The sequence below is a fragment of the Pseudorca crassidens genome, chromosome X (assembly GCF_039906515.1).
Source record: "Pseudorca crassidens isolate mPseCra1 chromosome X, mPseCra1.hap1, whole genome shotgun sequence".
NCBI classification, from domain to species: Eukaryota; Metazoa; Chordata; class Mammalia; order Artiodactyla; family Delphinidae; genus Pseudorca; species Pseudorca crassidens.
In genome coordinates, this window is record NC_090317.1 from 20,820,506 (window position 1) to 20,892,594 (window position 72,089).

Consider the following 72,089-nt stretch of genomic DNA (forward strand, 5'->3'; position numbering starts at 1 on the left):
TACAGATCACCTGGAGATCTTGTTCAAATGCAGACTCTGCATCAGTAAGTCTTGGGCAGGGCCTGAGATTTGCATTTCTACCAAGCTGTCAGGTCATACCAATGTTCCTGATCTGATACACCCTTTGATTAACAAGAGGATAGAAGAAAATCAAGAAAAATACCTGTGTAACATTTTACTGTTCATAAAGCCTTTTTGCATCCCTCATGTCTCATTTTTATCATACCCACAACACTGAGAGGTAGGTATTATTGCCCCCATGTCACACATGAGGAAGCCAAAGCTAAATCAGAGAGGTGAAGTCATTTGTCCACACAAAAGCACAGAAATAGCGTCAGGCTGGCCCCCAGGTGCCCTGACTCCAGAGCCTGTGCTTCTGCCATTTGACAGTGGTTCCCATCCCTGGCTGAATATTAGAATCACCTGCAGACCTTTTAAAACGCCAGATGCAGAGGTCAAATCCCAGACTAATGACATCAGAATCCCTTGGTGTGTGACCCAAACATCACTAGTTTTGGAATCAACAAGTGATTCCACTGCACAGCGAAGGCTAAGAACTGTTTCACTAGAGCATTTCACTAGAGCAGCATCAGCATCAGCATCACCTGGGAACTTGTTAAAAATGCAGATTCTTGGGCCCACCCCAGAACTAACACATTCAAAACTCTGGAGGTGAGGCTCAAGAATCTGGGTGTTAACCAGCCCTCCAGGGGATTCTGATGCACTCTTGAGTTTTAGCATGGGTTTGAAAAGGGCCACCTTGACTCCACGCATAGAGTCAAGGGCTGGGGAAACAAAAGCACACCTTAGATCCAGGTATAAAATTAGGCCAGGTGCTAAGCGACTGAAACCAGCCTCCTAATGGATGTACCAAAGAATAAAAACAGTTCTCAGGTTGGCAACCAGAATACCAAGTCCCCACGCCACAACCTTTCTGATCCTTTGTAAGAGAGACATCTGCCAAAGGCCCTCTCAGACTGTCAAAACATCCTGGAATATAATATTTGCTTCCAACTCTGCACCTTGCTCTTCACTCCCTCACTTAAAACACTAACCTTTCCCATTTGTGCTCTGACCTGAACTGAGTAAACAAGCTTCTCACCACTCTTCTCCCCACCCCTCTCTTCTTGGTATCCAAGATGAGAGTAGCAGGCAAAAGGTTAGTTCTAATGTACCTGAGCAAATGGATATACAATCTAAAATAGCAGTGAGTTACACAGCCGCCCTCCCTGGGCCCATCTCACCTGCCTCAGCAACACTGCCGCCCTTTGGCCTAACTCTATCCCAGGAAAATGGAAAATTCCACAACCAAACATTAGAGTAGATACTTTCCAGAATGGAGCTCACCTCCCCTTCTCCTGTCCCAGAGATACCTCAAGTCTACAGGATCAAGAAAAACAAGGTTAATATGATCCTGCAATCACACTCCTGGGCATATATTCAGAGAAAACTCTAATTCGAAAAGATACATGGACCCCAATGTTCACTGCAGCACCATTTACAATAGCCAGGACACGGAAGCAACCTAAATGTCCATCGACACATGAATGGATAAAGAAGCTGTGGTACATGCATACAATGGAATATTACTCAGCCATAAAAAAGAATGAAATAATGCCATTTGCAACAACATGGATGGACCTAGGGATTATCACACTAAGTGAAGTAAGTCAGAAAGAGAAAGACAAATACCATATGATATCACTTATATGTGGAATCTAAAATATGACACAAATGAACTTATCTACAAAACAGAAACAGACTCACAGACATAAAGAACAGACTTGTGGTTGCTAAGGGGGAGGGAAGGTGGGGAAGGGAGGGATTGGGAGTTTGGGATTAGCAGGTGCAAACTATTATGTATAGGATGGATAAACAAGGTCCTACCATACAGCATAGGGAAATATATTCAATACCCTGCAATAAACCATAATGGAAAAGAATATGAAAAAGAACATGTATATATGTATAACTGAATCAATTTGCTGTACTGTAGAAATTAACACAACATTGTAAATCAACTATACTTCAATAAAGTAATTTTTTTAAAAAAAAGAAAGGCAAAGCTACAGGATCGAGAAAGTAGAAGGCAGGGAATTTCCTGGCGGTCCAGTGGTTAGGACTCCACACTTCCACTTCAGGGGGCATGGGTTCAATCCCTGGTCAGGGATCCTGCATGCCTCACGGTGTGGCCTGAAATAAAAAAAAAAAGAAAGAAAGAAAGAAAGTACAAGACTGGCAGCCACAACTCATGACCAGAGACATGGTCCAACATAGTGCAGAAAAAGTTCTCAGTGAGTATACCCAATAGACAGCAGCTCTCAACAGGGAGTAGGCTCTATTCTAAACTGAATGACAGCTAGTAACAATTCTGTTTTGCTTTTCCTGCCCTTCTGAATCCTCACCTAATCAAGTTCTGAGGGATGAGAAATAGGGGACCAGCACACCCTATTTGAAAGAATTAGAATCTGAGGTGTTAGGAAACAACAGGTATAGCTGATTCACTTTGTTATAAAGCAGAAACTAACACACCATTGTAAAGCAATTATACTCCAATAAAGATGTAAAATATATATATATATATATATATATATATATATATATATACACACATACACTACCAAATGTAAAATAGATAGCTAGTGGGAAGCAGCCGCATAGCACAGGGAGATCAGCTCGGTGCTTTGTGACCACCTAGAGGGGTGGGATAGGGAGGGTGGGAGGGAGGGAGACACAAGAGGGAAGAGATATGGGGATAGATGTATATGTATAGCTGGTTCACTTTGTTATAAAGCAGAAACTAACACACCATTGTAAAGCAATTATACTCCAATAAAGATGTTAAAAAGAAAAAAAAGAGAAACAGCCTAAGCGTGTGGTAACTCCCCTGAAAGTATGCTAGACCCTAAAATAGCTTGTCTGCCCTGCTTCCCACTTCAACTGATTATGATCATCTTGCTTGATTAAAAGCAGACATAATAGTAACTGAGAATTTGTTATTAAGCAAATGCTTAATTAAACTGAGATTAGTTGTTAAGCTAGAACTTGAGGCTTAGGAAGAAAAGAAGTGGACATCTCAGATCAAGCTATGGAGAAAGAAAAAGTGTGATTAGAATCAATTATATATTCTGCCAGATGGAAGACCTGATGAATGTCCGAGTCTCTCCAAAGTCCTTGAAACATCAGTGAAGGGAGGGAGCCTGGTGAGACAATGGGCAGCAGGTACTTGGGAGTTGTCTAGTAACTTGGTGGTGGGAGGAGGGACTAGCTCAGGACCCAGGGAAACGTCTGCACTGGGATTGCTGCCTTCAGAAAGTTGGAGAGGCAAGAGGCTGAGGACTGAAAACGAGACGGGGAGTGATTCTCAGTGACCAGCAGTATCCCAAAGAAAGGAAGCTGCCGGCCTGGACTGCCAGCGATGGCCGGCATTGCGTTGCAGCTCTGAACCCACCGCTCTGCCTCCCCACCGTGAGAATTTGAGCTGGAGAGCCAGCATGCCCTGGTAAGTGGAAATACTGCCACTTCAAGACATGGAGTCATCTTTCTCATTTGGAGTGATCCTTGCTATCCTGGCCTCCCTCATTATTGCTGCTAATGCCCTAGTGGTCATGGCTGTGCTGTCGTTGATCCACAAGAATGATGGTGTCGGTCTCAGCTTCACCTTGAATCTGGCTGTGGCTGACACCTCGCTTGGCCTGGCCATCTCTGGCCTAGTCACAGACCAGCTCTCCAGCGCGGCTCGGCCCACACAGAAGACCCTGTGCAGCCTTCAGATGGCATTTGTCACTTCTTCTGCAGCTGCCTCTGTCCTCACGGTCATGCTGATTGCCTTTGACAGGTACCTTGCCATCAAGCAGCCCCTCCGCTATTTCCAGATCATGAACGGGCTCATGGCCGGGGCCTGCATTGCCGGGCTGTGGTTGGTGTCTTACCTCATTGGCTTCCTCCCACTCGGGGTCCGCGTATTCCAGCAGACCGCCTACAAGGGGCCCTGCAGCTTCTTCGCTGTGTTTCACCCGCGCTTCGTGCTGACCCTCTCCTGCGTTGGCTTCTTCCCAGCCCTGCTCCTCTTTGTCTTCTTCTACTGTGACATACTCAAGATTGCTTCCATGCACAGCCAGCAGATCCGCAAGACAGAGCATGCAGGAGCCCCAGCCGGGGCTCACCGGCCCCCACGGACCCCCAGTGACTTCAAGGCTGTCCGCACTGTGGCCATTCTCATTGGCAGCTTCACTCTGTCCTGGACCCCGTTCCTTATCACTAGCATTGTGCAGGTGGCCTGCCAGGAGTGCCACCTCTACCCAGTGCTGGAACGGTACCTGTGGCTGCTTGGTGTGGGCAACTCCCTGCTCAACCCACTCATCTATGCCTATTGGCAGAAGGAGATACGGCAACAGTTCTCCCAGATGGCCCTGGGAATGAAGAAGGGGCTCGCCGCATTCCTCCTCCTTCTCTCAGCCAGGGATGGTGGCCCACAGGGGCCCAGGGAAAGTGCCCGTCACATCACCACCATCTCCCACTCAGAGCTTGACGGCTAAGATGGTAAGGGCAGACAAGTTTCAAAGTGCCCCTCTCTCCCTTCTCAGAGCCCCAGCTAGGAGACCAGGTGGAGCTAGGGAAAAGAGAGCACTTGCTTCCAGCAACTGACCACCCCCTGCACCTCCTTACCTCAGACTGAGAGGTAACTAAGGCAGGGTGCTGACTTCACTCTATAATCAGCTTCCCCATTTGCAAATCTCCATTCCTCCCTGCCCTTCTTTTGCGATGAGTCTGTTTCTCCTGTAGAGGTATACTTACTCAAAGCAAGAAGTGTACTACTGGAAAGATGCTTAAACTCAAATCTTATTTTTGAATACACTAGAGCAGCACTGTCTAATAGAAGTCTAATGCAAGCCACCTATGTAATCTTAAATGTTCTAGTAGTCATGTTAAAAAGGTAAAAAAAAAAAGCAGGCGAAAATAATGTTTCATTTAACTCAATGTATCTAAAACATTAATTCAACGTGTAATCAATATAAAAGATTATTACCCTATTTTTTTCATGCCAAATCTTTGAAGTCTGGTGTGTATTTTACCCTTATAGAATACCTCAATTCAAACTAGCCATGTGCCAATGCTCAAGAGCTACACGTGGCCAGTGGCTATCATATTAGAAAGCACAGCACTAGAGAAATGAGGTTCTGTTCTTTTTAACTGTGTACTACAGTGATTGCTTTGGTGAAATGAGGGGTCCTGCCCTCCCTGATGTAAATCAGACATTTTATGTAGTGAGGTTGTACGAATGTAGGAACCTGAATTAGATACTAAAGCTTGTCTTTTTCCACACTTCACGGTGTTCAAAACAGTGTTTCTTTGGCGAATCGCCTGTCTTGTAATTATTTCTGCTGTTACCCCTCCAACCCACCACCTTCCTAACTCTGTGGTGCCCCTTCCCCTCAGTTGGCCTCTTATGTCACTTGTAGCTACTTGCTGATGACGATGCCAAACCACAGATTCTGAGACATTGAAAGGAAAGAAAGGGAAAAAAGGGGTAGGTACCAAAAAAGGCACTGCCAAGCCCTCCACACTGGACCCACTTTGCGCCTCAGAGACTGACCTTCTTCCATTTACTCCCAAATTTGCATTTTCCTAAGAAACTCAGTTGCATAAGAGGATGTCTCCAAAATGGCCCAGGAGACCAGCCTTATCCTGCTTTCTTGCAGGTACAGAAAATGACTGTTGGCAACTGGGAATTATACTCAGGCTCCCCCTGGGCAACCCTGGCAGCAGAAACTACAAGAATAGAGTGGGGAAGAAACCCAGGAACCACGCTCAGCCTTCCTGAGCTTTCCTGTAACCCTTTCCACAACCTCCTGGTCTCCACAGTACATTCCTAGAGAGTTTGTCTCTTAAGGCCCTCAACTAGATTATCTCCCTAGAAAGCTGCTGAGTGGACAACAAAAAAGGGCAGAAGAAACCAAAACAGTATGAATTGATTTGTCTGGGATTTGGTACCAAACACAAACACAAATAGTAACTGGGTTTGGGGACAAAATTGAAAGCAGGCTCAAATCAATGCCCTCCTTACTGGTGGTTCAAAGCTTAATTTCCTGGCCTTGCTGCAAAGGACTGATCTTCCCAAGGTAACACAAGCAAAGTGGAATGGAAGCTAGTTACAGGAGAAAGGCAGGAGCTAAGGGGAGGCCAGCTGATTGTTGTGTTATGAGGTTCAGTCTAAAACACCCTGCTATTCCTGGGAGTCAGTGTGAGCAGTGGGAAAATCACAGGCTTTGAAGTCCAACAGACCAGTGTTCAAATTATGATTCAGTCATTTAAATTCTCAAGGCCACAGTTTCCTCATTTGTAAAATTGGGATGATAATGCCTACCTTATTTGGCTATAGTGACGATTAATTCAGACAATGCATATGAAAATGCCTAGTACACCACAGCACATTTCATTGTTAGTACTCAGAAAATGTTCTCTTCCTCTTCCTTAAAAAACCTAAAGAATAAAACATCCAGCTGACCAATTTAAGGGAATCCATCACATCTGCAGACATTAGGAAAAATGAGTGATGAGAGGTGACTCAGGCTGGAAAAGACAAACATAAATCTAATACTTTAGCAGGATCAAGACAGAGCAGATATAAACAAGGCACTGTTATCATATTCTTGGGTTTAAGAGTAACCGCAATTAAGAACACTGTGTTTAATAAGCCACCAAGAGCAGAGATACAGAATGCTATGCTAAAGAGTCTAATGGCTTTCTTTGACGCAGGCTCCTGCACAGATAAGGGAATGCACTGGAGTGGAGACATTTAGATTTCATTCACACATCCAATGTTGTCTCCTGATGGACTTGCAGAGAAGCCAGATCCTGTTCAGCAATTTGATCAAAATAGCCAAAAAGATATTAAGACCTTATAGGACAGAATGTAGATCAATTGGTCCCATCTATAATTTCCATGAAAAGCTTATTGTGAATCCATTAAAAAACATTGTGACATGACTAAGTTTTATACTAATTCCTTGGGTAGCTAATGTTATGTACAGCATACCTCCGTTTCAGAGGACTACCCTCAAGAACAGTACACACAGCCCTCTGGACAGGGTCATTTTGAGTGGTTTCACAAATGTTAGAGGCAAGTTGCCCTGATCCACCAACACTCTCCTGCTTGTCCACATGACCAAAAAGCCCATCTCTGAGAGTTGGCCAGCCAGAGTTAGCCTTGGGATATCTTCTTCCTATATGGTGAAGTGTTTACTGGTTCACATGGGAAATGAACTTGTGACTCACATGCTCAGTCACTGGCCAAACTAAACAGAGACCAGTGAAAACAGCAGGCTCCAGAGATACTTCAAGGACACACAGAACAAGAGGAAACATGGTGTTGACAGCTGGGCAATGAGAACAGCAATGGGCCCAAGGCCAGACCCAACCCCTTGCTGCCATCAGCCACTCACTTATTTTGTGACTCCTTCAGTACCTTCCATGTCATCCTTCAAATGGCTGACTGGTCTGGAATCTTCTCCTTTTAATTAATAAATCTTCATTTGTTATTTCTTGCAATCATATAAACTCAATGATGGTACCTACAAGTGTCAGCTGGCATTCATTCATTCATCTGTCCATCCATCTACCTACCCCACAAGCATTTATTGAGGGCTAGGTGCTAAAACTACTCCAGCTTTCCTGGATTTCTTTTAGAGCTACATATTGATGTATGCATGATGTTCATTATTTTTTTTCTGATTATAAAAGCAATTTTTTTCATTTTAGAAATTTTTGAATATACAGAAAATCATAAAGTTACCCATAATTATACCACCCAGAGATGATCACTGTTATTTTCCTTCATCTGTTTTCTTCACTTAATATTATATTGTGCTATTTTCCTATGTCATTAAGCTTTCTTCAAAAATATGAGTTCTAAGGGTTGCATGTTTTTCAACATGAGTATATAATATTTTAACCATTTTTCTATAGTTGTACATTTATGTTATTTCCAATTTCTCACTGTTATAATACCACTGTAAATACCCTTGTATATAAATCTTTGACATGTCTGTTTAATCCCCTAAGATAAAATTCTCCAAAGTAGTATTACTAGGTCAAGGAGCATTAAACACTTATAAGAATTCTGATTCATACTTTTGCTGGCCTTTCTTGAAAGGTAATGTTTCCCTAGGATATTTGCTATGAGAAGTCAAAAGTGAGCCATAAATGAACAGACCACAGTGATATGAATATCTCAAAGAAATAAAAGTGCATGGCTTCCTGAAAGCATAAACCATACCAAGGGGGCTGACCAGTTTTTTTTTTTAACAAAAGGAAACCTGTTGCTATGCCCTACTGCTAGAGTTAATCTGCAAATCCAGAATTCTGGACTAATGGGACACAGCAGTCTAACAACACCCCTCACAGGACAACTGCATCATTGATACAGCATCGTGTGATATACAGATACCAATTTCAGTGTGTTTTCACTCTTAAAATCTTCTGATAGTGGCTTTGTGCAATACCATGAAATGCTAAATAGGCACGAGAATATGAAAATATGATCACATGGAGCCAGGAGCCAGGTCTTGATGCAGCTGAAGCCTCGAAGCCATGGTCTCGCAGCCTTGCTGACCAGGAAAGATGTGCTCCACCTAATGGATCCACTGTGGCAGGGTGAAGTGTGGGAGAGCTTAACATGCTACTAGCCAGCCATATGTTCACTGGATTTACAAGCTGTTGGGACCATAAGCAGCCACTGAGCTCAAAGAGCCCTCTCATGAGGAGTCCTAGAAACAACTAATGCAGCTGCTAAGGGTCTCAGAGTCTGTTTTAATGCACAAAGCAGCTCCTGTTTCTTTCAAAATGCCTTCTACACAATGGCACGGGCAGAATTCATTTGCTCCAAAGCTCCAGAGGGACTAAAATCAGACCAAGAACCTGGGGGCTGGGGGGTTCTCTAATTTTTTAGGTTTCTTTTCATTTGGTGGATGTTACCCAATAGTTCCATGATTGAATTATATTTCCCATTTAATATAATAAATCCATATTGGTTCCAGTTCTATCTCAACTGAGTTGACATTATGGCACTAAAAAGATGATGAACATGCTGAGATAACAGTCATTGGCCCAGTAAAATGCCATGCTGTCTTACAAAACTGTTCATTGTGCTTTTACCACTCATAATAGTTCTGCGGATTTGCCCACTGAGCCATTCGACAAATACTAAAGCACATCCTATGGAAGAGCAAACTGATGTCATCTCAGTCATCTCTGTCATCTCAGAGGTGGTTTAAAAAGTAAGAAAACTGAACCAAGAAATTAGAGCTGAATGGCTGTGGGGTTATTTCAAATGTGGAAAACGGGCTCATGATCCAAAATTCCAACTACCACTTTAAGATTACCAGGTCCCTTAGTAATCTTATGCAATGATGTGTTAAATTGTTTTTCTTATTTGCTAAATAAACGGGAGAGCCAAGGATGCATGAAGAGTGTTTATAATGAGTTAGGCACAGCCCCTAATACAACTGAATTCTGATGCTAATCTGAGACACTGGATAGACAGAAGAGATATCCTTTACTGAAACCTCAGGAATTAAGATTAATGCGAGTGGCCATGCTAACTGAGAAGATATGAAGATCAAAAATATTATCCCTTAAGGGATATGTTTTAGTGAATAGAAAAGAAGTATTTATAATCAGGTTCTTAGAAGTTTAATCATTCCTCCCATAAATTTATAAGCCTAACAACAGACTTCTTTGCACAGGAGGAAAGAGGGTGAGAAGTCTAGTCCCATGTTCAAATTACTCAATTTGAAATTAGTGAGACCTGGGACTTCCCTGGCAGTCCAGTGGTTAAGACTTCACCTTCCAATGCAGGGGGTGCGGGCCAGGGAGCTAAGATCCCACATGCCTTGGGGCCAAAAAACAAAACATAAAACAGAAGCAATATTGTAACAAATTCAATAAAGACTTTAAAAAAAAGAAATCAGTGACATCTGTTCTTCAATAAATAGTATTACATACAACAAGAACAAACTCCTGTGTGTATGGTATGCTCACTTAGACTGGGGAGGAAGAGGGGGATAGTGAGGAAGGAGGTCATGGAGAAGAAAGGCCAACAAAGGAAACATAAGGAAGCAGTAGAAAGTGGAGAATAAGAAGAAAATGATATATTTGCAGTCACAGGTCTCCAGGAAAGTAATTTAAATCTAGTCTTACAGTTAAGTGTCAAAGAGTGATCAACCACAACGACCATTGACCTTCTTTCTCCCAGGGTGCTATAAAGACAGGGGAACTAATGAAATCAGTATTCTTTACTGCTCACCTGCCATAAACTTTAAGTGACCCTGGACAAGGCTAAGTCAGTACACCTCTAGCATGGTGATTATAAGCATGGGCTCATGACCCAGATGGCCTGGGTTAGAATCCTGGTTCTGCCATTTCCTAGGAATGAAGTTTTTACCTTTCTGTGCCTCAGTTCCTCACCTGAAAAATAAGAATAGTACTTACCTCATAGGATCGTTGAAAGGATGTAAACAGTTTTATAAACATAATACACTTAAAACAGTATCTGGCACATAAAAGCTTTATAAGCCACTTTGGAAGATAGTTTAGCAGTTTCTTACAAAACTAAACATATGCTTACCATACAATCCAGCAATTGCACTCCTTGGTATTTAACCAAATGAGCTGAAAACTTGTGTCCACATAAACGCCTGCAAATGAATATTTATAACAGCTTTATTCATAACTGCCAAAACTTGGAAGCAACCAAGACGTCCTTCCGTAGGTGAATGGATAAATATACTGTGGTACATTCAGAAAGAAAAAAGAGAAAATGAGCTATAAAGCCATGAAAAGACATGGAGGAACCTTAAGTATATATTACTAAGTGATATATACTTATATATAGTATAGCCCATATAAGCCTAAGAAGGCTACATACTGTTTGATTCCAACTATATGACACTCTGGAAAAAGCAAAACCATAGAGACAGTAAAATGATCAGTGGATTCTGGGGGTTTAGGGGAGAGGGAAGACTGAATAGGCAGAGCACAGAGGATTTTTAGGATAGTGAAACTATTCTGTATGATACTATAATGGTGCATACATGTCATTATACATTTGTCAAAACCCACAGGATGTATAACACTGAGAGTGAACCCTAATATAAATGATGGATGTGAACTGATAATGATGTGCCAATGTAGGTTCATTGACTGTAACAAATTAATCACCCTGGGTGAGGAATTTTGATCAAGGGGAAGCTGCATGTATGCGGGGGTAGGAGGTACACGGGAAATCTCTGTATCTTCCACACAATTTTGCTACGAATCTAAAACTTCTCTAAAAAATTAAGTCTATTAAAATTTATTTTGAAAAGGTAGTACTTTAGATTGACAATTAAGAAGACACTGTGGGGTGGTAGAATGAGACAGAGAAGGAATCTGATAACTATGTGCTGGCCTCAAATCTGCCATAATCAGGCTATGTGACTTAGGACAAATTTTCTTAGCTTTTCTGGACCCTATTTTGTCTACCTGTACAAAAAGGGGAGTAAAGCTCAGTGGGGCTTAACCTTGTTTGGGTTGCTCCCTTCCAGGCTACCCTCCACACAAGGATTATCTTCCTAAAAAATAAAAGCTGGTTATATTATTCCCTATTTTAAACTTCCTTTGCCTGGCCCCTCCCTCCAGGATAAAAGCCAAACTCTTTCTTAGGATATATAGAGACCCTTCACAATTTGACCCTTTTGGCCACACTATTCTAATTTCCTTTCATTCTAGTCCATATTTCTTTTTTTTAAATTAACATTACTTTTCTGTTTTCAAATCACCTTACTTTTAAAAAATATTTATTTAGGCTGCACCAGATCTTTTTTTTAATTAATTAATCTATTTATTTATTTTTGGTTGCGTTGGGTCTTTGTTGCTGCGCACGGGCTTTCTCTAGTTACGGCGAGTGGGGCTACTCTTGGTTGTGGTGTGCGGGCTTCTCATTGTAGTGGTTTCTCTTGTTGCAGAGCACGGGCTTTAGGCGCGTGGACTTCAGTAGTTGTGGCGCGTGGGCTCGGTAGTTGTGGCGCACAGGCTTAGTTGCTCCGCGGCATATGGGATCTTCCTGAACCAGGGCTCGAACCCGTGTCCCCTGCATTGGCAGGCGGATTCTTAACCACTGCGCCACCAGGGAAGCCCTGCACCAGGGCTTAGTTGCAGCACGTGGGCTCTTAGTTGTGGCATATGGACTTCTTAGTTGTGGCATACATGCGGGATCTAGTTCCCCGACCAGGGATCGAACCCAGACCCCCTGCATTGGGAGGGCGGAGCCTTAGCTACTGGACCACCAGGGAAGTCCCTAGCCCATATTTCTTTACAAGTGCTTCTCAAAGTGTAATCTAAGGATCACCCTCCATCAAGTGCCTATGACAAAAGCAAATGCCTTTGCCCCAAATAAGGTTAGGATCTCAGGTGACAGGGTGCAAGAATCTACATTTTCACAAGATCTCCAGGTGATTCTGCCTCAGGTGGTATTTGAAAACCATAACCCTTTATTTCAGCCATGTTGAAATTTCCCCCATTCCCCTGCCTGGAATGTCCTTCCCTGCCTTATCTACCTGGTAACATCTGCTTTTTAGCACAACTGTCACCTCCACTATGAAGCCTTTGGCCAATCCCCTAGGTAATTGTCTGTTTCCTCCTCTGTGCTTCTACAGCACTTAGTTCATCTCTCAGACAGTACTTAGTACCTACTGTACTGTACTTAGTACCTACTTACATGTCTGTTTCTTCTACTATAATGTGACCTTGAAATCAGAGACTATGTTTTAATTTATTTTTACATCCCCAGCATCTAAGACATAATAGATAACAATAAATGTTTGTTGAACAAATGAATGAATGGATAAAGATGAAGAACTAAAGTATTCATCTCACAAATATTTGAGTGCCTACAATGTGGTAGGCACTATTCTGGTACAAGAAAGTAGCCAGAACTTTTTGCCTGTAAGACAATTAGAACCCTGCACACAGGGTTCTATCTTAAGCCTCTTTCAGCATTTTATCTGTGGAAACTTCCAAATGAGCCCCTTGTTTGTTTATGCATTCTTTAGGATAGAACCACTTGTCTGATGTTTACAAGTGGCCTTATGACAATGAATGGCAATGGGAAAGCACAATGTACTTAGTCCATTCCCATAAATGTGCTTTGGGAGTCCAGACTCAACTTCATAGTCACCTTCTCTTTATTGCTTTCTGGAGAATATAATATAAAGATTTGGCAAATGAGAAAAGAGTAAATGAAGACAAAGCCAAAGTTATTCTGCCAATAAATACTTTAATGAGAACCGAGGTCTGTAACATAAATAGCAGTAACTGCCCTGGCCTATGCCTTCTGCTCTAGCCCAAGTCTGGGGCTAACAAACTACATTTAATCCACATTTGAAGAGAAGGTCATTTTGAGTGTCATCTATCAGTATCCATCTTCACAGAAGATACCAATCTGGGGCCAGAGTCTCAGTGTTAATACTCCCTCTCAGGGAAAAGTTCACATGGCAACACAAACACATGAGCAATTTTGAACCATCCTATCGTTCTTCCATCAGGAGGGCCTTGGGAGACCAATGATTCAGTAAACACTTACAACTTTGTCAAAATACATTAGAACACAGAAAAAGGGAAAAGAAGAGTAGAAAGGTTGGCAGGGCTTGACTCACATATATTCAGTCCTTAGATTTGAAGCCTCTTGAGCTGCTCGTATGTAATAAAAAACTGAAGAGTAAGTCATGGAAGATCACTGGGATGATACTGAAAGTCAAACCCGGTTCTAAAATTGTGCATTGCATTCTCTTAAATTGAGGTACTTAGTCTGTGCTATTCTAAGTTGCATTTGTTTTAAAAGTCTTTTTTAAAACAATATCTAGCAAATCAAGCATGTGTTGAGTGCCCACCATGTGCCAATTTTGATTGCTGGCATTTAGCAATATAAACATATTAAAATTCTAACATATTTATATTCTTCAGGGGCAAACAGGCCATACACACACACACACACACACACACACACACACACACACACACACAAATATCCAAGAACATCAACGACATATAATTCAGTGCTAGAGTAACTGTTACAGACATTAGGCGATCAGAGGAATCCCAAGGAGGGAGGGAGATACTATCTCCATTAACCTATAGACTCCACAAGGGCAAGGATTACTTTTCAACCCTGAAGTGCTCACCACTGTACAAACACCACCACACACACTATCCAACTCATGGCTCTTCCCATAGGAGGCACTCAAACACAGCTAAAGGAAGGAGGGTCATCCATGAGGAAAGAGCCCTGCTTCGCTCTGGATTCTTTTGCTCTATGAGTGTTTTCTGTCTTATTATTTCCCCAGCTATTTTAGTCATACACTTAGGGGTAGGAAATATGGATTACCTCAGCATGGACCTTCCTGTGGACATCTCCTAGCAGGGTTTCCCAAAACTTCCTAGCCCCTTCCAGATTTGGCTGTGTTTGTTGTTGTTGTTTGTTTTAAAGAGGAAAAGAAACTTTGGCATTTCTTTTCTAATCCCTTTAGTTTGTATTAGACTCCAACTGAAAGCCATTTCTGTACTTAGTTCCACCCGCAGTGGTCACCATTAGAATGCTTGAGTAGATTCTCACTTGCCTAAAGGCTTCAATAATCAAATTTTCCTTCCTATAGCCTAGAATTACCTGGGAGCTTGAAGCATGTACTTCCATTCTCATGTTCCAAAAGGATACAATGATGTTCCAGGGTCCAAGTCGAAGCCAGTTTGGCCAAAATCCTTTATAGAGTGCAAAAAAGCCCTCATGTTTCCACATCTGATGGAAAGATATAATAAAAAAAATGAGTGAATTCTCCTTACATTTTACATCTGACAATTATTTTTATTTTAGTACTCATCTTCCATGCCCCTCCCCAACAACTTAGAATCCATGAATGGTCCTTTTTCTAAAGACATACATTTTGTGTTCTAAATCCACCCACCCACTCATTCAACAAGTATTTACTAAGGACCTACAATATGCAAAGTACTCTTCTCCATGTTGGGATAATAGTAATAATAGTAAACAAGAGAGAAAGTGTCTGTGTTAGCCAGCCTCCAAGATGGCCCCCGATGAAAGCCAACTCCAGTTATTCACACCCTTGTGTAGTCCCTCCCACAACATATCAGGATTGGTCTGTGTCACCAATAGAGTATGGCAGTAGTGAACGTACGTCACCGCCAATGCTATGCTATAAACGTTTTGTATATAATAAGGTTTTGCCTTGTTCTGTCTTTGATCATTTACTCTGGAGGAAGCCAGCTGCCATGTCATGAAGAGAAGCCCATGTGGTGAGAGACTAAGCCCTCCAGCCAACAGCCAGAGAGGAACAAAGCATTCCTGCTGACAACTACATGAGTGATCCTTGAAGCAGATGTCCCAGCCCCAGTCAAGCCTTCAGATGATTTCAACCCTAGCTGACATCCGGACTATTACCTCATGAGAGAGCCTAAGCTGAAATCATTCAGCTAAGCTGCCTCTGAATTCCTAACCCACAGAAACTGTGACATAATAAATGCATGTTGTATTAAGGCACTGAGTTTTGGAGTAATTTGTTACACAGTCACAGATAACATACATTCCCTGCCCTCATGGAGTGCATACTCTAGTGGACCTGACAAACGAATACATAAATTGATATATATTATATTCACAAATAATAAGTACTAATAAGACAACTAAAGCAGAGTAGGGGAAGAGGAGTTGGGCAAGTCACTGTCCTTCTCTGAATCTGTTTCATCACTGTAAATTCTGTGTATGTAATGCCATGGATGACCTCATGTGAATGACCAGAGGATTAGATGAGGAATAGTGTAAAATGCTTTGAGTTTAAGTTTTCTGTTTTATACACTGTAGGTCCTACATACGCCAACTGAGTGGTTATTAGAATTAAATGACACAGAGATTGGTTCAAGATGGCAAAATAGAAGGACATGCGCTCACTCCCTCTTGTGAAAGCACCAGAATCACAACTAACTGCTGAACAATCATAGACAGGAGACACTGGAACTCACTAAAAAAGATACCCCACATCCAAAGACAAAGGAGAAGCCGCAATGAGATGGGAGGAGGGGTGCAATCACAATAAAATCAAATCCCATAACTGCTGGGTGGGTAACTCACAAACTGGAGAACACTTATATCACATAAGTCCACCCATTGGAGTGAAGGTTCTGAGCCCCACGTCAGTTCCCAACCTGGGGATCCAGCAACGGGAGAAGGAATTCCTAGACAATCAGACTTTGAAGCCTAGCGGGATTTGATTGCAGGACTTCGACAGGACTGGGGGAATCATAGAGACTCCACTCTTGGAGGGCACACACAAAGTAGCGTGCGCATCAGGGTCCAGGGGAAGGAGCAGTGGCCCCATAGGAGACTGAACCAGACCTACCTGCTACTGTTGGAGGGTCTCCTGCAGAGGCGGGGAGTGGCTGTGGCTCACCGTGGGGACAAGGACACTGGCAGCAGAACTTCTGGGAAGTACTCCTTGGCGTGAGCCCTCCCAGAGTCCACCATTAGCCCAACCAAAGAGCCGGGTAGGCTCCAGTGCTGGGTCGACTCAGGTCAAACAACCAACAGGGAGGGAACCCAACCCCACCCATCAGTAGACAAGTGGATTAAAGTTTTACTGAGCTCTGCCCACCAGAGGAACAGCCAGCTCTACCCACCACCAGTCCTTCCCATCAGGAAGCTTGCACAAGCCTCTTAGATAGCCTCATCCACCAGAGGGAAGACAGCAGAAGCAAGAAGAACTACAATTCTGCAGCCTGTGGAAGGAAAACCACATTCACAGAAAGATAGACAAAATGAAAAGGCAGAGGACTTTGTACCAGATGAAGGAATAAGACAAAACCCCAGAAAAACAACTAAAAGAAGTGGAGATAGGCAACCTTCCAGAAAAAGAATTCAGAATAATGATAGTGAAGATGATCCAGGACCTCGGAAAAAGAATGGAGGCAAAGATCGAGAAGATGCAAGAAAAGTTTAACAAACACCTAGAAGAATTAAAGAACAAACAAAGAGAGATGAACAATACAATAACTGAAATGAAAAATACACTAGAAGGAATCAAGAGCAGAATAACTGAGGCAGAAGAATGGATAAGTGACCTAGAAGACAGAAATGGTGGAATTCACTGCTGTGGACCAGAATAAAGAAAAAGAATGAAAAGAAATGAAGACAGCCTAAGAGACCTCTGAGACAACATTAAACACAAGAACATTTGCATTATAGGGGTCCCAGAAGGAGAAGAGAGAGAGAAAGGATCCGGGAAAATATTTGAAGAGATTATAGTCAAAAAATTCCCTAACATGGGAAAGGAAATAGCCACTCAAGTCCAGGAAGCGCAGAGAGTCCCAGGCAGGGTAAACCCAAGGAGAAACAGGCCGAGACACATAATAATCAAACTGAAAAAAATTAAAGACAAACAAAACTTATTGAAAGCAACAAGGGAAAAATGACAAATAACATACAAGGGAACTCCCATAAGGTTAACAGCTGATTTCTCAGCAGAAGCTCTACAAGCCAGAAGGGAGTGGCACGGTATATTTAAAGTGATGAAAGGGAAGAAACTACAACAAAGATTACTCTACCTGGCAAGGATCTCATTCAGATTTGATGGAGAAATCAAAAGCTTTACAGACAAGCAAAAGCTAAGAGATTCAGAATCACCAAACCAGCTCTACAACAAAAGCTAAAGGAACTTCTCTAAGTGGAAAACACAATAGAAGAAAAGGAACTACAAAAAAGTACCCATATAGCACAGGGAGATTAGCTCGGTGCTTTGTGAACACCTAGAGGGGTGGGATAGTGAGGGTGGGAGGGTGACGCAAGAGGGAGGAGATACGGGGATATATGTATACGTATAGCTAATTCATTTTGTTACAAAGCAAACTGACACCATTGTAAAGCAATTTTACTCCAATAAAGATGTTAAAAAAAACAAACCAATAACAATTAAGAAAATGGTAATAGGAACATACATATCGATAATTACCTTAAACGTGAATGGATTAAATTCTCCAACCTAAAGACACAGGCTAGCTGAATGGATACAAAAACAAGACCCATATATATACTGTCTACAAGAGACCCACTTCAGATCTAGGGACAAATACAGACTGAAACTGAGGGGATAGAAAAAGATATTCCATGCAAATGGAAATCAAAAGAAAGCTGGAGTAGCAATACTCATATCAGATAAAATAGACTTTAAAATAAAGAATGTTACAAGAGACAAGGAAGGACACTACATAATGATCAAGGGATCAATCCAAGAAGAAGATATAACAATTATAAATATACATGCATCCAACATAGGAGCACCTCAATACATAAGGCAACTGCTAACAGCTATAAAAGAGGAAATCGACAGTAACACAGTCATAGTGGGGGACTTTAACACCTCACTTACACCAATGTTCAGATCATCCAGACAGAAAATTAATAAGGAAACACAAGCTTTAAATGACACAACAGACCAGATAAATTTAATTGATATTTATAGGACATTCCACCCAAAAACAGCAGATTACACTCTCTTCTCAACTGCACATGGAATATTCTGAAGGATAGATCACATCCTGGGTCACAAATCAAGCCTTGGTAAATTTAAGAAAACTGAAATCATATCAAGCATCTTTTCCGACCACAAAGCTATGAGATTAGAAATCAATTACAGGGGAAAAAACGTAAAAAACACAAACACATGGAGGCTAAACAATATGCTACTAAATAACCAAGAGATCACTGAAGAAATCAAAGAGGAAATAAAAAAAATACCTAGAAACAAATGACAAGGATAACACGATGACCCAAAACTTATGGGATGCAGCAAAAGCAGTTCTAACAGGGAAGTTTATAGCAATACAATCCTACCTCAGGAAACAAGAAAAATCTCAAATAAGCAACCTAAACTTACACCTAAAGCAATTAGAGACAGAAGAACAAAAAACCCCTTAAGTTAGCAGAAGGAAAGAAATCATAAAGATCAGACCAGAAATAAATTAAAAAGAAATGAAGGAAACAATAGTAAAGATCAATAAAACTAAAAGCTGGTTATTTGAGATGCTAAACAAAATTGATAAACCTTTAGCCAGACTCATCAAGAAAAAGGGAGAGGACTCAAATCAGTAGAATTAGAAATGAAAAAGGAGAAGTTACAACAGACACCGCAGAAATACAAAGCATCATAAGAGACTACTACAAGCAACTCTATGCCAATAAAATGGACAACCTGGAAGAAATGGACAAATTCTTAGAAAGATATCACCTTCCAAGACTGAACCAGGAAGAAACAGAAAATATGAGCAGACCAATCACAAGTAATGAAATTGAAACTGTGATTGAAAATCATCCAACAAAGAAAAGTCCAGGACCCGATGGCTTCACAGGTGAATTCTATCAAACATTTAGAGAAGAGCTAACACCCATCCTTCTCAAACTCTTCCAAAAAATTGCAGGAACACTCCCAAACTCATCCTATGAGGCCACCATCACCCTGATACCAAAACCAGACAAAAATGCTACAAAAAAAAGAAAGTTACAGGCCAATATCACTCATGAATATAGATGCAAAAATCCTCAACAAAATACTAGCAAACAGAATCCAACAGCACATTAAAAGGATCATACACCATGATCAAGTGGGATTTATCCCAGGGATGCGAGGATTCTTCAATATATGGAAATCAATCAATGTGATACACCATATTAACAAACTGAAAAATGAAAACCATATGTTCATCTCAATAGATGCAGAAAAAGCTTCTGACAAAATTCAACACCCATTTTTGATAAAAACTCTCCAGAAAGTGGGCATAGAGGGAAACTACCTCAACGTAATAAAGGCCATATATGACAAACCCACAGCAAAGATCATTCTCAATAGTGAAAAACTGAAAGCATTTCCTCTAAGATCAGGAAAAAGACAGGGATGTACACTCTCGCCACTATTATTCAACACAGTTTTGGACGTCCAACACAGTTGGACGTCCAACACAGTTTTGGCAATCAGAGAAGAAAAAATAAAAGGAATACAGATTGGAAAAGAAGAAGTAAAACCGTCACTGCTTGCAGATGACATGATACTATACATACAGACTCCTAAAGATGCCACTAGAAAACTACTAGAGCTAATCAATGAATCTGGTAAAGTTGCAGGATACAAAATGAATGCACAGAAATCTCTTGCATTCCTATGCACTAATGAAAAATCTGAAAGAGAAATTAAGGAAACATTCCCATTTACCACTGCAACAAAAATTATAAAATACCTAGGAATAAACCTACCTAAGGAGACAAAAACCTGTATGCAGAAAACTATAAGACACTGGTGAAAGAAATTAAAGATGATACCAACAGATGGAGAGATATACCATGTTCTTGGATTGGAAGAATCAATATTGTGAAAATGACTATACTACCCAAAGCAATCTACAGATTCAATGCAATCCCTATCAAATTACCACTGGCATTTTTTACAGAACTACAACAAAAAACCTTAAAACTTGTATGGAGACACAAAAGACCCCGAATAGCCAAAGCAGTCTTGAGGGAAAAAAATGGAGCTGGAGGAATCAGACTCCCTGACTTCAGACTATACTACAAAGCTAGAGTAATCAAGACAATATGGTACTAGCACAAAAACAGAAAGACAGATCAATGGAACAGGATAGAAACCCCAGAGATAAACCCATGCACCTACGGTCAACTAATCTATGACAAAGGACGCAAGGATATACAGTGGAGAAAAGACGATTTCTTCAATAAGTGGTGCTGGGAAAACTGGACAGCTATATGCAAAAGAAGGAAATTAGAACACTCCCTAAAACCATACACAAAAATAAACTCAAAATGGATTAAAGAGCTAAATGTAAGACAAGACACTATAAAACTCTTAGAGGAAAACATAGGAAGAACACTCTTTGACATAAATCACAGCAAGATCAGTTTTAATCCACCTCCTAGACTAATGGAAATAAAAACAAAAATAAACAAATGGGACCTAATGAAACTTAAAAGCTTTTGAACAGTAAAGGAAACTACAAACAAGATGAAAAGACAACCCTCAGAATGGGAGAAAATATTTGCAAACAAATCAACGGACAAAGCCTTAATCTCCAAAATATATAAACAGCTCATGCAGCTCAATATTAAAACAACAAACAACCCAATCCAAAAATGGGCAGAAGACCTAAACAGACATTTCTCCAAAGAAGACATACAGATCTCCAAGAAGCACATGAAAAGCTGCTAACATCACTAATTATTAGAGAAATGCAAATCAAAACTACAATGAGGTATCACCTCACACCATTTAGAATGGGCATCATCAGAAAATCTACCAACAACAAATGCTGGAGAGGGTGTGGAGAAAAGGAAACCCCCGGGCTTCCCTGGTGGCACAGTGGCTGAGAGTCCGCCTGCCAATGAAGGGGACACGGGTTCATGCCCCGGTCCAGGAAGATCCCACATGGCACAGAGCGGCTGGGCCCGTGAGCCATGGCCACTGAGCCTTCGCGTCCGGAGCCTGTGCTCCGCAACGGGAGAGGCCACAACAGTGAGAGGCCCGCATACCGCAAAAAAATAAAAATAAAAAAAAATAAATGGACCCATGCAGTTCAAACTCATGTTGCTCAAGGGTCAACTATACAATAAAATGTAACAAATGTGATACAGCCATACCACAGAATATTACCCAACCATAAAAAGGAACAAAGTACAGGCATACCTCATTTTATTGCACTTCACTTTACTACACTTTGCAGATAGTGGATTTTTAACAAATTGAAGGTTTGTGGCAACCCTGCATGGAGCAAGTCTATCAGCACCATTTTTCCAACAGCACTTGCTCATTTTGTATTTCTCTGTCACTTTTGGTAATTCTCGTCATATTTCAAACTTCTTCATTATATTATATTTGTTATCATGATCTGTAATCTTTGATGTTACTCTTGCAAAGAAATGACTCACTGAAGGCTCAGATGATGGTTAACATTTTTTAGCAAATCAAGGTATGTACATTGTTTTTTTTAAGACAATACTATTGCACACTTCATAGACTACTGTATAGCGTAAACATAATTTTTACATGCACTGGGAAACCAAAAAGTTCATGTGACTTGCTTTATTGTGACATTTGCTTTATTGCGGTGGTCTGGAAGCACACCTCTGAGGTATGCCTGTACTGATACATGCTACAGCATGGATGAACCTTGAAACATTATGATAAGTGAAATGAGCCAGTCAAAAAGCTCACATAGGGCTTCCCTGGTGGCGCAGTGGTTGAGAGTCCACCTGCCAATGCAGGGGACACGGGTTCATGCCCCGGTCCGGGGGGATGCCGCATGCCGTGGAGCGGCTGGGCCCGTGAGCCATGGCTGCTGGGCCCGCGCGTCCGGAGCCTGTGCTCCGCAACGGGAGAGGCCACAACAGTGAAAGGCCTGCATAACGCAAAAAAAAAAAAAAAATGCTCACATATTGTATGGTTCCATTTATATAAGATATCCAGAATAGGCAAATCTACAGAGATAAAAGTACATTAGTAGTTTCTTAGGGCTGGAAGACAGGGAGGTAATAGCTAAAGGGCACAGAGTTTCTTTTTGAGGTCATGAAAATGTTCTAAAATTGACTGTGGTGATGATGGTTGCACATATCCGTGAATATACCAAAAGCCTATTCACTCTGAATAGGTGAATTTTATGAATTCTATGAAGTTAAAGAAACATCAAAAAAGATGTTTTTTTTAATTCAAAAAGAGTCATGTACCAAAATGTTCATTGCAGCTCCATTTACAATAGCCTGGAGATGGGAACAACCTAAGTGCCCATCATCGGATGAATGGATAAAGATGTGGCACATATATACAATGGAATATTACTCAGCCATAAAAAGAAATGAAATTGAGCTATTTGTAATGAGGTGGATGGACCTAGAGTCTGTCATACAGAGTGAAGTGAGTCAGAAAGAGAAAGACAAATACCGTATGCTAACACATATATATAGAATTTAAGAAAAAAAATGTCATGAAGAACCTAGGGGTAAGACAGGAATAAAGACACAGACCTACTAGAGAACGGGCTTGAGGATATGGGGAGGGGGAAGGGTGAGCTGTGACAAAGCAAGAGAGAGGCATGGACATATATACACTACCAAACATAAGGTAGATAGCTAGTGGGAAGCAGCCACATAGCACAGGGAGATCAGCTCAGTGCTTTGTGACCGCCTGGAGGGGTGGGATAGGGAGGGTGGGAGGGAGGGAGACGCAAGAGGGAAGAGATATGGGAACATATGTATATGTATAACTGATTCACTTTGTTGTAAAGCAGAAACTAACACACCATTGTAAAGCAATTATACCCCAATAAAGATGTTTAAAAAAAGATGTTTTTTAAAATATATTAAATGCTATGACAGAGCAAGTATACAGAACTACATACACATACACAGTTTAATGGTCAGGGAAGGCCTTTATGAAAAAATAATGCAATCTGAAGAATGAGTAGAAGCTAGCCGTCTAACAAAGTATATGGCATGGGTGAAAACTTGGGAATGAAAGAAAAGTCTGGTACTAGAACTTGTTCAGTATGTCTGGAATACAGAATAAAGGTAGCAAAGATAAGGCTGTAGAGGTAAAAAGGGGTCAAGTCATATGGACCTTGCATCAAAGAGAAGCCATTCAAGGGTTTTAATATAGAGGTAACAGGATGAGATTTGCAGCTGCTCATTTCTACATCAGAGATGAATGCATAATTCCATTCACCAAAGTGTTATGGCACTCTTATAGATAAAATAAAAATGTATGATGACAATAAAGAGCAAAGTTGTTTTAAAGAATTTTAATAGCAAGTAAGTGAATGAGTGAGTAAATATAAGTACTTAAAGGTTACTGTCAACATGAAAATATGTTTCTGACAATATCATACAGCATAGTGGTTACAAGTATAAACCCTGGAATCAAACAAACCCTGATTTAAATCTCAGATCTGCCACTTATTAGGTATATAATCTTGGGTAAATACTTAGCTACTCTGAACCTGAGTTCTCTCCTATATAAAATGACAAAGATATTATCCACTCTATAGGGTTGCTGAGAGTTAAAGGATATACTCTAGTGTGTGGTACATAATAAGCATTCAATAAATGCTATTACTATATTACTATACCCTCTATCTCCTCTTAGCCAACCTTCTTGAAAGAGTATTTTATACTTGTCTACTCATCCTCACTTCCTATGTGTTTATCTGTCTCTTCCTATTAGAATTAAAATGTCATGAAGGCCAGGACTTATTTGTTCACCAACCTAGAACAGTACCTAGCACAGAAGACACAAACATTTTTGTAATGAATGAATGAATGATTAAACACACTCTTCAATGCACAGCAATCTGACTTTTACAAACACCAATCCAGCAAACCTCCTCTAGAAAATATTAAATCCAGCAGACACTTTGCAGTCCTTATACTGGATCTCTCTATTCCATTTAGCATTAAATAACTGCTCATCCCTTCTTGAAGCTCATTACTCCCTTGGCTTCTGTGACACTACTCGCTTGTAAGTTTCCTCGTATCTTCTGAACTGTTATCTTTTTTCTTCTTTTTTTTTTTTTGGCCGCACCACATAGCTTGTGGGATTTTAGTTCCCCAACAGTGGACTGAACCCGCACCCTCAGCAGTGAAAGCGCAGAGTCCTAACCACTAGACCGCCAGGGAATTCCCTGAAGTGTTACCTTTTGGTGTCTCTCCTGGGTTCCTCGTCTGCCAAGCCCTTAAAAGTTGGTATTTCCCCAGAGTTCTTTCCTTGGTCCCACTTCTCTCTATACCAGTGACTGTCAAGTGGAAGGGTGAGCATGTCAGAAATAGAAAGGGGGTCTTTTGCCAAACTCTACTCCCCAGGGTATGAGAATCACTGCTTCTGTGAATCACTGTTAATGAATGGAAGGAGTTTTATAATACTCCAGTGTGCTAGGAAAGCAAAAAAGCTGTGAACTCCTCTACCTGCTCTCCTTGGCCTCCCCCTCCAGTTATGTAACACCTGTACACTACTGCTTCCCCAGGTTCTTATCTACACCCCTGAACTCTCCCCCAAGTTAAGACTAAGATATCCAAATACATTCACTGGGTGTTCCTCAAAATATCCAAAACTGTGATGTCTCCCACAAAACCTGCTCCTCTTCCTGTAATGCCTCTGTCAATGAATGTCACTACATGGTCACCAAGGCCAAAAACTGGGAAGTTATCTTTTTTTTTTTTTTGGGAAGTTATCTTTGACATCTTCTTTCTCCCACACCTCTCCACATCAAGTCAACAAAATCCTGTTGACTTTATCAACTAAATTATTCTCAACTCTATCCCCACTATTCATGCTCAAGTTCAGGCTCTCATCATCTCTTGCTCAGACTACTATAAGAGCCTTCTAATCAGTTTCCCTATCTCTAGGTCAGTGGTTCTCAAAGTGTGGTCCCAGACTAGGAGCATCAGTACTGCCTGGGAACTGGTTAGAAATGCAAATTCCCAGGTTCTTCTCCAAACTTATTGAATCAGAATCTGGTGATGGGGCCCAGCCACCTGCATTTTAACAAGCCTTCCAGGGGGTTCAGATGCATGTTAAAGTTTTAAGAACCACTGTTCCAGGCTTATCCCCTTAGATTAATGGTTTTCAACCTTGGGCGAACATTGCAATCACCTGAGGAGTTTTCAAAATACTGATAACCTGGCTCCCACCCCAGGCGTTCTGAGGTCATTGGTTTAAGGTGGGTGCAGAGCTGTGAATGTTCCCCAGGTGATTGCAGTGTGCATCTAAGATTGAGAACAACTGTCTCCACAAAGCCAGCATGATCTATTTAAAACGTAGATCTGACCTGATTAAAATCTTTCAATAGCTCCTCATCAAGTAAAAGAATAAGTCCAAGCATCTCAGCATAGCATTCAATATCCTTTATAACCTAACTAACCCTCATCCACCAACATGAGGAAGGCACCACAGTGTGAAGAATGTTGGGTTGAAGCCAATGGTCTAAGTTGAAATCCCAGCTCTCCCACTTACTAGCTGTGAAACCTTGGGCAGGTTAGTTAATCTCTTAGCACTTCAGTATGCTGTACTGGTGAGGATTAAATGAATGAATACATGTAAGTCGCATTAGGACAGTCCCCGATACACAGTAAAGCACTCAACAGATGTGAGTTACTATTATTTTAGACGCTCCATCTACAGGAAACCTATCCCAAACTTCCAAATTGGACTAAAATTTCCTCCCATAGACCCCTGAGTTTATCACTTGACAAGATGTGTTGATTATCTGTTTGTATACATGTGGTACACTGTAATTTCTCTGTACGTACTAAAATGGTGCCTGATAGATAATAGTTGTTAACTAAACTGAGAAACCATATGACAATATCATATTTTAGCTCCAAATTTGTTTTTTGTAGAAGTATTATCATGAATGATTATATAATATATAATACATGTATGATATTCAGCTTCCTACAAACATAACATAGCAGAAACTTTCAAAGCCAAACCGTGAACAATAGTACAACGCTGAATGGAAACCAAGTACCAGATTTTCTATTATAGCATCTCTGCCTTGTCTGAAATGGGCAAATATGGGATAATGTTAAGTCCTTTCTATCAGTAATTCTACATGGTGCTATTGATAAAAGTATCCTGCAGTCTTAAGCATTCAAACTGGAATAATAATATTAAGGACCACTGTGCATCAGCAGATTGCCAAGGAGACAGCTTTCCTACCTAGGAATTACTCTGAGAGGCTACTAAAAATAGACATAATGATTCTTCCACCTTCAGAATGAAATGCAGCAACTAAGAATAAAGACTGCAAGAAGGTCTGAGACATCAAAGAAAATTAAAAATACAATCCAAGTTCACAGTGTGCGTACCTTTAAAATACCATCCAAAGTGCCTTTGTAGAGGTCCACATGTCCCACAATTGCCCTCTGGTTCATCATGCGAGTTCGAACCACATCAACTGGATTGGAAGCCAGAGCCCCAGCCAAGCCGCATGTAAAGCTGGAACTAAAGATAAAAACTTTAAGAAGACAGACTGCCCCACTTCCACCTCTGCCCGCTTAAACTGAAATTAGTCCAAATATAAATGTACAATGAGTCAGACTCATCAGATAAAACCTGGCACTTGCCCTTTCATTACAATCTAAAAAGAAAGGAAATATTTACTAATCTTTACATTATTCAAAAGTTGTCCCCTTCACTTTTCAATCCAAAATTCAGATAGCCTTTTTTTTTTAAGGGGACAGTTTATATAAGTCTAGCAAGTTCCCTAAGCAGGAAGTATTATGCATCATCTATTAGTTATGTACATTTTTCAAACCACAGCATCATACGCCAAATGCATTTGAGTAGTAAAATATCATAAAAGTTGCAAGATGAAGAAAACGTAGAATGAAATTAGCAACAGTCTTCAGCCCAAAACTGTGGTTTTGTTTCACAGGCCCTATAAAATTTCACCCTTTTATTCTGTTTCTCATTGAGAAAATTTGCTTTCTGATCCAAAATTAACCAAAGCAAATAATAGATGAGTTTATTAGATACAGAGGCTGTGTATGAACAAATGCAAATCCTACAGACCTCTGATAGGCTACTGTATTAGACACTGCCCCCAAGTACCAAAGTGCCCATAGCATCTGGAATCTCTGTACCTGTATCAGAAGGCTTGAAGTTCTGGTGATGAGAGAGAAAAAGGTATTTAGACCATATGTAGCCATTATCAATTCTACCTGAGGACTTCAGTGAAAGATGCTTTTTGTGCTTAAAGTACTAAATATATGGAATGAGTACAACCTATCATACTTACACAAAGTGAGTTAAGATTGTGTCTCCCACCACCCCTGATAATATTAAGTGCTTCTTCGTAATGTCATAGACTGGTAGCTCTACTCCCACAACGATGGCAGCCCGCTGAGCAGTTGGGACAACACCCTACAAAACATAAGTGACATGAGACACCAAGGAAATACACTGGTAGTGACATAAGTCTAAAAGTGAACAAAGTAAGTCAGGAATTAAAAACTAACAGAAAAAATTCAAGTCTGAAGTATAGGGGTTATTACTCCTTCAAATCAATAGCTAATACTGGAACATTTATAAATTTCCAATTCACTTACTGTACTAAAAATAAAAACCATTGATATGACACCCAAAGCACAAGCAACGAAAGAAAAAATAGATAAATGGGACTTTATCACAATTAAACATTTTTGTGATTCAAAGGATACCATCAAGAAAGTGAAAAGACAACCCACACAACGGGAGAAAATATTTGCAAATCATATATCTGGACTAGTATATATCATATATTATACATGGACTAGTATCCAAAATAAAGAACTCTTACAACACAATAATAAAAAGACAAACAACCCAATTAAAAAATGGGCAAAAGATCTAAATAGACATTTCCCCAAAGAAGATAAACACTTATACACTGCTGGTGGGAATACAATATATGGCAGCCACTGTGATAAACACTTTGGCAATTCCTCAAAAGTTAAACATAGAATTACTACATGACCCAGCAATTTCACATCTAGATACATACCCAAGAAAATTATAAACATATATTTATCCAAAAACTTGTACATGAATGTTCATAACAGCATTATTCATAATAGCCAAAAAGTACAAACCACCCAAATGCTTATTAATTGATGAAGGGATAAACAAAATGTGGTATATACATACAATGGAATTATTATTCACCCATAAAAAGAAATGAAGTACTGATAAATGCTAAAACATAGATGAAACTTAAAAACAGTGCGTTAAACTAAAGAAGCCAGTCATAAATGCCACATATTGTATAATTCCATTTACAAGAAATGCCAGAATTGGTAAATCTATAGAGACAGAAACTAGATTAGTGGTTGTCTAGGTTTGGGAAGTTGGAGGTCATGGGAAGTGACCATTAATGGATATGGGGTTTCTTTTTGTGGTGATAAAAATGTTCTAAACTTAGACAGTGGTGATGGTTGCACAAGTCTGTGGATATCCAAAAAACATTAAATTGTACACTTTAAGATGGCAAATTTTTATGGTATATGAATTATCTCAATAAAGATGTTATTAAAAATAAAACCAGGAAGCAAAAGTCAGTAGGGAGAAAAGAGCTTTCAAGTTTATTTCACAGAATTTAGGATGTGCAGAAAGGACACACTAGGATGACAGCAAACGTATGATGCAGCCAGGGAGAAGGCCAAGGCAAAGGAGTACCTCCTTATGAGTCCTCCTGTGATAACACTACCAGCTTTTCACTCACTAGTACAGTATTCCTATCACAGCTCACGTTACAACATAGGGCTGCCAGAGCATTAAAAGTCCTGTTTTTGAAGAATATGAATGATACGAGAAAATGCCTACAACGCTGAAGAAGGTAAGACATAAAATTACTTATAGTATTATTCTAACTTTAGGGGAAAAGGTATACAAACACATGCCAAATTTTTGTAAAAATTTTCACAAGGAATGTTTTACTTTTACAATTGTGTTTAAATTTAAATATCATTTAAAAAACTGAAAATAATATACGATGAGGAACAACTGCTTTCTGTGATACCTGTTATAATTAAAGAGTTCAATCATCTCTAAATTCCCAAACTCCATTTATAAAGTGGAAGTGAGGTAGCTGTGCTGTCATCAGGAGATGTTTGATTCTGCTGATCAGGCTGGCTGGCCCAGCAGTACCTTCCTCTCTGATCCTTCCACCTGCTCAACTCTGTTAGAAGATGGCCTCAGAAGACTAATTTGGTGAACCGTAAGGCCCCACGGGCTGAATTCAGGTCACAGACATGTTTTGTGTGGCCTACACAGTGTTTCTTAAAAGACTGAATTAGCTGTCAACATAAAACAAAAACAAAACCACAGGAATGGTTATTTCACACAGGAATGCAAATTTCCAGCTTCTCTTGAAAGCCCAGAAAATTTGGCCACACTGGATTCACGTGGTGTACGACAGCAATGAACAGGGCAAGTGCTCTCCAGTTCACTACTCTACTATCTGTCCAACTCTGACTTAAGTGCCAGTTACTCTTTATTACTGTACTCCTGTTGTTATTTCTTACAATGGAGTTTGGAAGAAAGTGAAGTGTTTCCAGTGAAAGTGAAATGTTTCCAGTACCCATGTTACAATCAAAGCAGGAAAACAAAATACAGACATGTGTTTGAAGAAAAATGTAAACATATTTCCTTGTTGAAATGAAAAAAAGATTCCCATATTTTAATATGTAAATAATACATGTCTGTGTCAAAAGAATACATAACACAATATACTTCACTTCTCCTTACATGCCTGGATGAAGTAAGTAGCCTGGATCATAAAAGTAGCTATGTTCAGTTCCTCAAAAAATTAAACAGAGAATTACCATACAATCCAGCAATCCTACTTTTGGGTACATACACAAAAGAATTGACATCAGTCTTGAAGAGGTATCTGCACATCCATGTTCACAGCAGCATTATTCACAAGAGCCAAGATACAGAAACAAACTAAATGTCCATTAATGTATGAATGGATTAACAAAATGTAGTATATGCATATAATGGAATGTTATTCAGCCTTAAAAAGGAAATTCTGACACATGTGACAACATGAATGAACCTTGAGGACATTATGCTAAGTAAGGACATTATGCTAAGAAATAAGCCAGTAATAAAAAGACAAACTGTATGATTCCACTTATATGAGGTACCCAGAACCATCAAATTCATAGAGAGATAATAAAAGGTTGGTGGCCAGGGGCTAGGGGAAGAGGAAATACGGAGTTGTTGTTTAATGGGTACAGAGTTCCAGTTTTGCAGGATGAAAAGAATTCTGGAGACTGGTTGTACAAAAATGTGATATTTTATATGTATTTTAACACAATTAAAAGATTATTTTAATTAAAAACAAAGTAGCTATGTTCCCCTGACAAAATCTCCAATTCTACTTATTGTTCTGTCTTTGCCTTTTCCTTAGCCTTAGTTTGTGAAAAAAGTTCTAGTTAGTTCCATTTTCTGGCTTTAAATTAGACTAATCAAGAAAGTGTACCTTGGGACTTCCCTGGCAGTCCAGTGGTTAAGACATCACACTTCCACTGCAGGGGTGCGGGTTCGATCCCTGGTCAGGGAACTAAGATCCCGCATGCCGTGCAGTGTGGAGAAAGAAAGAAAGAAAGAAAGGAAAGAAAGGAAAGAAAGGAAGGAAGGAAGGAAGGAAAGAAAGAAAGAAAGAAAGAAAGAAAGAAAGAAAGAAAGAAAGAAAGAAAGAAAGAAAGAAAGAAAGAAAGAAAGAAAGAAAGAAAGAAGGAAAGGGAAGGGAAGGGAAGGGAAGGGAAGGGAAGGGAAGGGAAGGAAAGGAAAGGAAAGGAAGAAAGGAAGGAAAGAAAGAAAGAAAGAAAAAGGAAGGAAGGAAGGAAGGAAGGGGAAAAGAAAGTGTACCTCCAAGTGCTTTTTATCAAAAAGCAAACATCAAGGATCATTAACGGATGCTAAGATCATTTGGTGAAAGGTCATTAAGTAATAGGATATATGCACGTTGTTAGAATATTACCCTACAAATTACTTGCTAATTTGCAAAGGGGGAAAAAAACGTATCTTTTACTATGATAAGACCTGGTAGGCATCATCTTAACAAGTAAACGAACTTGGCATCACCAATTTTGGGACAAACTATCATTTTGTGTCTCTTGCTGTGATGCATATGAAATAGTGTCATCTATGAAGTTTAACATGCATCTAATCAAGCCAACAGATCTAACTTCTAGCTTACAGGAAATACAGGGGAAATGCAAGGAAACATTTTATATAAGAAAACTGACCTGACCTCATCAATAAAGGAAATTTGAATATGGACTAGGTATTAGATATTAGGGACTTATTAATTTTCTTAGGTGTGACAATGGTATTGTTATTATGTAGGAGAATGTCCTTATTCTTAGGAGATGCATAATGAAGTACTTAAGGGAGTAACACGATGTCTGCAACTTCCTTTCAAATAGTTTAGGAAAAAAAGGAAAAAGAGAGACTCATTAGATATTTAAACAAAAAAAGAGAGTGTGCACGTGTGTGTGTGTGTGTGTGTGTATGGGTATGTGTGTGCATGTGTGTATATACATAAGTAGATAAAGCAAATAGGGCCAAACTTTGAGTCATTTAATCCAGCTATGTAGGTGTTCATTGTTCTGTTCTTCCAACTTGTCTGTATGTTTGAAAATTTTTATAGTAAGTAGTTAGGGAAAATTATAAAGAAATAATAAAAGTAAAGCTCTCTCTTTTAAGAGTCTATTAATGGATTTCCCATTCTACTCTCTACTACTAGTAGTCTTATTTAATATTACAATCCTAAGTGATTAAAACTGGATAAAAAATTACAGGAACAAAAATATTTTAAAAAGTATAGATAGAAGAGTGGAAGATAATACGACAAAATGTTAACAGTGATATCTCTAGCTAGTGGGACTACTGGATATTTTTATCTTTTATATACTTTCTCAACATTTTATAGTATATCTTTTACCTTTTATAATGTTAAAAAAGTTGTTTTAGGCAATAAATTTTGATCATAAGCACTACAGAGACTACCATAAACATACATTGCTGTGTTAATACAAAACTGGCAAAAATATAGATTGAAAAGTTAAACTCACTGTGAATTTGAACAAACCAAAATGGCTATCTCAAACAATATAACTTCTCTCACAAATACAATCCCCAAACATTAAGCAGAAATAAAGACAACTGATAAGTTTTGGTCCTTTCATAGCTGATAAGGAGCTTCTTACCTTATTTTTTAGGTTACCAAGAATCTTACATAGTATAAGGTGACAATTCACAATTTTATGGCTTTATATAAAAGGTAATTTTTGCAAATTCTAGCAACTGTGTAAAGAATAATACCAAGAAAAGAGTACTCACCCTCCACAGACCCCTGGTACCTTCTTGTTGGTATATATCAATGAAGCTGCCAATCATGCTGCCTTGGAACAAGCTTCCTTGAGCCTGCATTCGAATCTAAAATCAGAAGAGGTGAACATTTTATTTTGACAGAGAACCAAATTGAGATGTTTCACTCATTTAAAATGAAGAAAACAGTATTTGGGAATTAAAAATCAGCTTACTATTATGATGAAATTAATGACCTAAGCTACATATAGAAAGAATGTAATTTGTGTCAAAGTATATTTTATAAAGACAGTTTTTATCAGCCTCACATTCCTCATACTAAGTCCATCATTTCTGGAGTTGGAAAAAAATTTGGGGAAAAGAAAGAATGAGTACTCTGTAGGGATAGAAAATAACCCATTTAAACTATGATTAGTTTAGTGAAAAACTATAAACAACCTATATGTCCAAAAATAACAACAAAGGATTAGCTGCATAAACTATGATACATCCATTTAAGGGAATACTATGCAGCCATAAAATTTTATTGTAGAATAATATTTGTGGATATTGGAAAATGTCAACAATTAATTGCTAAATAGAAAAAGCAGGTTGCAAAGCAGTATGTATGGTATATCATTTTTATCAAAAACATGTAGACTTAAAAATAACCATATGTTCAACAAAGAGACTGACTAAACATACACACCCAAATGTTGACAGTGGCTTACGTCTAAGTGATGAAGCTCCAAGTGGGCATTTTTCTCTTTTGTGTTTTTTCCTGCCTTCCACTTTTTACTACATTGAACATGCATTGCTTATTGAAGTATAAAAAGCAGGAAAAAAGTTTAAAAATATAATTTAATGCTTACAAGACCTTAAATTGAGTTTTACTTGTAAAAAGCATGACACTGTATTCTGCAAAGTAGCCTTTGAGAGGCACAAGAAAGGAGATACAGCATTAAAAGGCCATGTAAAAGATTTGGTACAATTTCCACCGAATGCACATATAGATCATAGTAGTCAGTCACTAAGTACTAGTGGCCCAAATGTAGGCCTGATTTTCATGAAGCACAACTCTAGGTTTTAATAAATGCTCTTGGTAAATCATGTTACAGCAGCATGTTTTTATGCGGAAAGTCAACTGCTACTACTAAGAGTTTTGAAATAAAACCTAAACCAAATTAAAATGGAATAGAAACTATCACAAAGACAAATTGAAACCACAAATATCCTATGGTAAGTAGAAGACTTCTTTATGCAGGTGATTCCTGACCAGGGCTGGGATGAGGGTGAGGCAAGTGTGGCACTTTCCTCAGGCACAAAATGTAGTGGGGGGGGGGGTTGTAAAAAACCTCAGTAATCCAGATAAATAATATCTTAATGTGATATTTTTAAAAATCAAAATTAATGCACAAAAACCCATGATGAACCAAGTATCAAAACTGTAATTAAAGACAGGATCCAACAGGGCGGGATTAGAGTGAGTGAGACGGATTGTACAAAATATTGCTATTTTGTTCATCATGAATTTTTCACATTCATTTTAATTTTTGAAAAATATTGCATAAAAATGTTATTTCTCTTGATTATTGAATTTTTTGGCACACCCTTACATTTTGCACCCAAGGGGAGTATCTCCCTTGTCCTAGTCTTGGCCCTGTTCCTGAGCAGTCTTGAAGGATAAATTCATGAGGAAAGGGGGAAAAGGCATTGCAGGCAAAAAGAGAACTACATGCACAAAGGCAAGGAAGCGGCACGTAGTTCAGAGAAAGATCTATTCAAGGATAAATGAAAGAATTAAACAGCCCAACTGTGATTATAACTCCTATATAGGATTGTGACTACCCCCGACCCTCCACGTCCCAGCACCACTCACCACTCAGCCCTACCTAAGGATATGAAAGGAAAAGGGAGATTGTAGCATTGGTCAATGGTTGTAATTGTACCAGACAGGTCAGAGCAACAGGAAATTGAAGTGAATCACTTATATGATTAAGTTTAGGACCCTGATGGATAACAAAGGAAGTTTTAGGGAATTAAATATTATTGTTCTTGAAAAGCACATTCTAACCAGTGTAATTATATTGCACATATTTTAGAGTTTTAGGATATAGTCAATTATCTTCAAAATACTTGTTCTGTAAATCTAAAGTGATATAAAAATTCTGTAGCTAAAGTATTCTCAATTTAACCCAGAAATATCATTTCATATCATTTCTTCATCAACCACCACTGGTTTCTTTCACGTGTGTTGTTTTTCAAGTCACTCTCTCGGTTCTCAAAACTCTGAATCACAATAGATCTCCCCTCCACCAACCTAGCCACTTGTGGTTTCAAATAAATAAAACATATGTTCTCTTACTCTTTTTTCTCACATTCCCCCTAAAATGATTTTTAAAAACTTGGGATCCTCTTACACATTTTAATCATATATTTAGTGCTTTTAATTATCATAAGTGTAAATGAGTTAATAAGTAAAAAATGTTAACGATTTTATCTCAAAAATAAGATGCGGATTGCTATTATTAGATTAAGTTAGATTATTAGATTAAATAAGATATAGATTGATATCATTGATATTATTAAATAAATGTTTTATTCTGAATTTTGATAAAATCTGAAAGAAATTCAATTACATTGTAAAAAAACTCAGCACCACTAACCTATACTGTTCTGGTTCTGAATTCAGAATATCTCTAATAGGCCAAAATATATCATTTTAAAGCCAAATCTCATTCTTAATAGAAATATGGATAAGACAGGAAAAGATAGCGACATTATAGATTTACAGTATTTCAATTAGTTATTAAAGGAGGCTTCTCTAAAAACTGTATTTCACTTTATCTCTTTGTCTGATACTCCAGGTTACACCACAGGTCAATATACCATACTGTGTTTTGGAATGGGTGGGGGAATGTGCCTTTCTTTTGTAAAGTGGGGCAAGGGCTGTTCTAAACACAAGCTCATTTTCAGATCAGTTTTTGAGAAGGGTACAAAGAAAGTAAGGGATCTGGAAATTGATTCCCTTAAAATTGCATAGCCCCCCCCCCAAAAAATTGCATAGCCCCCTTGGAAAGAACCTATAAAGGTTTGCATACTCTAGTTTGAAGACCAATGGATTAATGCACATCATAATAAATTGACTACTATTTATTAAGCATCAACTACCTACCAAGTACAATGATAACAGTTTACATATATTATCTTTAATCCTTAACAACCCTATGCAATACATACTGAATTATCTTCATTTTACAAATGAAGAAACTGAGGCTTAAAGCAGTTAAGTGATTTGCCCAAGGTTTTACAGCTGGCAAGTGACGGAGTGGGGATCTGAGCCCAAATCTGACTCAAAGCTCATGCTCTTTTCGTGTCACACTGCATACATCCAACGCTGCCAGACTTCTCTTACCTTTAGCACATCGGTGGGATTGGCTATAGTGGAAGATATCACTCCTGACACTACCCCACATATCATATTAATTAAAAGAGTTTCATCTGTAAAAATGAACAAAAAAAAGAAAGGTCTGCTTGTAAGAGGTACCAGTTTCTGAGAACAGAGCGCTGAGCTATCAGAGAAAGGGAACCATGTCAGAGAACTGACTACAGAAATGAACCACAAAGCTTATGAAAATAAAGAAACTCAAATATTTCTAGGTTCCAAATCAGTACTGAAACATATAAAATTAAAATAGATATTTCTAAAACACACTGGAATATATCCTATTATTCTGTATAACTGCCAATATTCCATATAAATTCAGAATGTGCTATTTCTCCTTCAATCATTTCAAACATCTAAAGAAAAAAATTTTTAAGTCTTTTTCTGGAGAATCATCAACTCTAAAGACTCAGGAACCGAATGTTAAAGGATAAAATCTTATGTCTAATAGGAAAAAAAAAACCTAAATATTAATTTTAATTGGCCATATTATCTACTAGCCTCTATTTATTGACAGAAGATTTCTGTAGTTAAATGTGGAAAAACTAGTCATTTGGAACTAAATCCTCTCAGCTAGAAAAAAGAACAAAGAAACCACAGAGCGTATTGTTCTAAAATTCAATCTTCACCACGCCTCCTCACCAGAGCGAGCCTACAAGTTAAAACCTAGGTAAACCGGGCTTCCCTGGTGGTGCAGTGGTTGGGAGTCCGCCTGCCGATGCAGGGGACACGGGTTCGTGCCCCGGTCTGGGAAGATCCCACATGCCATGGAGCGGCTGGGCCCGTGAGCCATGGCCGCTGAGCCTGCGCGTCCGGAGCCTGTGCTCCACAACGGGAGAGGCCACGACAGTGAGAGGCCCGTGTACCGCAAAAAGGCTCCAGAAAAAGTTGACTTAGACAATAAAGCAATTCAAAGGACATTACGAACCGAAAAGCTCTCCAGCTGTCCCCAACTATGCAACAGCCTCAGGCCTGTAGTAAAATAACCATTTTAGTATAGTATTGAGCTGAAAAAGCTACAGCAGCAAATAGAGAGACATAAGGTAATGCTGAATGTGGGTTAAGGTGGCCATATTTTGTATATATATAAAACTACTCTACCTGACCAAAGCTTATCAAAACCCACAGCTAGAGGATTCCTTATAGTTGAAGTCCTCTTGTAGATGAGGACAGCATTAATTTTCTCAACAAGTTTGCTCCATGTTCTCTCTGTGATGACCAGAAGCCTTTTTTTGTTCGTTTGATAGGAAAAGGGACAAACTTGAAGAGCAGGTCCCTCTAACCTATACATCACCTCTGCAAGGATTAATCCCAAATCAGTACAAGCTTATTTTGTCCTTGCAATGACTGCTACCCATTCTCAGGCACCCTGTGATGAACACTCCTCATTAAGCATGATTTCAACAATCCCTTTGAGTGTTACCTTAAAAGAGAATAAGGAGTCTTATACTGACCTTCTAAACGTTCTACAAATAATCTCTTCAAGCTCTGGTAAATGCCAATTTTAATGGTGCCATATGATGCCTGTCTTAGTAAAGCAGGAGCGATTCTGCCAGAAAGAAGGAAAGAAAAAGAAAGTCAGTTATACTTAACATGCACTCACAGATTATACATATCTAGACAGCCTACTCACTTCCATCACCCCCTCATTCCATAAAAACAGCAAAATACGCATTTTTTTCAAGCATCCATGGATTCATCAAGAGAGCACATCTAGGTCATGAAACAAACCTCAAAAATTTAAAATAATTGAAATCACATAGAATATGTTCTCTGACCATAATGGAATTAAGCTGGAAATCAATAAGGAAAATCCACAAACACTTGGAAATTAAATGATACTTCTAAACAATCCATGGGTGACATGGGTGTATTTTTTAAATAAATAGAATTGAATGAAGATGAAAATTCAACCTATTAAAATATGTGGGATGCAACCAAAGCAGTGCTGAGAGAGAAATTTATAGCACAAAATGCTTACATTAGAAAAGAGGGAAAGTCTCAAAATAATCAATAATTTAAGTTCCTACCCTCAAGAAACTAGAAAAAAGAAGAGCAAAATGAACCCAAAGCAAGCAGAAGGAAGTAAATAATAAAGAGCATAAATTAATAAACTTGAAAACAGGAAAATAAAGAAAAATCAATGAAACAAAGTTATTTTGAAAAAAAATCAATAAAACTAATAAAACTCTAGCAAGGGTCCCAGTAGTAAAAAGAGAAATGTCACCAACAGGAATAAAACGAGGAATAGCACTACAATTCTGCAGTCATTAAAAGAATAATAAAGGAATACTATAAACAACCTTATGCTCATAAATTCAACAACTTAGAAGAAATGGACTAATTCCTTGTAAACTACAAACTACCAAAACTCGATCAAGATGAAATAGATAATCTGAATAATCTCATAATCATTAAAATTTTTTAATTTATAATTTAAAAGTTCCCAAAAAGGAACTCTCCAGGCCCACCCAGATCATTTCACTGGGGAGTTCTACCAAATATTTAATAAATGAATGCCAATCTTACACAATCTCTTCCAGAAAACAGAAGAGGGAACACTTCCCAACTCATTTTATGAAGCTAGTATTACCCTGCTAACAAAACCAAAAAAACAGTACAGAAAAGGAAAACTAACTACAAGCCAATATCTCTCATGAACTTAGATGCAAAACTCCTTAACAAAATATCAGCATATTGAATCCAGTAATGTAGAAAAAGTATACACCGTTACCCACTTCATAGATTTTTTTTTTAAATCAACCTTACTTCCTAGCAGATGCAGATATATCTTCAATCCTATCAAGGAGGTACCAGAGCCAAGATTTCACCCTATTTAAGTTCTGCTTATAAACTGGAGACATTCTCACTCATACCTCCTTTGAGATTCTTCCAAACTGCAGAAGTATACTTTAGCTGTTATAAATAGAAAGACAGCAGCAGCTCAAACAGTTAAGATTTTAAAATGATGACAAAACATGCATATTTCTGACTTTATTGCTTGCTATCTGAAAAAAATAATCTTGTGATCATCTGTGCTGATAAAAGAACAAGGTGAAACAGATGATCCATGATTCACTTGCTTAAGGATGTAATATTTGATTTTTCCCCCAAGTAAACTATCTTTGAAATTAAGGCTAACGTAAGTTAATAATAAAACTGATATCCATTCTCTGAGCAATAAACTGGTACCCTAGATGCAGGAGTGGACTAGTAAATTGGCAGCAGATAAACAACACACTGGACAATAAACCACTGACATATGAATAACCAAAAGATGACCCCCCCCAAAAAATGATGGATCTCCCGCTCTTTCATTCTGCATTTTCTATTTAAACTGCCAGAATAGTATTTCTTTAAAGAGGAAAAATTTTTTTTACAAGTCAGTATTTGGCAACTCAGGAAGATTATCACAGAAATATATACTGCGAATTGGTGCCGCTATTCACAGTGGCTATGGATGACTCTCAGGAAAACAGGAAAAAGCCAATGCTGCAATGAGATATCCACTTTAAAATGTATCGCTTATAGCCAAATGAACACAAGATCCAAAGCTCAAGATTTACAAGCAGGTGAAATATAAACTGGCACATCAATATTGAATTATAAGTTGAAATGGTGAATATAAAGGGCACAAACTATCAGACAGCTGAAATACATGGCTTCTCAAAAAAGTATTTCTATTCGTGACGTAAGGAAAGAGTCCAGTCTCACCCTGAATACAGAGCCAATACACCTTCTTCCTTATAGATTCGGAACAAGGCATGAAACATTCCTCGGTATTTTATCTCTTTGAAGCGGACATCAATACTTTGGCCTTGAACTTGAAGTCGCGTTTTGGTCAAGTCCACAGGGAAAGTTCCTGTGAAGGAACACACTCATTTATAAGTTTTTCCAAAGAATCACAGTTAAGTTTTGGATGAATTTAAGCCAATGGTAATTTTTAAAACATAAGACAAAGTTCTTTTTCTAACACCTAGGTCTCTACTTAAATATCACTATCAGAGGACAAGAGTTGTATGTGATAAAGTGAAATGTACTATATCTAGGCAGCAGGATTTGACCCACAGTATAACTGAAACTGTGATATAATAAAGTGCTTTAGGATAGTCCTAATACACTATAAATGCAAAATACGTAAATGTTTTAATTTCATCTGTTAACATACAATCTGGCATTTATCTGTCTCTTCCTTCTGCCCCCCTCCCACCTCAAGTCTCCCTACTTCTCCCTCATAAAATCTCCCCAAATCTTCACCAAGAAGATAGGAAAGCATGGGATTGCTGCTCCACATACTCTTAAATACTATTACAAAGTTTTGTGGGTTTTTTCTTTTATCTGTCTATGAGAAATAGTTTTCTAGTATTATGAAAGATAATGGCAAAGTCCTATTTGGCCTACTCATCTGGGTTCCTTAGGTAATTCAGGACTAACACCAGCACAGTGCTGAGTGGGAAATTTTCTTTAACCAAACTTCTTTCTCTTATTATATCAACACAGAGAAGTGGTCATTACATTGGCAAAATATATTTCAAGGACTATTTCAAGGTCTAAAACTAACAAGATATTTATGCAGCTCTGGTCACTGATGACCTTGATATCATAACACCAGACAATATGCCAAGAAAGTCAATAAAAACTAGTGGATTGGGGTCACTTATGAACAGTTTAGGAAAGAAAATTTGGAAGATGAAAAAACACAATCTAAAAGTATTTCAAAATTAAAATCAAATAGAAAAGAATCTGGTTTGATCTTGGTCAATCTTCTAAAATGGGAAAGAGGTTTGAAAAAAGGAAATCTGAATACTTACTAAGAAATTTATAAACAACTGAGCACACAGAAAGGCCACTTGTATAAGAATATAACAGAAACCCCTATCTTATCTCACTCCCTCTATATTTTCATGTATGTTTCCTAAGCATAGCAAATTAACAAATAATTAAACTATCAAAACAGCTTCCTAAAATTGACTTTTCTTAACTTCACTTGCCATACCGTCTGTAGTACTTTTTTTTCTTTAAGGTGTATATCTTTTTTTTTAACATCTTTATTGGAGTATAATTGCTTTACAATGGTGTGTTAGTTTCTGCTGTATAACAAAGTGAATCAGCTATACGTATACATATATCCCCATATCTCCCCCTTCTTGCATCTCCCTCCCACCCTCCCTATCCCACCCTTCTAGGTGGTCACAAAGCACAGAGCTGATCTCCCTGTGCTCTGAGGCTGCTTCCCACTAGCTATCTATTTGACATTTGGTAGTGTATATATGTCCATGCCACTCTCTCACTTCATCCCAGCTTACACTTCCCCCTCCCCGTGTCCTCAAGTCCATTCTCTACATCTGCGTCTTTATTCCTGTCCTGCCCCTAGGTTCATCAGAACCATTTTTTTTTAGATTCCATATATAAAGAAAATATTACTTGATAGCTTTGAGACAACAGTTTTTAAAACAAATAGGGCAGGACTTCCCTGATGGTCCAGTGGTTGAGACTCTGTGCTCCCAATGCAGGGGGCCCAGGTTCAACCCCTGGTCAGGGAACTAGATCCTGCATGCTGCAACTAAAAGATCCTGCATGCCACAACTAAAGATCCCACATGCCGCACAAAGATCCAGCACGCGGCAACGAAGGTCCTGCGTGCTCCAACGAAGGCCCGGTGCAGCCAAATAAATAAATAAATATATTTTTTTTAAGTACATTACTTTCTTATGATAATTTTTTTTTTAAATAGGGCAAGCGGGCTTCCCTGGTGGCGCAGTGGTTGAGAGTCCGCCTGCCGATGCAGGGGACGCGGGTTCGTGCCCCGGTCCGGGAAGGTCCCACATGCCGCGGAGCGGCTGGGCCCGTGAGCCATGGCCGCTGAGCCTGCGCGTCCGCAGCCTGTGCTCCGCAACGGGAGAGGCCACAACAGTGAGAGGCCCACGTACCGCAAAAAAAAACAAAAAACAAATAACGCTACCATATCTATACCCTAAGGAGCAGGTTTCTCAGTTTTCACTTTCTTACCAAACTCAGCAACAATAGAGGCAAGGCCGCCATATACGAAGGGTTTCCAATTCAGACCAGACATCTCATGGCTTACAGTGGCACTTTTCTGGTGCTAAAAGTAAACACAAATCAGAACAAGGCACAAGAGTGAGGAGCATCTGTTAGTGTATGATCACATAATTTATATCAACAAAATTTGCAAATAAAACAAATGTAGAGAAAAAACCCTACCAGGTGGAATGACAAAAAATGAAGGCTCCTGTTTTATGTGATGATCATGAATGTGTTCTTTACTGCCATTCTGTAGAGGTAAGTGTTCGATTCACTCAAATATCAACCTGTGCCCTTCACGTTCTCTAGTTTCTTTAATGTTATTCGCATCCCCACCCAAAGAAGAGGTTTCATTCCATCCAGCACACCCAACTTAGACATCCAACTAGACAATTACAAGTGAAGGAGCTTGGACTTTAAATTATATAGGCTGAGGCATCTCATAAAAGCAGTTCATGGTATTCAGTTAGCTTGATTCAGGTGCAAGGCAGACTGACACCACTACCCTCTCATAGTCTTAGTCCTCTCATCTCTCCACTAAATTTTAGGGTTTTATTTCATCTAGCTACTTTCCAGCTACACACAACCTCCCCCCACTAGGCCCAGGGTAAGTTAAGCACATTTTCACCTTCCTTCTGGTTCCCAGAGGAATGATGGCAATATGGATGATGCCTCTCCTCTCTCTGACATTTAACATACATCCATCTAATGAATCTCCTTTTCCCTGGCCTTTTAAAGCACATACATACAAGTATTGTTTTTCTTTGATGTTTGGGTTCTTTAACAATGTATACTACTCCCCATCCCCCTCGCCTCCTTCCCCATCCCGCCCCCATTAGACCTGTCACCCTCAATATTTTCAGCCTTTTTTTCCGGCCACTCCCAGCTATTTCCCTCTTGGATTTTATTTTTTCCAGTTCTGCCTTCTAAATCAGTGGTTTTCAAATTTCAATGTGCACCAGAATCATCTAGAAGGCAGATTAAAACATTGACTGCTGGGCCTTACCCTCAGAGTTTTTGATTGGTGGTCTGGGAAATTTGCAAATTTGCAAATAATGCTGATGCTTCCACGCTTTAAGAACTACTACTCTAGGCATTGCCTACTAAATCCTGGTCCAGCTGGAAGCAATCTATTTTCTGAGGATGGATTCTCAGATTTCTTTTAAATATTCCTTTTTCAGATCTTCATGGTATGCATACTATTGAATTTCAAAAGCAACTTCAAGTGGTTTACAGTCAGGAATGAAGACTCTAAAGTCAGACTTGCCTAGGTTTAAATCCTGACACCACCACTTATTAGTTCTGTGACCTTGGGCAAGTTATTTAACCACTGTGTGCCTGAGTTTTCTGAACTGTAAAATGGGAATAATAATAAATACTATATTATAGGGTTGTTGTGAAAATTAAATAATATATGTAAAACACTTAGAAAAGTACCCGGCACCTAGTTCAACTATTAGCTATTATCATTATTACATTTTTGAATAGTTAAGTACTCAAATATACATTTTAACAGATAATACTTACTGCCCACCTCCCCTACTGCCCAATCTGGGGTTAGCACCATTGAATCACAGTCTCTTTTTATGGGAGACAAGGTTTTGTTTCGTTTCCACATAAGGAATTCTCTGTAACTAAGCACAAAAGAACAATTTTCCAGAGAGGATAGCTAACATGCAGACAAATGTTTTAGAGGCCAGAAAAATAATTATGGAAACTTCCTTTCAAACATAGTATGATCAGCCAGTCCATCTGACAGAGTCTGCAGTAGACAACTCTTTTGGAGGAAAACTGTTGAAAATAATTCTAAAAAGCAAAGTAGCAATAAGCAATTCAATTATCAGCTGCAGCTTGAGATAAGTCTTGAGTACTAAATACTACCTTATCAACATTTTCAGCTATGCCCATATTTTAAGATTACAACTGATAGTAAAACATGACACAAATGATGAGAGGGTAGGCATGGAAAAGCAAGGACCATGGCATATCCCTTCTCTAAGTTGGGGCAAGGTGGAATGCCCTTTCCATTCACCAATTTAGAGATTGCCCAAAACAATCAAACATTTCAAATGGCTGCTATACTTGTCTCCAACACTTTCTCTTTATAACTTCCTTCAACTCTTTTCATCGCAGAAGAAGCCTGACTTGACTACCTGCTACCCAGCCTTTTAATAAAGAAGATGTGCTCAGGGTTCAGGGAGCAATAATAAAGCAATTAAAGGCAGGGGGCAAAGCCACAGCAGGGACCAGAAAGACCAGTCACAATCTCAGGTCCGTTAGCCCAGTGGTTCTTTAATGAAAATGTTCACGATTCTGGCTTGAACTAAAGAAAATAAGGGCACCTAGTGCCTTTTATTTCAGCTAAATGTATTTAATGTAAAGGACTATTACAAGATCATGTTCTTCCTACTCCTGGAGCATTTTTTAAAAATCACCTTTCTTGTATGAAATGTATTAGTAGTTGGTAGCTGATATTGTTTAGTGTTCTTATTTGGCAAAATAAGACTGGCTACCCTACTTTGTGCTCATTTTTGTCATTCTCTATATTACACTTCAATTACTACAGCTGAAAATTTCAGTCATTTTTGTAGGGGCCATATCACACTACTGAATCACTCAAATGTCAGCTAAAACCTTTTACATAAGGCTGTATATATGCATGCATGTTATGTCATAGCTATTCCACAGCTGTATAATGCTCTTTTGAGCCTTCATGTATCCCTTATATATCTTAAATCTCAGGCATACAAATAATGACTAGGATGAGGTTTATCTTCTGGTTGCCCCATGTCATTTTCTCTCTTAACTAGGTAAGATCCCTGAAGGCCGACACCATGTCTCACAGTACTTTTTATAACCCCTACAATAGCTGGTACAGAACTGGGTACACGTCCATTATTGATAAATACTTGGTTGGTTCCAGTGTGATGTCCTTTATGCATGTATACAGCCTGTATGTAAAAGGTTACAGGGAAAATTTGAAAGTTAACTTACTGGACCTGACCAATGCTACACACTGTACACAACACTTTGCTGGTCCTCAGAGATTCTCTCCCTACTAATTCTCTCCCCTGGCTTTTGTTGCAGAGAATTACTTGTGTAAAATACCCCAAGCACTCTAAAAATGATTTTGACTTGTGGGGGCTATCCCCAGATATGGGTAAAAGAAAAGAGTCATATCTGAGTTGAAGTAGAAATATAGTACCTTAAATATTTTTATCGTGTTAAGAAGCCAATGAAAAATGCCTTCAAAATGCAGACATGTATTCTGAAGTCTGACTAAGGGAAATCTTATAGCCTAAAGAGTGAGAAGAATATCTAGAACACAAATTACATAACCCTGTTACACTACTCCAAAGATCTGGTCAGAAAAATGCAGGTGCCTTTCTTGCTTTCTCCTTTAAGGAAGAGTAGGCGTTAGAGATTCTCAGATTCAGGAGGTAATAATGGAGAGTCAAGCAAATGTTTATTGAAGGCATACTAAATGCCCAAATGTGCTATGGGTATAAACATGATGTTTAAAACAAACACACACACACACACACACACACACAACATATGTTCTAACACCATGACAATATTTATGTTTCCTGGATAATTAAGGAGATGGGTGTGGGGATAAAAGTTGTATGAAATACAGTTCTTGCCTTTCAAGAGCTTATAAACTGGTGGAAGAAATCAGAGTAGTTCATTAAAGAAAAAAATAAGTGCCAAACTATGTAGCACAAACTATAAGAGCAGGAGAAGCATGGAAAATGAGACAATCCGCATGGGCTTGAATAATTTGAAAAGGCTTATGGAGATGAGAGAACTTAAAGTGGGCCTTGACAGAGGGCAGGTAGAATCTCAACAGGTATAGGTAAGGAGAGGGTGCGGGGAGGAGAACAGGATGGATAGATACAAATGTGGGGAAAAACACAGCATGTGGAGGCAAGCATCAGTATGGTTTGACCCAGAAGGAAGAGTGCAATCTAACTGGAACAGAGAATTATTTTATCTGACTGAAACAGTATCAGACAAAAAGTATGATAAGGAACAGGTTAAGTTGAAAGTCCTGAAACCAAAGTGTGTGTGGCAGGGTGGGAGGGATACTGTAAATTTTTGAATAGGGAAGTGACTTGAGGAAATCTACCACATTTAGTTAGCCTACTAGGGCTGCAGCCAACCAGTGGATTACAAACAGGAGAGGCAGGGAAACTAGCTTAGGATGGTGTGAAGTAAAGCAGACAAGATGTTTGTTGGCAGTGAGGTTAGAGATAAACTTCTAAAATAGAGACACAAAGGAACTTGATGATGTAAGGAATGAAGGGGAGGGAAGAGTTCATGATGACTTGAAGCATCCCCAGCCTGAAAAAAACAAGGAAACACTGACAGAACACTACAAATGTCCCTGCTGTTACCTTGTCTGAGAAACTAATTCATGTTAATAATGGCTGTCATCCTAATTAGTTAGCTGAACTGCATTTTAATAGATGCCTTCAATGCCTTGACCTCAAGGAGTGGCAGGGGGTAGAAACTGAAGGGGAGCATCTTTCAACAGCATCCGTCACACTAATACAATGGAGGTGTTTGCTTACTCCGCTTACAATCACGGCCGCCGTTGCAAACTTCACCCTTAGAAAAATTAGGATTATTCCGGGAAAGATACCCATTCACCCTCTGGGTAGCAGGATCTTGCCAGTTCCTCAGCTGTCAGAGCGAGTTCGTGGAGAGAAGGGAGGCGCCTGAAGGAGGCGGCCTCCCTGGGGGGTCGAGGAAGCAGGGTTCAATCGAAGAAGTAAAACCACCGATGCCAGAAGAGTGAAAGACAGGGAAGGGACTCAGCTGAGGGGAGAGAGAGACCAAAGGACCGTTAAGCCCCTCCCAGGCCGGGAACCAGGCCAGCCCGGCCCCGCGCGGCCTGGCGCGGCCCAGCCCCGCTCCCCAGCCTTGAAGCCCAGGAGCTCCCCCTCACCTGCTCGGGCTCATCGGACGACTGGGAAGACGAGGCTCCCACAGTCGGAAGCGCCACTGCAACGCCAACCCGGAAGTATTGGTACCAACGGAAGTAACCAAGTCGTCGCCTCGGCAACGGTGGTACAGCCATTCCAACTCCGCCCCCTCCGAGCCTAAAAGAGAAGGCGCGAAATAGGAGGCGGAAATGACAAGGGTCTTAACGGAGGAGTCGGGCAGGCTGCAGGCGCAAAGGCCCAGACGGGGCAACCCGACTCTAGGGAGGTGCAGGGAGAGGAGGCTAAGACATGAGAAATTTGGCAGCTTCTGCAGCTAACGTGGGTGCAGAGATGTCGCCCCGTCACCGCATCACCACCCACTTCGCGCGTACAAGGACTAGGGAAAGGAGGGGCGGGGTACGAGGGGCGGAGCCAGCAGAGTGAAAGGGCGGAGCGGGGCGCCTGCGGGCAGAGTACCAAAAAGGAGGGAATGTGAGGGGGCGGGGCAAATGCTTAAAACAAAAGTGGGAAAATGAGGGAAAGGGAGTGAGCGGTATTTACAGAGGTGCCTGAGCTGTGGGGGGAGTGGGGCGGGGGTGAGGAGTGGGACAGGGTGGGGGCAGAAATAAAGATCAAATAAGCAAATAACCTCAGCACCAGGTCTGAGGTCGCCAGGTGCTCAAAGCACATGGTTGAGAAAGAGCAAGTTAGAAGCAGAAAAGGGACCATAAAAAGTTCAAGATAAAGAAAATGAAGAGTAGAAATACTAACGGGGAAATCCGAGTTAATCCTCACCTCACAATCAGCCAGAAGATGATGAGAGGGCCTGGTGACCAGCTTCGGGCTCTAGCCCCACCCCAGGAGCCAGAAGGAATAACTTCAAAGCACCATAGATAATTACGTGAACCAATGGGCTATGTTTTTAAGCCTCTCGCGTGAAGGTTCCGTAATCACGCAAGAATACAAAATACTATGGTTTAGACGTTGAGTATAAGTAAAAGTAAGTCAATGCAAGGCCTGTGGCCCTAAATAATTATTTTTTAAATGAATAAATTTTGGGAATACCTTTGTTCCAAAAGGATGTGCGCACAACTACCCTATGAGACAGGTGCTATTATTTCCCCCTTTTGATAGCTGAGAAAACTGAGGTCTTAAGAAGTTAAGACCTCAAATTCAGTTCTGACTTCAGAGCCCAGGCTCTTAACCACTGCTATACTGCTTTCAACTTTAATAATACCCTTGTTACCTTCAGAAACTTCCTTACTAAATATAGAGATAATGTGAGAAACCCTTACATGCATTCCAAAATGCGAATACCCTTAAATTTACGTCTCAGCAAAGTACTCCCTTTCAGCCACACTAAGGGGGTTGTAGCTTAGAGTCTTTCTTATTTGGAAGGACTATACTCTCTCCAGTGACATGAATTGTATGTCCAGCTGTGGCTGTGGCCTGGGCCTGTCCCTCACATCCAGATTGCTCAACCTTGTAGAATTTTGGCTCTCTTTGTGACCAAATCACTATCTTAGCTTTTCTACGAGACTGCACTGCACTTTTGTCTCTTCAGCCACTGCCACTACCGGCTAATCTCACCAACCACCTAGGTAAATTTTGTTAAAAAGGAGCACTGTTTTCAAATGACTTATTTTAAAAGATCTACAATAGATGAATTTAAAAATAGCATTATAAACACATAGCACAATTTTATTTGACACATTTGCAGTTTGCTTAGTTTGTTTCCAACATTATCGCCTTCTATTTGTAGTCTCTACCACACAGACCTATATTTGATTATACTCTGTCTTGTGTTATGCTCAAATTCTGATCTCTCCAAGAGATAAGCTCTTCAAGAGAATAGAATCCTTGAATCTTCATGTTGGAAGGAGATTTAGCAGTCCCTTCTACAATATTCATTATAGACAGTTGTCCGGTCCCTGCTAGAATGCTTCCAGTGTAAGTATAGATCACAAGTCAGCCCATTACACTATTTGACAACTCTGAAAACTCTCACTTATGTTGAACCAAAACGTGCTTTCATCTTTCTACTCTCCCAAGAGAAACATTTGGTCTTAAAAAATGAAAAGAGAATTTTATTTGGAGTCAGAAGACCTTTTTTTTAATTAATTGAGGTGAAGTTCACATCACTAATACAATATTATGTCAATTATATCGCAATAAAACTGGGGGAAAAACAAATTAAATTGAGAACATTTTTATTTTAATTAAAAGACATGATTAAGGGAGTGAAAAGGCAAGCTCCAGGCTGGGAGAAGAGATTTTTAATCATGTATCCCACATCTCATATCCAGTATAAATAACTCCTAAACTCAGTGACCAAAAGACAGGCAACTCATTTTTTTAATCGGAAAAATACTTGAAAGACACTTCATAAAAGAGTCGATCCAAATGACCAATAAGCATATGAAAAAGTGCTGAACATTATTAGTCATCTAGAAAATTAAAATTAAAATCACACTGCACACCCACCAGCATGGCCGAAGTTAAAAGGACTGTCAAAACAAGAGGTTTGTACAGTGGAGAAAGGACAGCCTCTTCAATAAGTGGTGCTGGGAAAACTGGACAGGTACATGTAAAAGTATGAGATTAGATCACTCCCTAACACCATACACAAAAATAAGCTCAAAATGGATTAAAGACCTAAATGTAAGGCCAGAAACTATCAAACTCTTAGAGGAAAACATAGGCAGAACACTCTATGACATAAATCACAGCAAGATCCTTTTTGACCCACCTCCTAGGGAAATGGAAATAAAAACAAAAATAAACAAATGGGACCTAATGAAACTTCAAAGCTTTTGCACAGCAAAGGAAACCATAAACAAGACCAAAAGACAACCCTCAGAATGGGAGAAAATATTTGCAAATGAAGCAACCGACAAAGGATTAATCTCCAAAATTTACAAGCAGCTCATGCAGCTCAATAACAAGAAAACAAACAACCCAATCCAAAAATGGGCAGAAGACCTAAATAGACATTTCTCCAAAGAAGATATACAGACTGCCAACAAACACATGAAAGAATGCTCAACATCATTAATCATTAGAGAAATGCAAATCAAAACTACAATGAGATATCATCTCACACCAGTCAGAATGGCCATCATCAAAAAATCTAGAAACAATAAATGCTGGAGAGGGTGTGGAGAAAAGGGAACACTCTTGCACTGCTGGTGGGAATGTGAATTGGTTCAGCCACTATGGAGAACAGTATGGAGGTTCCTTAAAAAACTACAAATAGAGCTACCATATGACCCAGCAATCCCACTACTGGGCATATACCCTGAGAAAACCGAAATTCAAAAAGAGTCATGTACCAAAATGTTCATTGCAGCTCTATTTACAATAGCCCGGAGATGGAAACAACCTAAGTGCCCATCATCGGATGAATGGATAAAGAAGATGTGGCACATATATACAATGGAATATTACTCAGCCATAAAAAGAAACGAAATTGAGCTATTTGTAATGAGGTGGATAGACCTAGAGTCTGTCATACAGAGTGAAGTAAGTCAGAAAGAAAAAGACAAATACCGTATGCTAACACATATATATGGAATTTAAGAAAAAAAAATGTCATGAAGAACCTAGGGGTAAGGCAGGAATAAAGACGCAGACCTCCTAGAGAACAGACTTGAGGTTATGGGGAGGGGGAAGGGTGAGCTGTGACAGGGCGAGAGAGAGTCATGGGCATATACACACTAACAAACGTAGTAAGGTAGATAGCTAGTGGGAAGCAGCTGCATGGCACAGGGATATTGGCTCGGTGCTTTGTGACCGCCTGGAGGGGTGGGATAGGGAGGGTGGGAGGGAGGGAGACGCAAGAGGAAAGACATATGGGAACATATGTTTATGTGTGACTGATTCACTTTGTTGTAGAGCAGAAACTAACACACCATTGTAAAGCAATTATACCCCAATAAAGATGTTAAAAAAAAAAAAAAAAAAGAGGTTTGATGGAAAGCATTTCAAATTCTCAGATACTGCTGGTGGGAGGCCCTATTAGTTCTTTATTGCTGTGTTAAAAAAAATGCCACAAATTTAGTGGCTTAAAACATCACACATTTACTGTCTCTTAGTTTCTGCAGGTCAGGAGTTCCAGGCGTGACTTGGCTGGGTCCTCGGGCTCTGAGTCTCACAAGATTGCAATCAATGTGTCAGCCAGAATGTGTTTTTATTTCGAGACTTAACTGGGGAAGAATTCACTTCCAAGCTCACTCAGGTTGTTGCAGAATTCACTTCTATGCAGCTGTACCACAAGGGCTTCAGTTTCTTGCTGACTGTTGGCCAGAGGCCACTCTCAGCCCCTGAAGCAGTCCCCAGTTTCCCACGATGTGGCCCTCTCCATAGGCAGTTCACAGTACGGCCACTTGCTTCTTCCAGGCCAGCAGTAGACAAGATCCTAAGATGTGGTTTTATCCACGCAGAATATAGTGGGACTATTATTTTCTGTGATAAAGGACTATACCTATTTTTTGAAAGTACAATAGCTTCATTTCTCTGTTTGTAAAAAAGTACATAGTCATTATAAAACATTTGAACTGTATACAAAAGTGGAAAGAAGGTATAAATTACCTGAAAGCCAAACATCCAAAGACTACTCCTCTTAACAGTGTGGAGCACCTCCTTCCAGGCCTCTTTCTATGCCTACACACGTGCTTATACTATCACTCTTGTGATTTGCATGTTCCTGTCACAAGTTCCTGCGGGGTGGCCTTGTGCTAAAGTCAGTGTTTCCGGCTACTTCTAATTTATGGTCCCTCTATATTTCCCCGATTTTAAAAGTCCCCGGTTTTAAAAGTTATGCCTCTTTTTGGGGGGGGGGGCGGGTACGCGGGCCTCTCACTGTTGTGGTCTCTCCCGTTGCGGAGCATAAGCTCTGGACGCGCAGGCTCAACGGCCATGGCTCACGGGCCCAGGCGCTCCGCGGCATGTGGGATCTTCCCGGCCCAGGGCGCGAACCCGTGTCCCCTGCATCGGCAGGCGGACTCTCAACCACTGCGCCACCAGGGAAGCCCAAGTTATGCCTCTTTATGGAAGAAAAAGGAAAATACAAAAACATATATTACAAAAGAAGTAAAAATAAAATGTAAACGTCATCCCCACTACCCAGATATTGGCGTTAACATTTCTATGTGTTTCTTTCCAGTCTTTCCGTCTTTTCTATAACTGTATACATGCCACATAAACCTTGCCTTACCTCCAGCCTCCTTGTAGACCTTGCTCTCTCACTCACCGCCCCCTTACTGATCCTGGAGAGCCAACTTCTCCCTTTCTTATTAACTTCATGTTCTTTCCAGGCTACCAAAGAAAGAAAATCCTCTTCTAACTCTGTGACACCCTCTAGATTTTGCCCGATCACCTTCCATTCATAGCCGTTTTAAAAAATTTAACATTTTACTTAACCCAATATAACCAAAATAAGATCATTTCAGAATGTAATCAATATAAAAAGTATTAATGAGATGTTTTACAGTTTCTTTTTATACTAAGTTCTTGTATATTTTACACTCACAACTCATCTCAGACTAGATACATTTCAAATACTCAATAGTCACGTGTGGCAATCTGACCACCGTACTGGACAGCAGAGATCTAACTTTATGCTCCACCTGATAGATTATCACATACCTTCTCCAGCATCCACCCACCCCAAAAAATCATCTAGCTCACTTGGCTGCATCAACATCACCTGATGTTGTTAGAAATGCAGAATTTCAGGCCCCACAAAAGACTTGTTTAAATTAGAATCTGCATTCTAACACTATCCCCAGGCGATTCATTTGCATACAAAACTTAGAAGTCTGTTCTGCCTCCTGTTAAACACTTCCAGTAGCTGAAACTCACTATCTCATCCCCAAGGAAGCTCTTTCCATCTTTAAATGGTTCCAATTATTAGAAATACATTTGTCCTTCCTTTATTGAGGATTCCCTATAAGCCCAGCATTATGCTAAGCACTTCACATGAATTATCTCGTTTAAGCCCAGCACTCTATGTGATAGTCTAATTTTGTCTCCTTTTGTCATTGCTGCTGCTGTTGTTGTTGTTTATGGTAAAATATATATAACATAAGTTAACCTTTCAACCATTTTTAAGTGTACAATTCAGTGGCATTAAGTACATTCACAATGTGCAACCACCACCACTATCCATTTCCAGAACTTTCCATTATCCCAAACAGAAGCTCATTAAACAATCACTTCCCCTTCTCCTCTCCCTGCAGCCCCTAATTACCACTATTCTTTCTGTCTCTCTGAATTCGACTATTCTAGATACGTCATATAAGTGAAACCATACGATATTTGTCCTTTTGTGTCTGGTTTATTTCATTTAGCATAATGGTTTCAATGTTAATCCATGTTGTACCCTATATCAGAAATTCCTTCCTTCGTACAATAATTATTCCATTGTATGTATGTACCACATATTGTTTATGCATTCATCTGTTGATGGACATTTGGGTTGTTTCCATCTTTTGGTTACTGTGAATAATGCTGCTTTGAACATTGGTGTACAACAATCTGTTTGACTCCTTGCTTTGAATTCTATTGGGTATACACCTAGGAGTGGAATTGCTGGGCCATATGGTAATTCTATAATTAACTTTTTAAGGAACTGCCAAACTGTTTTCCACAGCAGCTGCATCATTTTTTCATAGCTTTTTTTTTTAAAAAAAAAAACAGTTATTGTGGCTAAATTTCTGATCAGAACATTTTAAAAACATGCTCTTTTAAGAAAACTGGAGTATAAAGACAAAGATTTTTGTAAAAACCTCTAATCCCATCATCCCATAAAACTCTTCACATATTGATAACATTCTTCCAGGATTTCTTTTTATGACAATTATTTCTTAAAATAAAGGTTTTGTTTGTTACCATGGAATTCTTAACATGTTTTTGAAGGAATGATATCTTAGAGATATACTTGCCTTAAATATATACCATTTTTCAAATAATATGCATCCATCAGAAATTATGTTTATGAGAACTATGTAATAATAATAATAAACTCTACCTTCTATTGACTACCATATTCCACAAACCTTTCACATGCTGACTCTATTCCTTACAACAACCCTGTTTAGGCTTTACCAATGATGGGCCAGATTTCACCAGCTGTGTGGTCTTGGATAAGTACCCACCCTCCCTGTTCCTAAGTTTCCTCCCCTGTGAAAACAACACTCCTGCTAGCACCCACCTCCTGAGTTACTAAGCATTCAAATGTGATGATCCACATAAGGCATTTGGAACAGAGCCTGGCGCACCACAAGCATTCCAGACATGTCTTTTCACCAAGTAAATTCCAGGTCCCCTGAAAATTTAAACATGAAAAAGAAAATCTAACCATGACAGTACTAGAAGAAAATGCAAGTGAACATTTTTATAATCCTGGGCTGAGGAAGACCTTCTAAGCATGCTATCAGAGGCAGAGACAATAAAAGCAAAGGATTACTAGAACTTATCTCACAATAAAAATCATTTCTGAATGGCAGAGAACACCAGAAAGTTAGAAGATGAGCAATAATTTGGGGAAAAATTATAAGAAATTTGACGGACTAAAAGCTCTTTAATATACAATGAGCTTCATAACTTAAAAAAATACAAACACTTAAAGATATTTTCCTAGAAAAATAGGTAAAAGATATAAACAGCAAAGCAAGACAGTCTGATGTGGCCAATTTATCTGTGGGGACATTTTGATGAGCCCTATTGACACAGCTGCTCCAATGCAGCCGCTGTTTCCCACTGTGTCCCATCCCAAGGCGCAGTGTACTCACCCAGTCTGCCCTCTCTCCTCACCTCCAGTCCACAGGACTTTCACTTTCCACCTTAGTTAGTCCTTTCTGCATTGCTTACATTTTCTTTTACAAAACTGTTACTTCTAATCAGAAAAAATGAAAAGAAAAAAAAAGCCAAATCATCTTTATAAAAGAGATTTTATGATATTAAATATATTTGCATACTCAAATCCTGAAAGTTAAGAATTTCATTGAGCAATTTTCCTCTATAGTCTGGAGCTGAGGATTAGGAATCTTGTGTTCCGAATGCCTTCCTTCCCTATATCTATGTATACATATATATATATATATACATCTAGATAGATAGATGTCTATATCTATATCAGATTCATTCATTCGTTCACTGATAGGTACCTACAGGCACCTACTGTGTGCCAGGCACTGTGCTGGGCATGGGGATCTAGCAGTGAACTACAAACATTCCCTGCCTCCATGGAGCAGACAGTCTGGTTGGGGGAGGAGCAGGCAAAAAGGAAGTAAATATTCAGGTTAATAACATTGTCGAGTGTGAGGAATAATGAAGCAGGGAAAGAACACAGAGAATGGCAGGGGCTGCTGTTTTACATTAAATGGTCAGGAAGACCTCTCTAATAAGGTGATATTTGAGGAGAGGTGTGAAGGAGGTGAGGGAGTGAGCTATAAGGATCTCTGAGAACGTTCCAGGCAAAGAGAACGGCAACAGCAAAGGTCCCTAAGCAAGAGTGACCCTGCTGTGTTTGAGGAACATCAAGTTCACCAGGGTGGCTGGAGCAGAGGGATGAAGGGGGACAGCAGTTGGAGATGAGGTCAGAAAGGTAACAGGGGTCGGGGAGACCAGGTAGGACTGTTATATCCTGGTAAAGACTTTGGATTTTATTCTAAGAGTCTGGGAAAGTTGACGTTTTCAGGAAAAAGCAAGACTACAAAAAAGCAGACGTGTCTATTCTTTACATTTTTAAATGAAAAAGAGAGTAATTTCCATTAAAACAAATGGCTCCTGGTTATTTGTGATTACAGACCAAATAGTGCCCAATCCCCAACCATCTTTCACCGCCCCATGACTGAGACCTGTGCCTCAAATTGGCAGGAGTTACCAATAGGGAAATTTCATGTTTGGGTGTTATGAGGAAAGAGTTCACACAGCAGGCTTGGTGACTTACTCCTTGCATGTCTCCAAGAGAACCATGATTGACCCTTAGCCAACCCATGAGAATATGTCTGTCAGAGTATTCCTTATATCACCAATGGATTGACGATTTTGTTGTGTACACCTGGAGTAATAGACATTGCTGTACCATCTTGTTAGGGTTGCTTTGCACAAATATCAAGCTTGATGATGTGAACCTGTTTTCATTGCTGGAGTCAACAAGAATGTTAGGGTCCTGAGTTTTCTGGTCATGGCCAGTTGTTAACAAGATGTGCATATGTGACCAACTCTCCCATCATTGAGCATAGATATTCCACACATATTCCTGGAGTTCACTGCTACAAGAAATCGAAAGGGAAATTAGAAAATATTTTGAACTAAATGAAAAATGAAAACAACAAAACCTGTGGGATGCAGCTCAAGCAGTATTTATAGCACAAAATCCCTATATAGGAAAAGAAGAAAGGCCTCAAATCAATGACCCTAACTTTGATCTTAGGAAATTAGAAAAATAAGAACAAATTAAGTTCAGAGTAAGCAGAAGAAGGGACATAATAAAGTTAAGGGCAGAAATCAGGGAAATAGAAAATAGAGAAAATCAATGAACCAAAAGCTGGTTCTTTGAGAAGATCAATAAAACGTATACACCTGTATCCAGACTGATCAGGAAAAAAGAGAGAAGACATAAATTACCAATATCAGAAATGAGAGACATGTCCTCCAGACAGTAAAACAATAATAAGAAAATATTATGGAAAACAAGCAATAAAGAAAATTTAGATAAATTGAACTTCATCAGAATTTTACAAAATTTGTGCCTTAAAGGACACTACCAAAAAGGTGAAAAAATAACTCACAGAAAGGGAGAAAATATTTGCAGGTCATATATCTGATAACAGGTTAGTATCTAGACAAAGAACTCTCACAATTCAACAAAATTTAAATAATCCAATTAAAAAGTGTATATCACCAGGGAAGAAGGACATTATATTGATATGATTATTAAAAGGGGGATAAATTTTACAAAGGACATATAATACTAAACATTTACACACCTAATAACAGAGCTTCAAAAGACATGAAGCAAAACCAGAATTGAAATAAAAAATAAACAAAAACACACAGAGATTTCAACACACCTGTCAATAATTGATAGTGAAAGTAGACAGAGAATCGGTAAGGCTATAGAAGAGTTAACACTATATCAAGTTGACCTAACTGGCTTTTATAAAACATTCCAATCAACAACAGATACATTCTTTTCACGGCCAGGGAACATTCACCAGAACAGACCATTTTCTGGGCCATAAAACAATTCACAACACATTTAAAAGTATTAAAATTAATACACTTTACTATATATAAAATAGATAACTAATAAGAACCTACTGTATAGCTCAGGGATCTCTACTCAATACCCTGTAATGACCTATATGGGGATAGAATATAAAAAAGAGTGGGTATGTGTATATGTATAACTGATTCACTTTGCTGTACAGCAGAAACTAACACAACATTGTAAATCAACTATACTCCAATAAGGGAATTCCCTGGCAGTCCTGTGGTTAAGACTTCACCTTCTAATGCAGGGGTGCTGGTTGGATCCCTGGTTGGGGATCTAAGATCCCACATGCCTTGCGGCCAAGAAACCAAAACGTGCAACAGAAGCGATATTGTAACAAATTCAATAAAGACTTTAAAAATAGTCCAAATCAAAAAAATCTTAAAGAGAAAAAACTATACTCCAATAAAAATTAATTTTTAAAAAAATAAATAAATAATAGCCTAACAAAAAATTTAAAATTATTAAATTATACAAAGTATGTTTTCTGAACACAATAAAATTAAATTACATTTTATTAGATTAAAGATTAAAGTAGATCAGTAAAAGAAAGATTTCTGGAAAACCCCCAAGTATTTGAAATCTGAATAACACACTTCTAAATAACGCATGTCAAGAAAGACATCAAAAAGGAACAAAAGGGAAATTATAAAGCATTTTGAACTGAATAAAATGAAGACATAGGTAACTAGACTGATTGTGGTGAATATTTTACAATATATACAATATCAAATCATTATGCTGTACACCTGAAACTAGTATGTTATATGTCAATTACACCTCAATAAAAAATAAATAAAAATTCTACTGCTAAAAAGAAAATGAAAACATAGAAAAATTTATGGGATGCAGCTAAAGTGATGGTTTGAAGAAAGTTTTACAGCACTAAATGCCTATATTAGAAAACATTAAGGATCTGGAAAAAATGACCTCACCTTTCACGCTAAGAAATTAAAAGACAGGGACTTCCCTGGTGGTGCAGTGGTTAAGAATCTGCCTGCCAGTGCAGGGGACATGGGTTCAAGCCCTGGTCTGGGAAGATCCCACATGCAGCAGAGCAACTAAGCCCGTGTATCAAAACTACTGAGCCCGCACGCCACTACTGAACCCTGTGCACCTGGAGCTCATGCTCCGCAACAAGAGAAGCCACCGCAATGAGAAGCCCACACACCGCGACAAAGAGAAGCCCCCACTCACTGCAACTAGAGAAAGCCCGTGCGCTGCAACGAAGACCCAATGCAGCCAAAAATATAAATAAATAAATAAGAAATTAAAAGACAAAAAGCAAATTAAACCTAAAGTAAGCCAACTTAAACCCAAAGTAAAGATGACAGAATTCAAACACATCAAAAACAGAAAAACAAAGAAAAGCTGGTTCTTTGAGAATGTCAATAAACTATAAATTATAGAACCTACAAATATTGTGTCTAAAATGGTCCCCATTGATGCCTGCCTCCTGGTATTCATGCCCCTGTGTAGTACCCTTCCCTTGAGTGTGAACTGACCTAGTGACTTGCTTTTAACCAGTAAAATATGGCAAAGGTAGGGGGATGTCACTTCCAAAACTAGGCTATGACTACCATCTTGCTACACTCTCTCTATTGCTGGCTTTAATGAAACAAGCTGCCATGTTGGAGAGATAACATGACAAAGAACTGAGGGCTACCTCTTGCCAACAGCCAACAAAAAAATTGAGGACCTCAGTCCAACAACCCACAAGGAACTGAATCCTGCCAAAAACCATGTGAGCATAAAAGTGGATCCTTCCCTAGTCAGGTTTTCAGATGAGACCCTGGTCCTGGCTGACACTTTGATTACAGCCTTTTGATGCAACCGAGCTTGAACTGAGGACCCAGCTAAGCTGTGCCCAAATTCCTGAACTGCAGAATCTATGAGATAATAAATATGTATTGTTTTAAGCTGCTAAGTTTTTGATAATTTATTATGTAGAAATAGTTAACTAGCACAAATGTTAAAATGATAAGGAAACATTATCAACAGCTTTATGTTAATAAATTCGACAACTTCGATGAAAAAGATGAATGGACAAATTTCTTAAAATACACAAACTATCGAAGATCATTCAAGAAGAAATCAATAACCCACATAGTCCTACAACTATCACAAAAATTAATTTGTAGTTAAGAAACTTCCCCACAAAGAAAACTCTGGGCCCAGATGACGTGATTGGTGAATTCTCCCAAGCATTTAGTAAGAAATAATTTACAATTCTACACAAACTTTTCCAGAAAATAGAAGATAACAGATTACTGCCCAGCTCATTCTATGAGACCTGCATTACTCCAAAATCAAAATCAAAGACATTATAAGAAAGAAAAAAAGACTAATATCCCTCAAGAACTTATATGCAAAAATCTTTAGCAAAATTTTAGCAAATAGAGTCTAACAATGTGTAAAAAGGATACTTCATCATGACCACATGGGGTTTCTCTGAGGAATGCAAAGTAGGTTTGACAATCAAAAATCAATCACTGTAATCAAAACAGTATGATACTGGCACAAAAACAGACATATAGACCAATGGAACAGGATAGAAAGCCCAGAAATAAACCCACATGCTTATGTCAATTAATGTACAACAAAGGAGGCAAGAATATACAATGGAGGAAAGATAATCTCTTCAATATGTGGTGCTGGGAAAACTGGACAGCTACATGTAAAAGAATGAAACTAGAACACTCCCTAACGCCATACACAAAAATAAACTCAAAATGGATTAAAGACCTAAATGTAAGACCGGATACTATAAAACTCCTAGAGGAAAACATAGGTAAGAACGCTCTTTGACATAAATTGCAGCAACAGTTTTTTGGATCCGTCTTATAGAGTAATGGAAATAAAAGCAAAACAAAACAAACAACAAGAAAAAAACAAATGGGGGCTTCCCTGGTGGCGCAGTGGTTGAGAGTCCGCCTGCCGATGCAGGGGACACGTGTTCGTGCCCCGGTCCGGGAAGATCCCACATGTCACGGAGCGCCTAGGCCCGTGAGCCATGCCGCTGAGCCTGCACGTCCGGAGCCTGTGCTCCGCAACGGGAGAGGCCACAACAGTGAGAGGCCCGCATACCCCCCAAAACAACAAACAACAAAAAAAAGGACCTAATTAAACTTAAAAGCTTTTGCACAGCAAAGGAAACCATAAACAAAACAAAAAGACAACCTACAGAATGGGAGAAAATATTTGCAAATGATGCAACCGTCAAACAATTAATTTCCAAAATATACAAACAGTTCATAAAGCTTAATATCAAAACAAACAAACAAACAAACAAACAAACAACCTGGGGAAGTCCCTGGCGGTCCAGTGGTTAGGACACCACACTTTCACTGCCAAGGGCCCAAGTTCAATCCCTGGTCAGGGAACTAAGATCCCACAAGCCATGCGGGTGCAGCAAATAAATAAACAAACAAACAACAAGCTAGTAGAGTGTTTTTTAAAAAAAAAAAACCCAGTCAAAAAATGGTCAGAAGACCTAAACAGACTTTTCTCCAAAAAAGACATACAGATGGCCAAAAGGCACATGAAAAGATGCTCAATATCACTAATTATTAGAGAAATGCAAATCAAAACTCAATGAGGTATCACCTCACATCAGTCAGGATGGCCATGATTAAAAAGCCTACATATAATAAATTCTGGAGACCGGTGTGGAGAAAAGGGAACCCTCCTGCACTGTTGGTGGGAACGTAAATTGGTGCAGCCACTATGGAGAACAGTATGGATGTCCCTTAAAAAACTAAAAATAGAGTTACCATATGATCCTGCAGTCCCATCCCTGGGCATATATCCAGAGAAAACTCTAACTCGAAAAGATACAAGTACCCCAATGTTCATAGTAGCGCCGTTTACAATAGCAAAGACATGGAAGCAACCTAAATGCCCATCGACAGACGAATGGATAAAGAAAATGTGGTATATATAAAATGGAATCTTACTCAGCCATAAAAAAAGAATGAAATAATGCCATTTGCAGCAACATGGTTGGACCTAGAGATTATCATATTAAGTGAAGTAAGTCAGACAGAGAAAGATAAATATCATATAATATCACTTATATGTGGAATCTTAAAAAATGACACAAATGAACTTATTTACAAAACAGAAATAGACTCACAGACACAGAAAACAAACTTATGGTTACCAAAGGGGATAGTGGGGGGGGGGTAAATTAGGAGTTTGGGATTAACAGATACACACTACTACTACATATAAAATACATAAACAACAAGGACCTACTGTATAGCACAGGGAACTATACTCAGTATTTTGTAATCACCTATATGGGAAAAAAATCTGAGGCAGAATATATATATAAATAAAACTGAATCTCTTTGCTGTACACTTGAAACTAACACAACATTGTAAATCAACTATACTTCAATAAAAATGAATGAATTAAAAACAAAAAAATTAAAGAATATATATATATAACTGAATCACACTTGACACTAACACAACGTTGTAAATAAAATAGACTTCAATTAAAAAAAGACAAAATCGGGCTTCCCTGGTGGTGCAGTGGTTGAGAGTCCGCCTGCCGATGCAGGGGACACGGGTTCGTGCTCTGGTCCGGGAAGATCCCACATGCTGCGGAGCGGTTGGGCCCGTGAGCCATGGCCGCTGAGCCTGCGCGTCCAGAGACTGTGGTCCTCAACGGGAAAGGCCACAGCAGTGAGAGGCCCGCGTACCGCAAAAAAAAAAAAAAAAGAAAAAAGAAAAAGAAAAAATCAATCACTGTAATTCACCATATTAATAAAAGAATAAAGAAAAAACATATAATCATCTCATTAGACACAGAAAGCATTTGACAAAAGCATAAAATCTTTTAGCAAACTAGGAATAGAAAGGGATCTTCCTCAATCTGAAGAAAAACCTATAGCTAACAACACATTTAATGAGAGACTGAATGATTTCCCCCCTAACATCAGGAATAAGGCAAAGTTATCCACTTTTACTACTGCTCTTCAATATTATACTGGAAATTCTAGTCAGTGCAATAAGGCAAGAAAAAATGCATATAGACTGGAAAGGAAAATGTAAGCTCTCTTTCAGGGATGATAAATTGTCCAAACCGAAAACCTTCCAGAATGTACAAGAAAGCTACAACAACTAACAAGTGATCCTGGAAAGGTTGCAGGATATAAAGTCAATATACAAGAATCAATTGTATTTTCATATATTAGTCAGAAATAATTGGGCATTTAGATTTTTAAAAATCATTTAAAATAGCATCAAAAATGTGAAATACTTAGGGATAAATTGGATGAAAAATGTGCAAGAGCTAGATATTGAAAACTACAAGACTACAAAATTAAAGAAGGGTTAAATAGAAAGAGATACTATACTCATGAGCTGGAAGACTCAATAAGATGTTAGTTTTCCTCAAGTTGAGGAATAGATTCAACACAATACCAACCAAAATCCTAGGAGGCTTTCCTGTAAAAATTGACAAGATGATTCTAAAATTCATAATTGATATGCAAAGAACCTAGAATAGACAAAACAATTTGGAAAAAGAATGACAAAGTTAAAAGACTTATACTACTTGATTTCAAGATTTATATAAAATTATAAATTTATAATTTTAGAATCATAAAGGTACAGTAATCGAGACACAATAGTATTGCCAGAAGGATAGACATACTGATCAATGGAACAGAATAGAGGGTCCAGAAGTTGATCCATACATATACAGTCAACTGATTTTTGACTGAGGTGACTAGGATAATATTTTCAACAAATTATGCTGTCAAAATTGGATAACCTTATGCAAAAAAAATCAAGTTTCACTCATTTCATTTCCTATATAAAAATGAACTCGCAATGAATCATAGACCTAAAGGTTAAATATCTCTTGAAACTGTTATGCAGCAGTTAATTTCTAACTGATACAGAGGGATTCTATGGTGTAAAAAAAATGTGAAGAATTATATTCCTTTCTTAAAGATTTATACTTTACAATATCCAATTAAAAACTGAGAAATCCAACAATAAACAAATCTGTTTAATTTTGTTTAACCCAGTAATACGCAAATGTATTTGACCATGGAGATCTTTATTTGCACATTAGTAATAGTCTATGAAACACACTTTGGAAACTATGGTCTTGTTCAAAATTTTTGCTTTACATGTGGGGAATGTGATGTCCAGAGAGAGTAATTCACTTGACCAAGTCCACTTGAATAATGGAAGATGTCTGCAGGCCTAAATCTTCTGCTCCTTGTATTACACAACAGATTATCACTTTCATTTGGTATGGTATATGCCTTGAAGGTTTCATAAGCACGTGTTGCTTCTATTTCTGTGTCTCCACTACTCCATGTGTTGCCTGTATTATAGCACTTATCATCATATAGTACAATCACCTGTATTCCCCATGAGATTGAGCATTCCTTCTGCCCAGGGAATGTGGACTGACCATTTTTGTTTTGCCCAGTTAGTTCCAGTGACTAGAATACAGCAGAATCTCAATAAATGTTTCATGAACGAAAGGAGGGGGGCAGATTTCCACGTGAACAGCCCAAGAACAAGAGTACAGACATCCAAGAGAAGAGTACAAGACTCCAAGTTGGGAAGAAAGATACTGAGGAAAAGTGATCTAAGGGAGGGAGACAGGATCGGTGGGAGATTCACACAGCATCAGGAAAGAAGATCCAATGAGATATAGTGGTATCATCAATGCAGAGAAGATATTTTGTTCAGGACAGCTGGTACGTTGTTACATAATCTCTAAATAATCAGCTATGCTAAAGGCCAAGAAAATGCTCTGCTCCATGCAAAAAAAATGCACGTTATGACATACTAACATTAAAATAATTATTTCAGTTGGATAACATTGGATATATATCATAAATAAGTATCGGTTCAGTATGTTGAGGGAAATCATTTCAAGCTTGTTATTCTCAAAATAAAAATATTACAATATACGAAAACAAAAGTACATCACAAAAGAAACTAATATTTATTGAGCATGACAAGCTGTTGACATACCTACCCCATTTAGGTCTCATAACTACCCTGTGAGGTAAATATCTCCCTGTCCCTTTTAAAAAGATTTGAGAAACTGAAGCATCCTCTCTTCTAAGAATCTGCATTGTCATAAGAATCTGGGTTGCCCCTGTTTTATTCCCAATAATTTCCAAAACCAAAAAAAAAATTTAATGTAGTGAACTTCTCCAATGACTCCAATTTTACAAACAGAGTTTAATTTTCCTGACTTACAGAACCTTTGGTTGAGAACTTAAAAAAACAGTAACAGATCCATCATCTTGCTCAGGACAAACTGTAGGAATTCAAAATAGCTACCTCTCTAAGGAGAATCCAAGACTTATAAGAGTTCCTAACATGGTTTGTATCAAAACCAATTTGTAACTTTTCATGGGAACAGAAGTAAAAAGAGGAATGAATGCTTATAGAGTGCTTAATAAATTCCACATATTGTGCTAAACAATTTATAAAGCTTCCTCTGTGTAATTCTCACACCCTCCTTATGAGATAAGATATACCTTGTTCTGGAATGTTTATTTTTAAAATTATGAGTTTTAAAAGTTAGAAAAACAAAGTGCATAAGTGGGATAAATGTTTAATAATGGAGATTAGCCATAAATACACAGAATGTAAACTTAAAGACAACACTAGTCTAGGAAAAATAATTTCATTTAACTTTAAATCTAAATTTCTATTTATTTGTATCTTTTATTTCATTAACATTTTAAATAATAGTCCACGAATATAAGGCAAATACATTGAGTGATACTATTTCCCAACAATACTTGGGAAATATTGGTTATGTTCTGTTTTGAAAAACCAGTCACTTACATGAGAGATTTTAAGATTATTAAGTTTAAATTGTAAAGTTTTGCCTCTGATCTTCATTTTGGAACGAAGTGAATCTCACTACATTTACACACATTGCAGTCAAAATTGTGTCCAGTGACACTACCATACACAGTAAAGATTCATTATATCACAGTTCTATAGAACAGCTGTGGGTCCTGCCTCCTACCCAGCAGTTAACAACAAAATTCAACCCGTTAAAAGGGCAGTGGCCCTTTGGTTTCAGCTGAAATTTTTTAGTTATTAAATTATTCCCCATGTCAAAAAAAAAAGCCAAAACAATCTTAAAATAAAAGTGCCCAGCTAAATTGGCTGGAAATTCTAGCCCTGTACTGTCTTTCTTATAACTGACATCTTTCAGGTATCATAAACTATATTAATCTGATCTTGGAGAGGGGAATTGAAAGGGATGTTGAAGAAAATTTAATGTTCTTTTTTCATATAAGACCCCAAATACCTAAATTCCTAATAAACATCAGGGTCAGAGAGTGACTCATGATTTCACTGTTCTCAACTGGTTAAATCAAATGACCCCTCTGGCAGTCAAGTTTTAAATCTGCAAGTCTAGACATTACATCAAAATTCTGATGTCCAAGTCCGGGAGGCTGGACTCCAGCCCCGAGAACTACTGCTCAAAGCAGATGGAGTTTAAGCTGCCTAATCTCCACACCGCTTTTTTTTTTTTTTTTTTTGTAAACCTGGCAGCACTCCAAGATGCAGCGAAAAGTTCTCATACTGCACTGAAGTTGAACAGGTCGCTAAGCTCCTAGGTCCTTATAGCGGCCACACGCTGCTACTGGGTTTCATCTTAGGACCCCACTTCCAGCAGGTCCTAAGGCTGGGGAAAGGGGCTCAGTGGGAGGCAACCAAAGCCAGAGTGGGCAGTAGGCAGATGGGGCACGGAGTCTGGAAAGAGGAAGAAGGTTGGGGGCGACGGGCTGACTTCCAATGTCCCCTACTAGTTCCCAAAGCAGTGCGGGCAGGAGGTGGGAGACCCCAGGCCGGGTAAGGGGATCAATTAGGCATCCCACCAGCTGGGCGGCAGCGGCGGCGAGGAAAGACGTGAAGTGACCCGCTAGCCCCGCAAGGGTAGAATTGCCAAGTTGCAGGGAACGCGCCTCTGGCAGCGTGGGATCCGAGAGGCCGTCGGATGTCCCCAACGGAGTCCTGGGGTCGGAAAGCAGGTCCAGGGAGCGTTGTTAAAAAGAAAACAGCGTCTCGCTGTCGCCTGGCATCCTCCTCCCTTGGCTTGGCCTCCTCCCACTTTTGCTGTCCTGCCCGCGGCCGATCGGCCCGGACCTGCCGAGAGGACGAGGCTCGCTGGGCTCGGAAACCGCGTTCTGTCCCACGTGCCCCGGAGCCCGGGCGCCGGCCCTAGTCCGGCGCGTCGCCCGCGGTCTCGTGATCCCAGACTCGCGCCCCCCATCCGCTCCCCAGTGTAGAGCGAGCTAAGGGTTCGGCGCGCTACCGAGGAGCGTAGGGGTCAGGGCGCGGGGCAAGGGCACACCTCTACCTGCTGCCAGCCTGAAACTGCCAGCCGCCCCACGATTGAATCAATCCACCGGGATTCCAGCTCCTTTGGTGGGGAGAGCGCCTCGGTTCACTTTGCTCCGCAGGGGCTCTGGGTCCCGGCGGGGTAGGTGGCTCTCCGTCCGGGCTGCCCCTTCCTCCCGGGACGGGGTGGCCGTCCCGCGGACTAGAGCTGGTGGATCGCCTCAGGCGGGCATTTTTCGCTGGGGTGGGATCAGCACCGGCTCTGCCCCAGCTCTCGCTCTGCGCGCCCTCTAGGCCGCGAAGAACCCCTGGTTAACCCCTTAGCCCCCGGCTCGCTGGCGCCACCTGCGCGGAGGAAGTAGGGGCCCGCGGGTGGCCGAGGGGCTGCGGGCACAGAAGAGCCGGCGGGACTCTGAAGGGGAGGGGGCACGCTACACAGCGGGAGGACAAAGCCCTCTGTGAGGGAAGGAGGGGCCGGCGGAGAAGAATGCAGGCCCCCTGGGGAGTGTGGGGCTACGGGCGCCGCGACGCCTCCTGCCTTCCGCTCTTCCCGCTCCTTCCTCCGCCCCGAAGCGCAGCCAGAAGGAGATGCAGCTGCGGACACATCTGGATCGGCTGCCCAGGCCATTGATGGCTGCCGTCCCCCAGCCAGCAGCTCTGGAAGCTGGCGACTCAGGCTCGGGGAGGCTATGCTGCGCTTGGCGCTGAAGATGCGCACATGAGGGAAGGGAGGCCAGGATACCTCGGCCCACTCTTGGAGTAGGTTTAGGTTGGTCAAATTCGGTGCGGAGCCCAATGCAGAATAAAGGGCAAAACCTCCCTCAAACTCTACAAAGCAGTGTGGGCTTCAGGTTTCCAAACACGACACTCACTGAGCCCCTCACGTCGACGATCATTTCCTCCCACCAGAATCCAACTTTTCATTCTTCGAATACCAACTGATTCAGAGGGAGAAATAGCCATCTGCCCAAATCCTCAGTCACTGCGACTTCTGTGTGGGTACTGACTGGTAGAATTTTTCATATCGATCATGGTCACAGAATTGCAGTGGGACCAGTCCCTGGAGATGGATCAGAACACCCTTTCATTTTACCAAGAACCAGATAGGTTCTGTCACATAGCCACTATCTGGCAATAAGTTCTGAACTTGGCTTGAGGAAGAACCCTCAAAAGCAGTAGAAAGAAAAGATAACTAACCTACATTCATTTCAATTCAGGATTCAGGAAGAAATTCCAGTGACAGCTAGTCACTTTTGGTGTCAGTGAATTCAGTAAAGAATGGTAAGGCCCAGGCAGAAGAGACACTGCTGAGAAAGAAGACACATCCAGAGTAATAGATGCAAGGAAACAGCATGGCAAGAAGGAGCCGTTGGTACTCTGAGTTGGATGGAAACAGAGAGTTAGATTCAACGGAAAATATACTTTCTTAAAATGCAAGTTGTACAGCAGGGAAGGCAATTGTAGCTTGGGAATGGGGATTTTCATGATGTTGTCAATGGCTAAACCAAGACCCTGTGCCAGACAGACGCTGTGGTAACTTCCCCAATATCCATACCTTCTTATCTTAGTGGTCACCTCCTGTTCTTTAATATCACATCCCTGCCCTTACTCCCTCCTGGAACATATGATTCCAATCTTAGCAAATTGGCACAATTCAAATCCAGATTAATCAGCATAGTTCCATGCCCTGCCATTGGTTGGCTATGGGTATAACCTAATTGGGGCCAATGAGGGTAGCAATTTCCTGGGGCTTTGGAGAAAGTTTTTCTTTCATATTCTGGAGGAGTTTCAGAAGCAACCCCCTCCTCTGCATGTGCTCAGAGAAATAAAGAGCCCCTAATACTGTGGGCAGCTATACATTAGCAATAAGAAAGAGCCAAGTTAAAATAAAGCAGACATCAAGAAGCATAGGCAGATGGGCTTCCCTGGTGGCGCAGTGGTTGAGAGTCCGCTTGCCGATGCGGGGGACACGGGTTCGTGCCCCGGTCCAGGAAGATCCCACATGCCGCGGAGCGGCTGGGCCCGTGAGTCATGGCCGCTGAGCCTGCGCGTCCGGAGCCTGTGCTCCGCAACGGGAGAGGCCACAACAGTGAGAGGCCCGTGTACCGCAAAAAAAAAAAAAAAAAAAAAAGAATATATAAAGAACTCTCGCACTTAGAACAAAAAGATAAACAAACCAGTTAAAAAAATAGGTAAAGGACTTGAACAGGAATTTCTCCAAATAAGATATATAAAGTCAATAAACACATGAAAAAATCCTCAATTCCATAGTCATTAGGGAAACACATCAAAATCACAATGAGATATCACTTCACATCCACTGTACATCTACAATTTTTAAAAGGTTAAAAAACAAGTATTGGCAAAAACTGTGGAGAAACTGGAACCATCATATACTGTGGATGGGAATACAAAATGGAACGGTCCCTGTGAAAGACAGTTTGGCAGTTTCTCATAAAGTTATGCATAGAGTTACCATATGACCAAACAACCCATTTCTAGGTATATACCCCAAAATTGAAAATATTATTATTATTATTATTATTAATTATTCTTATAGAGAAAATTATTCTTAATAGAGAAAAAGTAGAAGCAACCCAGATATCCAGCAACTGATGAGCAAATAAACAAATGAGGTAAACCCATACAATAAAACAGCATAGCGCCATAAAAGAGAATGAAGTACTGCTACATGCTACCATATAAAGGAACCCTGGATACATTTTGCTAAGGGAAAGAAGCCAGGCACAAAAGGCCACCTAATGTATGATTACATTTATATGCAACATCCAGAATAGAAACAAGTAGATTGTGTCTAATTAGGGTTGGGGGAACAAGGGGTGAAGGTAATGATAGTTAAGTATAGGGAGTTTCTTTATGAAGTGATGAAAATGTGCTATAATCAACTATGGTAAAGAAGACATACAAATGACCAATAAGCACATGAAAAGGTGCTCGACATCATTAGTCATTAGGGAAATACACATCAAAACCATAATATGATACCACTTCCCACTCACTAGGATGGCTATAATTTTTTTAAAAAGAGGGAAACAAGTCTTGGCAAGGATTTGGAGAAATTAGAACCTTCATGCATTGATGGTGGGAATGTAAAATGGTACAGTTGCTGTGGGAAACACTTTGATGACTTAGCAATTCTACTCCTAGATACATACCCCAGGAAAAGGAAAACATATACTCACACAATAACTTGTATACCAATATACATAGAAGCATTATTCATGATAGCCAAAAGGTGAAACAACCCAAATGTCCATCAAATGAAAAATGGATAAACAAAAGGAGGTATACCTATATAATAGAATATTATACAGCCATAAAAAAAGAATTAAGTACCACTATATGCTATCACATGGATGAACCTTGAAAAACATTATGCTATGTGAGTGAAACCAGACACAAAAGACCACATATTGAATGAGTCCATTTATACAAAATGTCCAGAATAGGCAAATCTATAGGGACATCAGGGAGAATGGAGGTTGCTTATGGTTGAAGTAAAAAAGGAGGTTAGTGAATGTCTGCTTAATGGATATGGATTTGCTTTACAGAGTGATGAAAATGTTCTGGCATTAGATTGGTGATAGTTGCACAGTATTTTGAATATACTAAAAAAACACTGAACTGGACACTTCAAAATGGTTAATTTGGGGACTTGCCCGGTGGTCCAGTGGTAAAGAATCCACTTTACCATGCAAAGGATGCGGGTTAGATCCCTGGTTGGGGAACTAAGATCCCACATGCTGCGGGGCAACTAAGCCCTCGTGCCACAACTGCTGAGCTCGCGTGCCTCAACGGGAGAGCCTGCGTGCTGCAAATTACAGAGCCCATGCGCTCTGGAGCCCACACGCCACAACTAGAGAAAGAAAACCCGCATGCCACAACTAGAGAGAAGCCTGTATGCCACAATGAAGACCCGATACAGCCAAAAAATAAACAAATAAAATAAATAAATATTTTTAAAATAGTTAATTTTACAGTATAGGAACTACAGCTCAAAAGTATATTTTCTATAAATGAACAATACAGAAACAAATAAAAAATTATATTTCACTTCTAATCCCACCAAACAGATAGCCAATAGGGACTTTTTGGTATATTTTCTTTCCCTTCTAATATATGTATGTGTGTATACATATATAATATACATTTCAAAATTAAAAGTAAGATCTTATTCTAAATACAACTTTATAACCTAATTATATTTTATGAAAAATTCATACCTTGTAATATGGATAGAACAGTATAATTAACCTCCATGAATTTATCATCTGAATCAACAAATATTCACCTCATGGCCAATTTTGCTTCATCCTTACTTCCTGATTAATTGAAGCAAATCCCAGATATCAATTCATTTTATCCATAAATATTTCAACATACATATCTAAAAGATAAGGATACTTCCTAAAAACAAAACCGTGATATCAATATTGTACTTACAATTTTTATAATAATTTTTCATAGCATCAACCTTTCAGTCAGCATTCAGATTTCTCCGAATTGTATCATGAATGTTTTTGTAACAGTTCTTTTGTTCATACTGGGATCCAGATAAGTTCCACACACTACAATTGTTTTGTTACTGTTGTTTTGTTTGTTTTTGTTTGTTTGGTTGGTTTTTCCTGTTATTTATTTATTTATTGCCACTATGTGAGGCATGAGGAATCTTACTTCCCCCCACCAGGGATCCAACTGGCGCCCCCAGCAGTGGAAGAGCGGAATCTTAAGCAATGGACCACCAGGGAAGTCCCTACAATTGTTTATGTCTTAGACGTCTTTTAATCTAAAGCATCTCCCTCCTTCACTTTTATTTATTTATTTATTTCAAAGTGCAACAACTTATTAAACAAATAACTTTTATTTTTCTGATTTTGCCCTGGAACAGGAAGAAATACCAAAAACATTTTAATGGTGAAGACTAAAACTCCAAATTGCAAGGTACAGGATGGATGGTGAGAAGTAAACAAAAGTAATTGTATAACATCATATGAAAAGCAAGTCACATACAGAATAAAATTTGTTCCTGTACTATATCAACTAATTTAAATCATGATGCTAATAAATAT

At 39.4% G+C, this 72,089-nt stretch overlaps 2 protein-coding genes across 6 annotated transcripts; one reads left to right on the plus strand and one right to left on the minus strand.

The window, feature by feature from the left end:
• The first annotated feature begins 3,530 nt into the window (after nt 1-3,530).
• Nucleotides 3,531-4,538, plus strand: GPR119 (G protein-coupled receptor 119). Its single transcript, XM_067724426.1, has one exon. The coding sequence runs from the start codon at nt 3,531-3,533 to the stop codon at nt 4,536-4,538; it is 1,008 nt and encodes a 335-aa protein (XP_067580527.1).
• Nucleotides 4,539-13,295: 8,757 nt separating this feature from the next.
• On the minus strand, nt 13,296-47,545 carry SLC25A14 (solute carrier family 25 member 14). 5 transcript variants are annotated; one of them, XM_067722349.1, is made up of 11 exons: nt 47,390-47,470; nt 47,013-47,259; nt 42,403-42,496; nt 40,108-40,255; nt 37,848-37,942; nt 36,364-36,449; nt 32,982-33,077; nt 27,889-28,013; nt 26,957-27,092; nt 14,750-14,830; nt 13,296-13,749 (listed from the first exon to the last, which is right to left on the minus strand). In XM_067722349.1, the coding sequence occupies exons 2-11, from the start codon at nt 47,085-47,087 to the stop codon at nt 13,708-13,710; spliced, it is 978 nt and encodes a 325-aa protein (XP_067578450.1). In that variant the 5' UTR covers nt 47,088-47,259; nt 47,390-47,470; the 3' UTR covers nt 13,296-13,707. The 5 variants fall into 5 exon arrangements, with proteins under 5 accessions (XP_067578450.1, XP_067578453.1, XP_067578449.1 ...); XM_067722352.1 differs by lacking the exon at nt 47,013-47,259 and adding an exon at nt 43,963-44,069 and having other exon boundaries at nt 47,390-47,453; XM_067722348.1 differs by lacking the exon at nt 47,013-47,259 and having other exon boundaries at nt 47,390-47,544.
• Nucleotides 47,546-72,089: the final 24,544 nt, after the last annotated feature.

Excerpts from the sequence above, each read along its gene's own strand:
- GPR119 (XM_067724426.1), top strand. The coding sequence starts at position 3,531 with ATGGAGTCATCTTTCTCATTTGGAGTGATCCTTGCTATCCTGGCCTCC.
- SLC25A14 (XM_067722348.1), bottom strand. The coding sequence starts at position 47,521 with ATGGCTGTACCACCGTTGCCGAGGCGACGACTTGGTTACTTCCGTTGG. Across the intron at positions 27,093-27,888 it reads ACAATCTTAACTCACTTTGT|TTCCAGCTTTACATGCGGCT; the intron begins GTAAGTATGATA and ends TTTTATCTTTAG. Across the intron at positions 14,831-26,956 it reads CTTTGGATGGTATTTTAAAG|ATGTGGAAACATGAGGGCTT; the intron begins GTACGCACACTG and ends TCTTTCCATCAG.